At 38.2% G+C, this 56,624-nt stretch overlaps 5 protein-coding genes and 2 long non-coding RNA genes across 7 annotated transcripts; 4 read left to right on the forward strand and 3 right to left on the reverse strand.

Annotated features, from left to right (window-relative positions):
* Positions 1-8,142: 8,142 nt before the first annotated feature.
* Positions 8,143-13,743, reverse strand: LOC131930351 (testis-expressed protein 264). Its single transcript, XM_059286807.1, has 4 exons — positions 13,344-13,743; positions 11,740-11,862; positions 11,511-11,609; positions 8,143-10,375 (listed from the first exon to the last, which is right to left on the reverse strand). The coding sequence occupies exons 1-4, from the start codon at positions 13,617-13,619 to the stop codon at positions 9,950-9,952; spliced, it is 924 nt and encodes a 307-aa protein (XP_059142790.1). The 5' UTR covers positions 13,620-13,743; the 3' UTR covers positions 8,143-9,949.
* A 1,878-nt stretch (positions 13,744-15,621) lies between these two features.
* Positions 15,622-23,262, reverse strand: LOC131930354 (uncharacterized). The gene is made up of 12 exons (XM_059286809.1): positions 23,217-23,262; positions 22,465-22,748; positions 21,943-22,140; positions 21,319-21,483; positions 20,762-20,924; positions 20,014-20,117; positions 19,528-19,693; positions 19,072-19,137; positions 18,595-18,722; positions 18,242-18,368; positions 17,885-17,943; positions 15,622-16,609 (listed from the first exon to the last, which is right to left on the reverse strand). Exons 2-12 carry the CDS (start codon positions 22,714-22,716, stop codon positions 16,337-16,339), a joined length of 1,701 nt encoding a protein of 566 aa, XP_059142792.1. The 5' UTR covers positions 22,717-22,748; positions 23,217-23,262; the 3' UTR covers positions 15,622-16,336.
* A 3,548-nt stretch (positions 23,263-26,810) lies between these two features.
* Positions 26,811-30,782, reverse strand: LOC131930355 (neuronal acetylcholine receptor subunit beta-3). Its single transcript, XM_059286811.1, has 4 exons — positions 30,549-30,782; positions 28,585-29,213; positions 28,312-28,441; positions 26,811-27,050 (listed from the first exon to the last, which is right to left on the reverse strand). Exons 1-4 carry the CDS (start codon positions 30,780-30,782, stop codon positions 26,811-26,813), a joined length of 1,233 nt encoding a protein of 410 aa, XP_059142794.1.
* A 1,589-nt stretch (positions 30,783-32,371) lies between these two features.
* On the forward strand, positions 32,372-33,645 carry LOC131930364 (uncharacterized). Its single transcript, XR_009384118.1, has 3 exons — positions 32,372-32,512; positions 32,872-33,029; positions 33,513-33,645. It is a non-coding gene; the product is annotated as an uncharacterized LOC131930364 (long non-coding RNA).
* Positions 33,646-37,734: 4,089 nt separating this feature from the next.
* Positions 37,735-41,590, forward strand: LOC131930356 (uncharacterized). Its single transcript, XM_059286812.1, has 7 exons — positions 37,735-37,858; positions 38,308-38,415; positions 39,217-39,254; positions 39,375-39,517; positions 40,154-40,230; positions 40,503-40,605; positions 41,455-41,590. The coding sequence occupies exons 1-7, from the start codon at positions 37,759-37,761 to the stop codon at positions 41,588-41,590; spliced, it is 705 nt and encodes a 234-aa protein (XP_059142795.1). The 5' UTR covers positions 37,735-37,758.
* Positions 41,591-42,184: 594 nt separating this feature from the next.
* Positions 42,185-43,881, forward strand: LOC131930352 (uncharacterized). The gene is made up of 3 exons (XR_009384117.1): positions 42,185-42,253; positions 42,653-42,785; positions 43,690-43,881. It is a non-coding gene; the product is annotated as an uncharacterized LOC131930352 (long non-coding RNA).
* Positions 43,882-44,612: 731 nt separating this feature from the next.
* Positions 44,613-51,015, forward strand: LOC131930357 (glyoxylate reductase/hydroxypyruvate reductase-like). Its single transcript, XM_059286813.1, has 9 exons — positions 44,613-44,727; positions 45,831-45,960; positions 46,687-46,794; positions 48,154-48,191; positions 48,314-48,456; positions 49,012-49,088; positions 49,607-49,709; positions 50,329-50,449; positions 50,929-51,015. The coding sequence occupies exons 2-9, from the start codon at positions 45,831-45,833 to the stop codon at positions 51,013-51,015; spliced, it is 807 nt and encodes a 268-aa protein (XP_059142796.1). The 5' UTR covers positions 44,613-44,727.
* The last annotated feature ends 5,609 nt before the right edge of the window (positions 51,016-56,624 follow it).

The following is a 56,624-nucleotide window of genomic DNA, read 5'->3' on the forward strand; positions in this document are numbered from 1 at the left end:
GCGGTTTTTTTTACTTGGATTCAAAGGCAGAAAAAAGTTTCAGAACCCATTTAAAGCAAATGTGGCCAGTTGCAAAGGTGAACTGCAGCTGGAGGTCACTAGAGACACGTTCAAAGAAGGGCAGGTGGGTTTTTATAAGTTTTTGCAAAAGGAAGATTTTCCTAATATTAAAACTTTTGCATCAAAGTACCTTTCAAATTTTCGAACAGCATACCTGTGTGAACAAATATTTTCAAGAACGAAATACGTGAAGAATAATTTGAGAGCAAACTTGGACCTCGAATGTGATTTTAAGAGTTTTTCTCGGGTGAGGGGGCCACTTGAAATTTGTATATATTTCTATATAAATTATATTGCGTTAGGGGGGGGGGGGGGGACGGTACACGTTCTTCGGGGGGGGGGGGGGGGGCTGCACCCCGAAGAGATGTCTTGAAGAAACTCTGGCCTCCGAACTGATATTTGATAGTTAACGCGGCCCTCGGGCTGAAAAGTTTGGAGACCCCTGGATTAGGGTAATGGTTAGAAACTAGGATAAGGTGTATGGTTCGACTTTTTATTACGGTTTAGGTTGGTATTGACATTAAAAAATCATGCTTGTATTTAGATAACTACCAGCCACACAGAACAGTTTTAACAAGTCCACCACTGCAGCATTATCCGACTGGTTAAACACATAGCCTACCCCATTTACCGTTCGTGCCCAATACACATGTGGTAGACGAAGTAGAGTTCGTCTGTTTCAATTACATTGGAATACAGTGGGGTTGTGTGGTCGGTACTATACCCAGTCGCCTTCGTTTCCTTAACGTGAGTCAGGTACCCATCCGTACAACCTCGAGCTTGAGTCCGAACTCAAGAAATTCGGTTAGCACATTATTTCCAAAAAAAAATGTTTTTAAAAAGCTTACTTGCTTATTTTTAATGTAGGAGCCAACTCCACCACCTCCCCAACTCATTCAAATTATCGCAACAATATGGCGCATGTGCAACATTTATTTCTGTCATCAACACGTGTTCGTTCCGTTCTAATAATAGAGGGCACGCGCCGGCCATTGACGCCATCTTGGTGGCTTTTCATGACGCGTACTGCCGAGGAAAACAAATGAGTCCATTTGTAGAAATTAGATGAAAACAGATTGGACCGGGATTGGAATTACTTTTAGCCGCGGTGGTAACATAGGTCGAGAGGGGACTGAAAAACAAGGTCAAGGTCGTCACCTCGTTGTCGGTGTAATCAATGCAGGCTATTATTAGATGCGGTTAGTAGAAGATATTGAGAAGAAGTGGATTAAAAAATGAAAAAAAAAATGTAATAGTAAAGCCTCTTTAAAAACCAGATGGTCCATATAGCAGATGAACTAGAATCCATATGTACATGTGATTTCGGCCTATGGAGGGGCTGTGTGATCAGTTCTAAGCTTAGCCGGTCTCACTATTCCCAAATCAGATCAGGGTACTCATCAGAGCTGAGTAGACTCAGGGATGTTTCACAAACAAAAGCTTACACTGAAAACACTGATCAGTAGATTTTTTTATTAAAAGAAGTAGAAAACATAAAGCAGTAAAAAAAAGCGTATAATCAAAGACCTTCAGTAGATGATCTTCACGCTATCTAAAGGTCAGCGGTTGACTGTTTCCATGGAGATACGGTGACTGTATACGGGTGGGAGGGGGGAGCAGAGGCGTAGCGAGGGGGGGGGCGGGGGTGCGGACCCTACCGGGTGACACCATTTAGGGGGGGGGTGACACCAAGGCAAAAAACAGTAAAATATATAGAGAAAAATTTGAGGGGGGTGCAAATCGAAAGTTTGAGGGGTGAGGGAGGGTGCAAATCGAAAGTTCGGGGGGGGGGGGGCGGTGCAAATCGAAAATTGAAAGTTTGTCCCCCGGAAAGAGTCGCTACGCCTCTGGGGGGGGGGGGTGACACCATTAAGTGGGGGGGGGGGGAGGCTTAATGACGCATTAGATAATGCAGATGGTGGGAAATGGTGTGGTCGCATGAATGCTAACCCCAAAAGTCGCATTCGGGTCCCTGTCAGACGAGGCTAGTTAGCTTGGGACAGCAACTCATCTAGGAGAGAAAATAAAATAAAATAACAGCTGCCTTGCAGTTTGTTCTTTACTGAACCTAGGCTATGGAAACAAATCCAGATCGAGTCCACGGACCAACTGGCGCATACCATGTTGACAATCCATTCTCACTTGTGTTGGAAGAAATTCCCTCCAATTTTACATCTAAAACGATGGGCAAGATGACATAGAAAATATTTTTTTTTTTACCAACCACCTATTCCATTTCATGTTGTGCATCATTATCAAACTTTGAGATTTTGAAAATAACTCACGGGAATCGGATCTTCTTCAAGAAAAGTCGAGTATTGTGTCTTTACTAGAGACCGTACAATACGTATGACTTTTAATTTTATTTGTGTTTATTGGAATAATGTGTAAGCCAAGATAGAATTGTAGGCTTACAACTCATGTAAAAATACAAAAACACGAGTGCAACTAGCACACAAAATTATAAGCAAAGATACGGTTTAGTTTGGACTTAGTGCATCAAGAACAGGGTTAATTTCAAAATCGATCAGAAAACACAATTCTCTTGGAAATTTGAATAACCAACTCGTCTATTACACACGAATTTCTCATCAAACCCAGAGTTTCTTCCAAGCATCTCTTCGGGAAGGGGGGGGGGGGGGGGGGGGGGAGAAAGTCAACCATTCACCCCGAACGAAATGGGATTTATATAGAAAATATACACTTTTAACAGTCTCCGCCCCCTGCTCCCCCCCCCCCCGAAAAGTTTCAAGTGCTCCCCCCACCCCCCCCCCCCCCCAGCCTTCATGAGAAAAAAGTCTGGAAGAAACACTGATTAAACCTAACACTAAACACGACGCCTAACTTTGAGCCTGACTCAAGTCACAGATAAAATGTCATAAAAATTTCAGAAATTTGTAAAATTTAACGTTATGTGTTACGTCACTTCCGACGGGGATTAGTTAATGATGATTAATAGCAAACGAAGCATCAAGCATCCACCAACTTTAAAATAATTTTAATAAGGCCGGATTAAATAACATTTTACCTAATAAATTCAAATCTAAATTTATTGTTAATTAATCAAAAGCATACATGCGGTTTAGGTTTCAAGTATTCAATTAAATTAGAAACTTAATTACTTCCAGTGCAAACTACTTTTATGTGGCTAGCTCGGCCATGGGTGGGGTAGAAAGCGACACAAGTAATTAATAGGGTGTTTCGTAATTAAATTGGCCGCAGTTCTAAATATAGCACACAAGCGTACAACATCCGACAGGAATAGGGCAATAGTCAGGCAATAGGCTGATACATTGCATTATACAGGCAATAGGCTGATACAGGCAATAGGCTGATATACAGCATTATACAGGCAATAGGCTGATATACAGCAATATACAGGCAATAGGCTGATATACATCATTATACAGGCAATAGGCTGATATACAGCATCATACAGGCAATAGGCTGATATACATCATTATACAGGCAATAGGCTGATATACAGCATTATGCAGGCAATAGGCTGATATACAGCATCATACAGGCAATAGGCTGATATACATCATTATACAGGCATATAGGATTATATATATATATATATATATATATATATATATATATATATATATATATATATATATATATATATATATATATATATATATATATATATATATATATATACATGTGCGCAAGGATTTAAATTCATATACACCAATTCAATTACCCTGTAATTTTATTAATCACGCCAATACCCACTTTGTCCCAACAGTTGTGTATTAAGGTAGCCTTTGTATTTAAACCCATGTCTCATTATACTTCCACAATATTGAGTACCATACTAGGTCTATCTTTACTAGCTAAGGGACACCAGTGACTGACTTCTGCAAACATACAAACACCAATGACTGACGTCAAACATACAAACACCAGTGACTTACCTTCCCACATACAAACACCAGTGACTTACCATCCCACATACAAACACCAGTGACTTTCAACATACAAACACCAGTGACTTACAGTACCACATACAAACACCAGTGACTTACCATCCCACATACAAACACCAGTGACTTACAGTACCACATACAAACACCAGTGACTTAACATCCCACATACAAACACCAGTGACTTACAGTACCACATACAAACACCAGTGACTTCACACATACAAACACCAGTGACTTACCATCCCACATACAAACACCAGTGACTTTCAACATACAAACACCAGTGACTTATTATCCCACATACAAACACCAGTGACTTAACATCCCACATACAAACACCAGTGACTTACAGTACCACATACAAACACCAGTGACTTAACATCCCACATACAAACACCAGTGACTTACAGTACCACATACAAACACCAGTGACTTCACACATACAAACACCAGTGACTTACCATCCCACATACAAACACCAGTGACTTTCAACATACAAACACCAGTGACTTATTATCCCACATACAAACACCAGTGACTTACCATCCCACACACAAACACAAGTGACTTACCATCCCACCTACAAACACCAGTGACTTAACATCCCACATACAAACACAAGTGACTTACTACATACAAACACCAGTGACTTACCATCCCACATACAAACACCAATGACATACCATCCCACATACAAACACCAGTGACTTCACACATACAAACACCAGTGACTTACAGTACCACATACAAACACCAGTGACTTACAGTATCACATATAAACACCAGTGACTTACAGTACCACATACAAACACCAGTGACTTGACTGTTTGTGTTAGGATTTCATCACTGCAATTGTCCCTTGACTGAACGATCTATTTTTAGCCCCAACTAGATTACACTCTGCTTACGTAACGCAGATAGTTGTATCTGTCGGACAGTGTTTGGTAATGAGCGAAGGTCAAAGGTCAGCCTTAGAGTAGACCCTGCTGACGCGTAATGACGAGAGGTTTTCAATTGGCTGTAGTGGTGGAGGGGAGTGGGGTTGGTGCATCCACTTGTGACGTCATTCATTGTTTCGACAGACCAAGTAAACGTTATCGTAAAAATAAATGGACAACATTCATGGACAAGGTAGCCTAAAGTGGTTTATATTTGGAAAGTTGTGTTAGTCAATATTTGGTGTGTGTGTGTGGGGGGGGGGGGGGGGTGGTGGGGGGATTGGCAGACTTAAGGTAAAAATATTGTAGGTCTACTGAAAGACCGTGCACCAGTTATAGCCTATGACATAAAAAGGTAGGGGTGTTTTACCTTGTTATATGAGGTAGGGGTGAGAGATTCTTTATTCTCGTTTTTTGCATAATGTATGCTTTTAAACTTGGTTGCTCCAATACATTCACACCACTTGGTACACATTTTGACGAGCCTATGTTTTAAAATATTTTTTTTAAAATAGACGGTGTGTGTGTTTGTGTGTGAGTGTGTGTGTGTGTGTGGGGGGGGGGGGGGTAATAGAGATGTATATATGGTGTTTGGTGGTCTGTATAAATGTTATGCTCACGAGGTTGCCGTAATGTGTGTTTTAAATTTTGTTTTATATAGATGGTGTGTGTGTGTGTGTGTGTGTATTTGTGTGTGATCTGTTGAAACCGTATGTATCGTCATATGGTGGGTAAGTTAATGTCTGATTCACGTGATGCGGGCTGACTGCAGTATCATTTCATCATGGTTTGTCAACAACAAGGAGCGGGGTAGTGATGTCATATTTCAGAGGTTCTCATGTTTTGGGCCAGGCTCCACAGATACTTTAAACCTACGATCGCGCTTCTAATTTTTTTTTTTTTTTAACTTTCTCTTATATACGAAGTATAGAGAGTCTTGTAATCGTGCAAAAAAAAAAATCGAGATTTTTACAAAAAATCTCGACGTTTTACACCTCACTGATACGGAAAAACATAATTTTGCAATCTTGTCCGTATGTCTGTGTGTGTGTCTGTCTGTCTGTGTGTAAACACGATAACTTGAGTACCGTTACAGCTAGGTTGATGAAATTTCATATATAAGTATTTTATCAAAATCGTAGATTTTTGAGCGATTTCTGATAACCGGAAGTGGTACTTTTTCTACTTTGAATTTTTCAAAAGTCTATAACGTGAGTACTATTTATGATAGATAAATGAAATTTAATTTGCAAGTAAAAGATCTAATTCTCTACCTTCTATCAAATTTTGAGTAATTTCCGTTGACCGGAAGTACTAATTTACGCTATTTCCTATTTCTAAAAAAAAGCATGTAAATTTATAAAGTATTAATAATATTGCGCACTATTATGCACATTTTGTTTTGGCGTTCGCTTGGTGCGCAATTATTTTTTCTATGAGATTCTATTTTTTAAAGTAATTAAAACTCATGTCTATATTCCAAGTTATATAAGAATATTCCAAAAAAATTTTGGGAGATCACTCCCGGTTTATTTTTTTTTGCATGACAGATTTCTAAATGCCCATGTTTAAAAAAAATACATTTCTTGAAAACGTTTATAGAACTTGTACAGCTTTGCAATAAAAGAAAAGTTATCCTTTCAGACCTAATCATCCACAGGGCAGATGGAGTAGAGTTGGGTGCGGCACCTAATGGTGTCACCCCCTAAATGGTGTCACCCCTCCCCCCCTCGCTACGCCTCTGGTCAGCCCTATGTCCAGCCGCTTTACGTTCCCTCACATGTGCCAGGTACCTACCAGTGTTTCTTCCAGACTTTTTTCCCGGGGGGGGGGGGGGGGGGAAGAGGAAGGGGGCACGTAAAATTTTCAGGGGGGGGGGGGTCGGACTAAAATTTTTGGAGGGGGGCTGGCACTGTTAAAAGTATATTCTTTCTATATAAATTCTATATAAATCCCGAAGAGATGCCTGAAAGAAACTCTGGTACCTACCAGTAGAGCTGTGTGGACTCGGGGAGCTTCTACGGACCAGGAACCCGAACTCGAGACTTTCGGGCTAGTAGTCGCCACTCTACCATACGACCACTTCATCCCATTAACTTTGAAATATAAGGTACAAAATAGTTCACGGATGCAATAAATCTAAACTTTAATCAGGTTCTGTAACTTTTAAATTTCAGGCTTTTAGTCCAAAATGTACCAATGGTCTCTCATACTATTCAGTTATCTCCCCTTTTTGAAGTGGCGCTCTACGTCCATATATTAGCTTTGATTAATATTAAACGTTTAATTGAAAATTCTCCACATGATTAAATACATTGTAAAAAGAATTTTTTTTATCTTTAAAGTAGGCTCCTATATTTTAAGCTGTCGTATATCATGCTGGTTATGCTTTGAGCATTACCCATAGCACTGAATTATTTAATACTGACCTGTTGAGATATTTTTAGTAGTACTACAAAATTAATCATTTAATTATGGACTACCATTGAACATTAACTGTAGCACTGAATTATTTAAGCTGACATATATAGGTTTATAAAACGAGTAGCCCTTGTCCACTGAGACTGCATGGTCTAGCGGTTGGCAGAATTTCTTCTCGCCCCCCCCCCCCCCCCCTGAACGAAATCGAATTCATACAGAAAATGTATACTTTTTACAGTGCCCCCCCCCCCCCCGGCGAAAAAAGTCTGGAAGAAACACTGGTGGTAGGCCTGTAGCACACAATAACTAATAGACTCAACTTTGGTTCCTGAGCTCATTATAGCAAGACATCCCTGAATCCTCCCTGCTCTGATTTGAGAAAAGTAATGGTCAAAGTGACAGCATGGTTAGATGGTAGAGTTTACAACCCATAACCAGCAAGTCTCAAGTTAGGATCCCAGAATCAAGTCTGTAAGGCATCCCTGAGTCCACCCAGCTCTGATGAGTACCTGACATGAAAGGAGAGCTAATGCAGCGGGGCACATAGCTGACCACATTATCCCTTTGAATTCCGAGGTTACTGAAACAGATGAACTCTACTTCATCTGCCCTATGTGTCATGGACATCAAGGAAAAGATGATGATGAAAGTAAAGGCCAAGTGTTGGCCAAGCAATCCTATCATATGCCAAGGTCAAAGCAACAGATGAACTCCACTTCATCTTTAGTCACATCTAAAATTGTACGTTTTAAAACAAATACACCAATACAAAAATAGGACAACAGTACAACTGTAATCAAATAATTTTAATATCCACTTAGAAATGCACATAAAATAAATAGTAATCTAAAATGATTTTTAAAAAGCATTACGGTATTTAAAAAAAACAAAAAAAAACTGAAAGACAAGTTTTCTTGTAATTTAAAATGATGGGATGTTGGTCTGTCTAAACACTGAAACACAAGTTGGGTGCATTAAAATATGAACGCATGTGATATTAGCCAATGTTAGATATTTACCTTACTAATTTGGTCTGGATTAAATATTTGCTTGATGTTTACATCCAGTGTCATTAAATTAAGTAGATGAGCTCTAGTGATACAGGCACTAGATAAACAATGACAAGTAGTTTTAAATTTGAAAAACACACACTGCTAATCCAAAATATTATTGTATTTGCAAACACAATTTTCAAATTTTTTTTTAATCATAGACAAGATGAGAATAGAATTTGTTGAGATTATTTTGCAGCATAATGGCAGTAAACAAAACAGTACCAACAAATCTTATTAACAGCAGCACTCTGGGACAATACAAAGTGAGAAGCAAATTTCTACAATGGCAACAAACAAATCTCACTGGGTTAGTGTAGGTATACATACTGCAACCCTTGGTTACAGGGTTTTAAACATTGGAAATTTGAATCACATATTATTTTATTTCAAGTCTTACAGTTAAAAAAAAACTTTTTTTTCCCCTTTCGTTACAGCTAACAAAAAGTAAAAACTACTCTCTGAATTTTATATTTAATTTATAGTGATCTCCCTTGATTAGGTAGTGATAATCTAATTTTTGTGAGTGCAGTGAATATCAACAGTATTGATTTCTCCAAACAAAATTGTCAAAGGGAGAAAATCTAGAAATGAGACCTGAGGTAAAACACACTGATGATGAAGTGGATTTAAGTGGAAAGTACAACATAAAGACATCAATGTCAGCCTAGTTGTTTTTAGCAAGGATCCGAAAAAATTTTTTTTTTCTATTTAATCTCAGTAAAAGTGTGATCCTAATTTAGAAATTCAATAGAAACTTATGGGCAGCACCATAGTTTAAAATAATAAAAATGTATCTAAAATCCACCAAAACTCTGATTAAACAAATAGACTGACCAAATCTTGTGCTATATCAATAGTATGGAGCAAAATAAAATAAAATGTCACAACTTCTACTTGAGTTTGAAATGAAATAAAATTTTGTATGTATGGAATGCTTGTCATAATTATACACAGTTACAGTAGATACTAGTCTGTATTTAGACAACATTTAAATGTGTGCACCAAACAATTGTAAAGCCTTGACAAACAGCAACATCAGCTTTGATAGACAGAGATTGACTGTAAACATTAGGAAGTATTCCAACATTCTATTAATCATGTGTAGATGGTGCTTAAAACTTTGACTAAGAATATAATTTTTACCGCAATAACTTGCATAAAAAGTACAGTTTTTTTTAAGGTAATCAATTAAAAAAAAAGAAAATAAATGTCCGACATCCCTTCTACTCTCTGGGTATCTCAATGATCATTTAAATTTAAAACAACGGAATTTTCAAAAAAGTATCTTATCTATAAAAAAACTTTTACAAGTAATATTCTAAACTTTCTCTGAAACATATCAAATATGGCTTTACTGAAAGACAATATGACTGCATGACCAATAATTTACTCAAGTACTTAACATGCTTTTTACAAGCAAAACACACCTTTTGCTCTTTTCTATTGTAGCAAGATAAAAATAAAAAACTTTATCAAGCACATACAACTGCTGAAATGTCAGCACTTAAGCTCATCAAGCAGAAGAGCTGACGCGCAGTACTTATTCAGCAATGTCATGTTTCAGCAGTTCAAAAGACGAGGATGAATCATCAGATCCTTGATCATCTTCAGTAGCCTTCAGGCAGCTGTTGTTTTCATTCCCAGCAGCTTCAGCATTACAATCTGCTACCTTCTGGATACACTCGGCATCACCATTGGCCTGCTCCTGAACTGGCTCAGCCTCCTCATTTTTCTCTGAATCGTCATCAACGGAAGTTTGGGTCACGTCCTGCTGGTTGTAATCCTCCTCGCTGGACTGACTAGTGCTTAGCATCGTAGACTCACACTCAGTAGATGGCTGGTCTCCTCCAGCTTCCTGCTCACACTCAGGCACAAAGAACTCCTCTTGTTTGGACAGGGGCGCCATGAAATGAATTACTTTGCCATCATAATACTCAATAAACGGATAGGCACACAGTTTGCGTTCCTATTATGAATGATAAACATTTGAAAAAAATTTAGAATAAAAGATCGATACATGTACTAATTATTGCATACCTAAGCAAATATAAATAAACCGGGAGTGATCTCCCCTAAACTTTCTCGAATATTCTTATATAAAATAACAGGGGATGGGAACTCGGGCTATAGACATGATTTTTAATCCATTTTAAATACTTAAAGTTTTAAAAATAGAATAAAATCTCGTAGACAAATTAATTGCACACCAAGTGAACGCCAAATAAAAAAGCGCATAATGGTGCGCAATATTATTATTACTTTTAAAATTTACATTAGTTTTTTGAGAAATCGGAAGTAGCGTAAAGTACTACTTTCAGTCAACGGAAATGAATCAAAATTTGATAGAAGGTAGAGAATTAGATCTTTTACTTACATATGAAATTTCATTTATCTATCTGAAATAGTACTCAAGTTATAGGCTTTTGAAAAATTCTAAGTAGGAAAAGTACCACTTCCGGTTATCGGAAATCGCTCAAAAGTTGATACGGATCTACGATTTTGATAAAATACTTATATACGAAATTTCATCAACCTAGCTGTAACGGTTCTCAAGTTATCGTGTTTACACACGGACAGACAGACACACAGACACACAGACAGACATACGGACAAGATTGCAAAATTATGTTTTTCCGTATCAGTGAGGTGTGAAACGTCGAGATTTGTAAAAATCTCGATTTTTTTTTTTTTTTTTTGCACGATTACAAGACTTTCTCTATACTTCGTATATACGAGAAAGTAAAAAGGTGTAAAAAAACAGAATTAAAAGAATTTTATTTTTCAAATAATTATTTTAAACTAGTAATTTTGTAAGAATATGTTTTCATATAAAATTATAGATTATTCAAACATCATATGGTGACACATTCAACTCACTACTATCAAATTCAAAAAGGCAAAAATCTGATTAATCATGTTTTGATTATTGTAAAATATTACCCTAAAAAAATAAGTGTTTGTAATTCTGGCATATACAAGGGATTTATCTATACAGAGCTTATAGTTATGTTTTTCTCAACGAACTTTGCACTATGCATACAAGATTAGTAGACCTACAGATGAAATCAAATAAGTTAAATAAAAATGAAGATATATCTTACCTCAATATATTCTTTAAGCCTAGGATACGCTTTGTTTGTTGCAATAAGAATAGACAATGTCGTTATATGTGGAAACTGGGTGTGAACAGCATACGATACCTGATAGCAAGCAAATAAGCAAATGTTTAAAATACACAAACTGGATATGTGTGGAGTTCTTTAAAAAATAAACAACAATTAAATGTGTATATTAAACAGAAAAACAAGAAGGAAAATTTGTTTACACAACCTCAGGCAGATGGAGAATTTTGAATTCTTTGTCAGTGAATTTCTTGACCATCTCTTCATCCACTGGTGCATTTCCTTCACTCAGAATAGATCCAACAACATAGCGCAGGTTATAGGAGTCAACCTGAGTGGAATTAAAACCAAGATTGTTACTAAAAAATCAAAGGATTGGTAAATAAGACTTAGATTTCATTTTCATTGTGTAATATAATAATAAATATTAAAATATTATGCAAGTAATAAATATTCATTGTAAAGTTTCAACTCTTGCAAAAGAGTACTAATAAACAGCATTCTAGTTTTTATCACTATTTGTTTTATTGCTTCAAAATATTTTTTTCCTTTGCATAATCCTCCTATCTATCACATTTTTCAACAGAAATAAATTTGTTTATGGCCTAAATTACATAAAAGTAGGCCCACACTGCAGCACACAAGCTCTAATGCTGCTGTATATAGAATTTTAAGGTTTCTCTTTTGGTTGAATCACTGTTAATATGTAAAGGTAATTATACTGACAAAGAAAAACTTTGATATTGCCCCGTTTGCAGCCAGTATATGTAAAAATATGTATAGGCCCCATACATATGTGCCATATGATCCGTTGACTCAGACTTCACAGCATGCTTTCCTTTCTTAAATTATAAGTTACAACAAGACAGTCTACACTCTAGTTAAGCTAAGGCTTGCTATGCTATAGATCTAGATTAGTTCTGTCAACAGTTCTACTTTGAGATACAAATTTAATTTGTTCTGTAACCTGGCTCATAAACCTATTTGAGTATTTGCCCATCTCTTAAAGCATTTTTTCCCAATTATACTGAAATGCACTTAATCCATTCTAGCCCCTAAGACTAAGAAGATGCCACCCCAGTTCTATTTGTTAGCTTACATGTTTATGAATGAGAAAATGTATTTGTAAGGAAAATTTTTGAATCAAAAGCTTAGCTAAACTGCTAATACTTAACCTTTCTGTCACTTTATTTCACTTAGTTACTTGTTACACTAGGCCTATATGAATGCTACACTTTATCCCAAAATCTATTGGAAATTAAGTAAACTTAACTGAACTTAATTGTACAAAATGCTAGGACTAGGCCCGCTCTACTGTAAACTTTTTGGTACTTTCACTTAATTTAGGGATGGAGTGGCCTTACCCATAGGTCTCTAGTTCAAATCCAATTTCAAGTCAAAAGACCGTCCCTGAGTACACCCAGCTCTGATAAGTACCTAACTCACTTTAGGGAAAGTAAAGGCGGCTGGGCATAGTGCTGATCACACTATCCCTTCACATACAGAGGTCACAGAAACAGGTGAACTCTACTTCACTTGCCCCATAGACCGCCAGGCTTGGAAGGGGAACCTTATTACTTAGTGATTAGCCTACTTCACTTATTTTTCTTTACTGCTCTTCCCTTCACTGGTCTCTGCCTTTTTCACCCTGATTACCTCACTGCAGGTTATTTGAAAAAATATATCTATCGCTAGCTAGACAGCTTGTATCTAAAAAATAAAGTAATTCCTGTCCTAATGATCTATCCTAATCCTACTCCTAGCCTAGTGAAGTGACTAGATTCTAGAATCTAGATCTACCAGTCAGCCTACCTTATTTGGATCATCATAATATATTCCCAAAGCTTTATTATCGGGTGCAATCAAAGCTGCTTCTGTGAATATTTGACCTGCTTGATTGTAGGGTCCTTTCTGAAATCTGTAAGCAATAATAGCCTGCCCTATGGGTGGTTTTCCCGTCCCGACATCATCAACAGATGTGAAAAGACCAGAGTGAACAAGCAACACTACGAAAGTAAGCACCAACAGTGCAATCAGCAAAAGAATAACATAAATTATTAAGGCAAAAGTACTTATGCCATCAAACATTTTAATTTTTTAAATGTATTATAATTTCATGTAGAAATGTCATTAATGTTGACTTGATTCTTCAAGACAACCCTTGTGATTGGAATATCAACTGTTGTGAAAAAGCTTTTCCTCTTGTTAAACATTGTTTCTTAAATAAATGAGTTAGGCTAAAAAAAAAAGCATTATTCATTATAAAATAATTATTACTTACTATTACTTAGTTATAGTAAATTAAAAATCAACAGTTAAAAAGTATTATGAAATATGTTATTTACTAAGGTGTGTAACAAATAATTGCTATAGTATAATAATATGGTCGCGTTAATTTATATAAATCTTATGGGGGGGGGGGGCTACACTCCTAGCCTAGGTCGGACTTTCGTGTAAATTAATGTGTGAAAAGGGGAACTGGGCGTCACATTTCTGCGTTTTAAACTAAATAAAATCAAATTAGACCTAGATCTATGTCTTTTAAAAAGATTTTCAGCTTATCGACTACTGGTGGCAAAATATCTGCCAAACTAGCAAAATATTAAAATTGTTATTGGTTGTAGTTGTATCCCTTTTACTTTATACAACAAAAGTGCCATTTCAAAAAAGAATATTACTTAATGCTAATTTGGTAAGGTGTGCATGAGTGTCGAATCGTGAGTTCATTTTGTATGTAAGAGTAAAGTGAGTGTGTATGTGTGTGTGGGTATGACTGTTTGTAACATTTTAAGGTAGGGGAGGGGGAAATGTCCACAAAAAATCTTGCCATCATTTATTTACGCCTGGGGTGGTAGATTAAAAAAAAGCCCTACTTTAGTGTTTATTTGACAATTTATTATAAACGAGCCGGCCCGCGGCATAACATACGCCGCTATTTAGTTGTTTCTAATTTTCAATAATTCATAATTTGTGAATTCGACAGTACCAACGCTGACACTGAAAATATTTCTTTAAAACACTATAAGTAGCTCGTTAAGGATCATAACCCCCCCCCCCCTTCCTTCCCTCCCCCCTCCTCCCCCCCTACGTTTAAAATCGTTGGCTCTGCTTGTAAACATTTAGAGTGAACACAGCTCACTAAAACCATGTAGGGGTGGGGAGGTAGGGAGAGCGTTTGCAGCTTGTTTTCTAACGGCTCGAAGAAGAGAATTATATATAGATGCATAGAATCTAAATTTTGTTAAAGTAACTAATTCACCATTAGTCTTCTTTGAGGAGGTAGAGCTGGCAAAAAATGTTACATGTGTGCAAGAGGAAAAAGTTTACACTTTGATCTAAAAAACAATTTTTAGGACTTGATCTTTTAAAAAAAGGAGAAGCTGTTAATTAGATATATATATATATATATATATATATATATATATATATATATATATATATATATATATATATATATATATATATATATATAATGTATATTAGTGTTGACATTTGTGGTTTGTGTATTGCTCTGGTGGTAGGGTTTAAAATTGAACACTGTTTCTTAAAATACCTGATTCTTTTTTAACTTCCGATTTCTTGAAATTCCTCCATAACTATGTAGTAGTCATCAGTTAGAATTCAGTACATTGGTTCTTGTGTAGCTTTAAGTTATTGTACTTTCTTTAGGTCAAGCTGGTGTATGCAACATTTCAGTTGAATCTTATAAAACCATAAGAATTTTTTGTTGTTGAAAAACTGAAGTTATTGACTCAGGCTACATACCACAGGTAACTTAAGCTTAACCCTGAATTAGGATGTTCATAATTAATTCGTAATTCACTAATCAATGGTTAGACATTTAGAAGATAAAACCTCAACTAGAAAAGAATGAGATTGAATAATTCCTTTAAAAAAGTTTTAAATAAAATAAGATATATTTAAGCTAAATAAGAAATAAAAAAAATTAGTAATTATCCCTTTACTTAAAGTTTAAAACTATATTTGTATTAATAACCCTACACATTTTTACTGGATGCATGTTAAGAAATGTATGTTCATGACAAATATAAAAAAATTTTAGTATAAAAAAAAAAGTTAAAAAAATATGTTATAAAAATATAAACTTTATTGTAAACTAATAAACATCATTTCATCATATATACAATTAAAAAATACATTTCATCATGTGATTGAAATTTTGTTCAAGAAATATGTTTCTCAAACTTAAATATGATTGATACAGTGACACTTATTTGGCAAGAAGAAGTAGAACACATAACAAAAAAAAAAGCTTCAAATTCACACGAATCATGCACAATAACCTAGTAATAACAACACCATTTTCAAAGCGCAATATTTTCTTGAGGTAATACTTCATTATGTTACAATTAAATTGGCAAATACATTGAATATTTCATAAATTAAATAGCAATGCCAGTTAAAAAAATTACATTCACTATTCATGAAATTTAAGATTTTTAAAATACCAATTCATCAGCAGCACTATCGTATAAAATTAAACTGTAAAAAATAGTGTATGCTTCTATCAAAACTTGACGTAGGTGAATGCTATGTTAGTTAAGGCATGAGTTAACATGAGAAAATTTAGTTTCATTGTTAAAAATAATTACATAAAAGAATGAGTTTACTTGTAAGAACTTTGAGATTTATTCTGTTGACATAAATAATTTGAACACTTAGGCAGAATTAAATACAAAAAATAACACTTTGTACAATAGGAGTTAAATAAATTATATAGACTAGCTTAAATAGAATATCTCAGGTTGTAGTTGAATTATTACAGTAAAGAAAGTCAATGTATTTTATTTTCTTGAACTAGCTGGGCTACTCCTTGTCAATCTTGCATTAAGAGTAAGAATAGAATTTCTCTCTCTTGGCCCTGTTATAGTTGAATCAGGTGAGGAACACTGTGCAGCATTTTGTATGTAAGCTCTGATTAAGCGACTGTTTTTCTCTGTGATTTGTTGCATATGATGCACAGTTTTTGAGAAGCTTTTTGCAGACTCAACACGTGAGGCTGGGCTAATGTTAGGGCTGGCACCTGTTTTCCGAGGTCGTAAATTGTATGGGGATGTCTGAAAGGATAGGATTTGAATAATAAGGGAGATAATTCATACGTCTGTAGACTGAAAATCAGCAAAAAATACAGCATTAATAAACAGATTTAATATTTACAGTTTTTAGACAGAAAAAAAGGTAGAATAATAGAGCAAGCATTTGACTCGTGAGCTTGGAAGGGGGGGGGCACTTAAAACGTGGAGGGTGAGGGAAGATGTGCTCTAGTTATGACAAACCAACAGAGGATTGATTGGCAGACATGTAAAGGGTCAAAAGGTAGTGTTTGACTGCTAACCCAAAAGGTTGAGTTCAGACCCGGGGCTCAAGTCCATAGGAGATGCCTGAGTCTGTTGCTTAAAACCCAGCTCTGATGGGTACCTGATTCACATTAGGGAAAGTAAAGGTGGCTGGGCATAATATTGACCACACTATCCCTTCATATACTCAGGTCACTGAAGCTGGTAAACTTTACTTCAACTGCCCCTTGCAATGTGAGGTTCAAAAGTTTCCTTTAGGCAACTTTGCTAACAGAAAAACATATTTTAAAATTTTGATCAACGATGGCTTCCAAGGTTTGGATAAAAATAAACAGGGTATCAGATTTCATCTACTATATTTACTATAGTCTTATACTACAGCTTACAATCAATAACACCTTTATAGCTTCCAATTTACGATGTCTTGTACTACAACATATAGTTATTGATGTTTCTTACAGGAGAACTTTGAACTTAGTCTTCTTCTTCTTCTTCGTTCTTAATTTTTAGTGTTGGAAGGGATGGAGCTTTATCTGCCAGAGGGTTTGAACTCGACTTTTTTTCCGAATTTATCAACCATGAGCTTTTACCGACTCGACCATGCTTCCATCATAATGAAGGATTACGTGTCAACTGGTTATGCGCCATTGAGGCCATTGACTCCGATTTCAGCCTGCTTTTCTTTTTGGATTTGCTTCCATAGCCTTTGTCCAACCAAGAACAAACTACAAGGCAGCAGTTGTTTGATTTTGGAGTTGTCTCTCCTAGAAGAATGGCTGTCACCAGCTAACGAGCCTCATCTGCCCGAGGGTTCGAACTTGAGACTTTTCGGCTTAGCAACCATGAGCTTTACCGACTCGACCACGCCGACCCCTTTGAACTTAGTAATTTGGAAGGGTTGTGGTGATTTCCTGCATACTTTTTCTATCAACAGCTTATTATCAAATACATAACAGAGGTTATCTGGTGCGCTAAAATCATCCAATAATAAAAATTTACTGGTGAAATACTAAGTGATGCTAAAAATGTTTTTACCTTAATTGCTTCACCCACTTCAATTGAGCTATGTTTAGGTGGTTTCACATCCTCTTTATCTAATGAAAAAATGTATTCATTAGTCTTAATCAAGTTCATAAAAAATTGACAAAAGTGACACTCTTTACGGGGATGAGAATTTAAGATTCGGTGAATAGAAAACATAGTTTCTTTTGTCTTTGACTTGACATGGAACAAACTTAAAATTTAGACATTTGTAGCTTGGGAACAACAGATCACCAACTCGACAATGTAACTTTATCAATACACTATTTAACCAAATCAGGACCACATTTAGTTTGGCAACTTGACCATGGGAAATGTGTAGTCAATAAATTTAGCTCAACATTAACTCACCATCTAGACCATGTGACCTGTCCAGCCATGACCTGATGTTGGTGAACTGATCTTGACTGGACAGGGTTGTATTTAAATCATTCAACTCTGAGTGTAAGGAAGAAAGATCTGTTACAGTTGAATCATTCTGAAAAGTTTAACAAGGAATATATTAGAGACTACATGGTAAAATGCAGCAATCTAATTACATTTTCATATAAATATAACATCAATTTTATATGAAACATGAGTCATAACAAAATATTTCTATTTCTGCTTGTTTTGTTGCTTTAAAATTTTACATTTACTTTCACTAAGTTTAATTTAGAAAAAAAAAGCACAATAAAAATTATAGATGATTAAGATTTAATTACATCAGTTAGTGTGAGAAAACTTTCTGCGTCCGTGTCTCTGTTCTCTGGCAGTATGAAAGTCTTGTCAGACTCATCATCACTGTCATCACCATTGTCACTTGTGTAGTCACTATCAGAGGAATCCACAGCTGACACACAGAAACATAAGTTTATCAAATATATACATGTGGTTAAAGTTCAGTTTGTGGGTTCCTATAATAAAATCTAACTTTAATGCCAATATCTTTAGGTAAATAGGGATAAGTAGTGAGATTTACTGTATTTCCCACTAAAATGTATAACTATTCCTAAATTTTACAATTAAAATATAGTTTTAGAAATACCTGCATTATAGTATGATACCCAATGTAAATAGAAGACCCCTGATTTTGAGATTTTTCTAGGCTAAAAAGTCATTATATATGCCAGCTAGCACCATTCAATTTTATAAAACAGGTATTTCTAAAATAAGATTAGCAGGTGTAACTTTCAACAAACCTTCAGTTACTTTAGATGTCCCAACAGCTTCAGTGGCTGGCTGCCCATGTAAAATTGCACTTGAACCTATATATATATATATATTAGAAAAAAAATTTAAAGGTAAACACTGAACTCTTTCTAATCCCCATCCGCTTAGCAGATATTTATTCTAAAAGTGGCAATATTATAGGCACATTTAATAGTGTATGGTTTAAAAAAAAAGGTAAACACAAGTAACACTAACGCTTTACTTTTCAAAGACGCAATACAGGTACCCAAAATAGCTAAGTGGATATGCATGTCCTATGGAATTGAGCCAGTGAACTGAACAATATACTTTAGGGAATGGGTGTTTAATATTGTTAATTTTTTCTGACCAAGTATAACTGAAGGCATCATAAAAAAGAAGTATATAAATTTAACAAAGGCAAATCAACCAATTTAAAAAGCAGATAAACTAAATAAAATGCGTACCACTTAAAAACTTGCAAAGCTCAGAGTTCTGCTTTCTTATCTCCATCAAAAGTTGGTTATTCAGCATATTTATATCTTTATAGTTGTAGAAGCAGACAGCGAGGACAATAGCTGATGGAATCAAACTGACTCGACGACTCTGTTTCTGAAGCCAATAAACCTGTTCCTGTTAAAAAATCATCCCAGTGATATTACTTAAAATTCATCAAATAAATTTAATAGAGACTATGTTAACAGTTAAACATTGTTTTATAATGAAATTTTCAAAAATTCGACCTGTTACTAGACTAGTCAAATATAGACGTAAAAATAATTGTAAAACATAAATGACTAGGCTATTAGGTTACATTAAAATTTATTTCACTAGAAGTTAACCTTTTGTATTTGGCGAAATATTTTGTCTACAAATGGCTAATACTGTGCTTGCTTCATAAAACGTGCAATGTATAGAATAAATGAAATAAATTGTAAGTTGTATGAACTTACATTATCAGTGCCACTGGACAGATAGACACTTGCAATCCATCTTAGCAGAGATTGCTCCAGTATAACATTCACAGTCCATATTAAGAACAGCCAGATTCTAGCTCCTACAATAACAAACATATATGAGTACTTTTTAAACATGAATCTAAAGAAGTACAACTTGCAGAACATATCCAGCTCAAGTTGCAAACGATTTGGTTTCAACAATCAAAATTCTTTTCATAAGCTGCAGATGCAATACTTATTAAAGAATGTGAACTCCACTTATAAGTTAACATCGTGGAGTTTCCAGTTACTAGAAAAAAAAAGTGTTAGTTTTAAATTAAACCAAGAAAGAAAATATATCTTCTAGTTATCAAAGGATTGAAGTCCAACGAGAAAGTTACACATGGTGACAGACATAATCCCCATTCCCTCAACCCACCATGTTATATGGGTAGAATCAGATTTACTTCCAACATACATTCAGATAGTGGGTAAAATGTGCAACTTGTTCCAGGATAACTTAGAATATTTTTGAAAATTTTCTAGAAACTAGTTGTATTAAGTATCTTTTGGAGGGGATTACCCCCACCTCAGAAAAAAAAAAAGATACATAATTTATGTAGAAAATATATACTTTAACTGCTTCCCCCCCCCCCCCCCCCCCCCCATTCTCTAGAAACGTATGTAAGAAAACCTGCTTAAAATACATGAGCTGTATATTTCATAGATTTGAAAAAAAAGTATAAAATAAACAAACTACTACCTGAAGTGCGGGATGTTGAAGTCAACAAGTAACACACTAGTACAGACAACAAATAATAGAACAGCGAGTAGAATCCAGAAACTTCCCCCAGTATGGTGCTCTGTAATTTGGTCAGCTGATCAAACAATGCACCCATTATCTGTTTCTGTTCTTTGGTTGATTCCTAAGAGAAAGTTTAGAAATAAAAACAGAAAACCAACTGCAGGAAAAGCAGAAAAAAATCTACTGCTGCAAAAAACAGAAAAAAATGTACTGCTAGAAAGACAGATTAAAAAAATACTGATGGTAAATAGAGAACATTAGACACTGTTGCTGTATTAATGTTGTGTGGCTTATTGTCTTTTAAATGTCCAAATTCAGGACTTTTTCACATTGTCTACTAGCTTTACACACTAAACATCAAAATTTGTTAAGAGCATATTGGATGGTTACTATTCTTAATGATTTTTTTTTTTTTACAAAACAAAGTATTTCCACATTACGAAAAATATTTTAGAAAATCTATTCTTATACAATTTTATAGGATAGTCTTTTTAAAGCTAATCTGAGTAGCACACCTTCAAGTCTTCAAACAGTAAGCGCACACTTTGAGATGATACGTTGATAATGCTGCTCAAGTTGTGAGTCTGTACAAGCAATTGATGCTGGGTGTGTAGACTCTGGTTTTGTGATTGAAGAATGTCTCTCTGCACCTGCTCTGACTGCTCCAGCTGTTCTGCAACCTACAAATTTAGACAAATTTATATTACGTAATAAGATATCTATGAGGTCAACAGATTTCTATGTGGTAAACAGATTTCTATGTAGTAAAGTGATTTCTTTGCAGTAAACAGATTTTTATGTAACAAAGTGATTTCTATGTAGTAGACTGATTTCTATGTAGTAGAGTGATTATTATGTAGTAGAGTGATTTCTATGTAGTAGACTGATTTCTATGTAGTAGAATGATTTCTATGTAGTAGAATGATTATTATGTAGTAGAGTGATTTCTATGTAGTAGAGTGATTTCTATGTAGTAGAGTGATTTCTATGTAGTAGAGTGATTTCTATGTAGTAGACTGATTTCTATGTAGTAGACTGATTTCTATGTAGTAGACCGATTTCTATGTAGTAGACCGATTTCTAAGTAGTAAAAAGACACACAAACACATACATTGAGTATGATGTTGATTCAAGCTAACCTGTGAGCTAGTGGCACTGAGCCTATTAATGGTCATGTCTGTTTCTTCTTGCCAAACTTGAGCTTGAAGGAAGTAGCAAATATTTTGGGTGTGAGTAAAGAATGTGGTCAATGAACTTCGATCCACTTCATTCATATGCCTTACACAAGTGGATACATCCTCGGTTTCATCACACTCATAGCCCGGCCTGCCCTGGATCTGTTCATTGGAAAAAAAAAACTTTTTTAACAACAGATACGCATTACAAATATGCAAGTATCAAACAGGTGTTTGTATACCCTGAACTAACCCTGAGAAGAAAACACACATTATTATACTTTATTGCCTGAACACAGTTTTAATCAGAATTGAACAAACTAGTTTTATCTGACCAGTTGGCAACTAGTTATTAATGTATTATGAATTAGTTTCTTACTTTGTCCTTCATTTTTATAACTATTACATTTTTTAACCAAACACACATGAACTAAAATAATGGTTTGAATGCAAAGTTCAAAAGCACAAAAATTAGAACACGCTTACCCCTAGGAAACAATTTAAATAGGCTAAAGCTAGTCTTGTTTGTGCTACATCTGTTAGCCGTTTGCATTCTTTTTTGATGAGCACCATGGCATTTCTCCAGCAATGACCATATTTAGGCATCTCGGATTGTCTCTGAAGAACTTCATATTGCATCTTCCCTTCTTCAAACTTGATCTTGTCCACCCCAGTTTGGTGAGTACAAGTGGGGAGCAAAAGGCTGAACATGCAGTAGATCATCCATGCTGCCATCATACACACAGGATGTAAACTTAATTCATGGGAACCTAAATTGTCAAAAGTAAAAACGATGTAATGGATCATGTTTTGAAACAGTAGAAACTGAGTGTTATTTTGACAGACAAAAACTTGGTCAATCTTAAAATTATCATTTTAAACATATCGTGATGATAGTATATTTAGAGGTCTAGTGAATAAAAAAAAGGCCTACTATATATTATATAATGATAATCTAATTATTAGTATACTAACAGTAACACTCTAACACTAACAACTTCCTATAAGAAAATTTAGTCTAGATCTAGATTCTAGTTTAATTTTAATTTAGCTTAAGTCCTTTAGACTAAAGGCTTTAGTACACACAAGTAGGCCTACTCAGATTAAGAAGAGTTAAGGGGCAGTGTTAAGGCCAGAGTTAAGGGCTGATATGATTTATTAATATTTTAGGCCTAATCGCTAATTACTAATAAGATTATTCTAGATCTAGATCTAGATTCTAGTCTAGATTCTATTACTTTTATAAGAAGATCTAAGCTCAACTCTCCTGTCAAAAAATGCCGAATTTATTTTTGTATTTTGGACCAGGATATTCGTACAGAAATGTTGCCAAAAATAAAAATAGCAAAATTTATTATTTTGATGAAGGCTGAAGGCGAAGGTCCACAAAAACAAAGCTTTGGGCAACGCATCATTTAAAAAAAATCCTTTTAAACAATATGGATCAGAAAGGAAAATTAAAGTTATACAATGGAATAAAACGTAGGCCTAACTGGCTAAAATTTCAATTTTTTAAAAGTGATCTCTATCGCAATAGGGCTAGTAAGTAGGTCACCAACCAGTTCTATGGCTCATGCAGTTTTTATTGAGCCGTAGAACTGGTTGGTGACCTACTTACCAGCCAGTCCTATTGATCAGAGGCGTAGCGCGGGGGGGGGGGGGCGCCAAAATGGGTTGGAAAAACAAATTGAAAGTTTGAGGGGGGGGGGGGGTGCAAATCGAAAATTAGCCAAAGTATCAAAATATGCAAACTTCAGCAATAATTATAATTCACCCCGACCGAAGTAACAAGTTATCCTTCCCTTCCCTTAATTTTTTGTTTTGGTAGAAATAAAAGGAAGGGTCACTTGAGATTACGATGGTCGAAGGAAAATCTCCAAGCTTTGACATATGAATTTAATGAATGATTCATAATGACAAAACTGAAGTTCTTGATCTATTATGTGTAGCCTACTTGGGGGTCGTCTATAAATGACGTCACACTCGTAAAGGGGGGGGGGGGGGTCGGTAATTTTGTGACGGTGAGTGATGAGGGTGTGGGAGGGGGGTTCAGATGGTGCGACGTCACACTTTTGCATTATAAAAAAGCAATGTTAGAAAACACAATTTTTGTCGTTATTTCGCGTTTTAGAAAACTTTTTTAATAAATTACAATAGGAATTGAATAAACTACTCTATTTCGACAGAGTTCAGACAAGATTTTGGAAAAATATCGATGTTTTTAAGAAAAATTCAACTGCAATTTTGAGGGGGGTTGTAGGCTGATGTGTGACGTCTTTTTAGGGGGGTGGGGAGGGGGAGGGTCTTGCTTTTTGTGAGGATTTGTGACGGAGGGGAGGGGAGGGGATGTAAAAATCGTCAAATAGCGTGACGTCATTTATGGATGACAAAGTTACCCAAATTTAAACTTTAGAGATAACAAGCCACTTTGAACAACGCAATGTCTCTTTCATAAGAAGGTTAGCGATCTTCTCTCAACTGCTCAATCAAATAACACATGCATAAACTGTTGACACCAGTGGCATAATGATAATTCACCAGTTGTTTTAAAAATATGGTGCTGCCTTAACTTTTGACTGCACAAAGGAGTTTTCGTGCTTTATTAAGTAAGCAAGAATGGTTCAGCTGGGCCTTAGATTTGGTGGAGCAAGGCAAGCTAACAAATACAAAAACATGATTTTGATGCGAAAAAAGAATTTGTTGAATAATTCATTTAAACCTCGAGTTCGAAGTGTTCTAAGGCTTTGTTGGCTGAAAACAGTAAATATATAGACTTATTTAATATAATTTAAACACACAATAGATTTACGTTATTCCAAGCTACATTTGAGTTATGCTTTGATTAAAACGTATTTTACAAAATAAATTATTTTATTTCTTTATTGTTTTTGGGTATACTTTTGGACCTGAAACAACATGATATATTAGGCCTAAAGTGTATAAAACTACAGGATGTTGTCCAAATAAGCCCGCCAAAAAGTTTTGAACCCAGAGGCGTAGCCAGAGGCGTAGCGACCCTTCCCGGCGCCCGGGGACAAACTTTCAATTTAGCGCCCCCAGCAACACGTACAGTCCCTTTTCACTCTATCGACATGTGGACCCCAGCAACACCTACAGCCCCTTTCCACTCTATCGACATGTGGACCCCAGCAACACGCACAGCCCTGTTGACACGACAGCTTTGTTTGAGACATCAAAGTAGCTTAAAAGAAACCGGGAGTGATCTCCCCTAAACTTTCTCGAATATTCTTAAATAACACTACGGGGGCTGGCAACTCGGGATATAGACATGATTTTTAATTACTTGAACTTTTTAAATATATAATCCCTTAGAAAAAAGAATTGCGCACAAAGCGAACGCCAAGCAAAATGTGTATAAAAGTGCGGAATATTATAAGTACATTATAAATTCTCATGCGTTGTTTGATTAATCGGATAAAACGAAAATTACTACTTCCGGTCAACGGAAATTATTCAAAATTTGACAGAAGGCAGAGAATTAGATCCTTTACTAACATGTGAAATTTTATTTATCTATCTGAAATAGTACTCAAGTTAAAGGCTTTTGAAAAATTCAAAGTAGAAAAAGTTCAACTTTCGGTTATCGGAAATCGCTCAAAAGTTGACACGGATCTACGATTTTGATATTAATAATACTTATATATAAAATTCTATCAACCTAGCTGTAACGGTACTCAAGTTATCGTGTTTACAGACACACATATACACAGACACACAGACACACACACACAGACATACGGACAAGATTGCAAAACTATGTTTTTCCAACTCAGGGAGGTGTAAAACGTCGAGATTTGCAAAAATCTCGATTTTTTTGCACGATTACAAGACATTCTGTATACTTCATATATACGAGAAAGTAAAAATATAATCCTAAAACTTCTGTATATTTTATTATTTTACTCTTGGAATAAGTATATTTATTATTGTAATTAAAATATTCCTTGTTTACATTAAACATACTCTGTTTCATGCGTCCAGCTATTATATTTGGTTCGGCTCACATTAGGAGTCCCGTTGTCTTTTAGCAAGGCGGTAGTTACGCGTTGGTTCACTATATATAAATTATAGCATTAAGGACAAAAAACAGTACAGCTTGTGTTCCTTTGAGTAGAGGGGAAAAATGTCCAGAGAGCCCTATTTATTTAAGATTTACAGAGGTTGACCACTTTCAAACAGTTTTCAAATAAAATAATAATCCGTTTAATTATACACTGGGGATACCGGGAAAGATTTTACAACTTTAAGTGAACAATGAATGACATTTGTATGTGTATGATTTTCGACTTTGTATAAACTTCACCAACAAATATATCTTAATAAACATAATAATACAATAGCTACTTTTTAAAATTTTGTGTTTGTTTGAATTACTTTTTCTTTATTAATACTATACTTCTAATAATAATAAAAAAAATATTAAATATTAGTTTTACTGATCAAAATGACCACTGCACAAAGAAATAAAGTTTGCAATGCATGATTCTAGGGTATATTACATTTGGCTTAATAAAAAAAAATATGGGTTGCGTGGTCTTGTTGCCTCACAACAAAAACACAAAAAAGAGCCAAATACCATTGTTTAATTAAAATTCAATAAATAATGATACATAAAAATAAATAAATAAAATAGGTAGATCTATAATCGCGACGAATGTCATTAAAATTATTTTAACTGCCATAAAATAAAAGTTTCATTAAAATATTTTTAAAAAACTATTTCTATGTGACTGACAGTATGTTTTCCGTTGCTCAAACTACCATTAAACGATGCCATTCTATATCCCTATCCTCTGTTACTACTTAAATTTTCAAATCCAGCCTGTGCAACCAAACAAGCAAGCTAAAAACACAAGTTGCACGCCAAAGAACACGTAGAGGAAAACCCGATCCAGTTGTCTAGATGTGAGGGTCGGTCGTTTGTTTTTTGTTGTGACTTTGTCTGAGTTGTGTTCATCTGGTGTTTTTTTGGGAAGTCCCAGTGGTGCGACGTCTACTTTCCTTACTTTCACTGCTTGCAGCGTGCTAGTGAGTTTCTTCTCTTTGTAGTGCTGAAAGAATTGAAATAGATCAGGTGTTTTTTTTGTTTTAAATCTAGACCTAGTGGTGCTTTTGGAAACCAAAACAATAGGTTTTTGTATACATTCTTACAAATCAGTTGCTTGTATTAATAATACCTTAGTAGAATTTGCACCCCATCTATAATATAAGCTATAGATTTTGGAACCATAAAAGTAAACAAATCACATGTCGTGCTTTTTACTTGCATCGCAGTGACTTATAATAAAGAAGAGAGTAGGGTTTGTTTAAATAACGAGTTAAATTAATTTTATAGTTGCCACTGTTTTTACTCTTTTGCATAACGTAAACAAAATATAAGAAACTCGCACATTGCTAAAACATATTAAAAGGAACAATGTCAAATATCATTTTCGTTAAGATTTCTAAAAAAAAAAATGGATACATTTTAATAATAGGGTCGAAAAAACGAATTAATTAAACTGTTTTATAATTTTCCAAGGGAGGTAATTTAAAAATAAATTCAACTCACGTAATAAAAAATGTGAATGCAAAATCTACAGATCTCCTAGAAGGAATTATTGTTGCAATAATATAATTAGCAAAATGTGAATGCAAATTCTGAAGACCTCCATGAGGGAATTATTGTTGCAATAATGTAATTAGCAAAATGTGAATGCAAATTTAAGAGTGTTGTCTTTTGTGTTTGTGTGTTGTGTTTGTGTGTTGCGTTTGTGTTTTCGTTTGTGTTTGCATTGTGTTTGTTTGCATTGTGTCTGTGTTTTCTTTTGTGTTTGTGTGGTGTTTGTGTTTTCTTTTGTGTTTACTATTGTGTTTATATTTGTGTTTGTTTGTGTTGTGTTTGCGTTGTGTTGTATTTGTGTTGTGTTTGTGTTGTGTTTGTGTTGTATTTTTGTTGTGTTTGTGTTTGTGTTTTGTTTGCGGTTGTGTTTGTGTTTCATTTGTGTTGCGTTTGTGTTGTGTTTGTATTGTGTTTATTTTAATTATGTTCCCAAGTTGGTACATTTAAAAAAGATTTACCGTGGCGGAGCACGGGTATACAGTTAGTATTCATATAAACACGCATACACGCAAGTATGTACACACAAGCATACGCAAACAAGCATGGACGCACGCACGCAGAAACAAACGCACACCATTTGTTAATAATTCTAATAATAAAAAATTAATAGTAAAAAAAAAGCTTCATTAAGCAGACACATTTTCCCAACTCAATACCAAAATGCAAACGATAACCAGCTGATCACGTGACACTAAAACAATGTAACTTACGTGCTCCTCTTCATCAAACTTGGTGACCACAGCCAGCGCAGCGAAAATGGCGGCCAGTCCTTCAAACATGACCTCAACCAGCAGAACGGCCAGGTAGGGTAGAGAGGTCAGTCCTCTCGGCATGACCACACTGACAACAGCAGAGGGTTTACATGATATACATAATATGTTATTTACATGAAATACATATTGCGACACAAGAGTAGACCCAGCGTCACACAAATTATACTAAAAGATACCGTCACGTAACAAATTACCGGAATGAAATCTCACCTGATAAAGTTGAGAAAGATGGCCGTCGATGTAAAAATAGCCACCAGGTATGAAATTTTCTCCCCCGTCCGGGTCGGGATGAGAAAGACCAGGGGTATCATGAGGGAGGTCAGTACCAGGGGGAAGATGATGGTGATGACGTAGTAGAGATACCGACGCCGTAGGATGAAGTTGTACCGAGGGTACACGGTGAGAGGGAGGGATGAGTTCGTGTCGACCATTTCATGACCGTAGTCGACAAGTTCCCATTCTCCTGGCACATTGTACAGGCGCTTAAAGTTCAATGGGAGTGTCGTGATGGTAAAGTACGGACTGGGGTGCGTTTTACTGGGATAAAACCCGATGTAGCAGGCCTGTGAGTCGAAGGGGTATTTAAGGAAGTTGATCTCACACCGGAAGGTCAGGTACTGCTGGCGCTGGGAGGATACCGTACCACTGGAGCTGACTATCAGCGTGTCGTCCAGTTCCAGATTGAGGGTCTGGGTGTCTCCGATGGCGACGGTGATTTCCGGCGTCCACAGGAGGTTGCTGGGCAGGTACAAGGTGTCTATGTCCTCGTGGTCAGCTGGTGTCCATTGCAAGGTGGGTTCGGCCCAGGTCAGGTTTATGTAGACGACAACGGTCAGAAACTGAAATTATTTACTATACGTTATGGATAGTTACAAGAGGGATATCATCGAGAATTACCAAGATGAAAAGAGACTTAAAAAGACAGGTGATCTAGAGTATAGCATGAGAAGAAAGATGGGTTACCACAAGGGACATTTAGAGAAACTAGCACAAGAAAGATGGGCTACCACTGGGGACAGTTGGAGAAACTAGCACAAGAAAGACGGGTTACCACTGGGGACAGTTGGAGAAACTAGCACAAGAAAGATGGGTTACCACTGGGGACAGTTGGAGAAACTAGCACAACAAAGATGGGTTGACAGTTGGAGAAACTAGCACAAGAAAGATGGGTTACAACTGGGGATAGTTAGCATGTTTCGACACACGACGAAGCGAGTACGTATATAAAAGACAATGATATGAGTTAAGTTCAATACACGCTTGTAAAAATGCGTTTGCTAGATGATAGATTTTATTTTAGTTTTGTCGCGTTAATGGCACTTTTCAAGTCGTGGTGTAAGAAAACATTTACTTTGGGGTTTGGAAAAACGATTTGGTCCGGTAGAAAAGCGTCAGGGTTTGAGGAAATGGACACCTGTGAGTTGACGAAAATCCTTCCGTAACGTTGTTGACATGGAATAAAAATGTGCTTTTTTAGATTTAGGACCATACAAATAATAAAAGATAAAATTTTATTAAAAACTTAAGCCTAAAATTAATTCAGAAATTTAATATTTTTAGAATCAATGCTATACAAGTTGCAGATCCAGAGAACTTGAAAATAATTTGTTGAGTTTAAGGCTACATTTCTATTTATTTTCATCAAGCCTAAGTTATAACCCGATGTTTCACTTTCGTAAGACAAATATTGATTGGCTGTACAGGAACTCCGTGATCGAATTCTGACAGCCCCACTTTATAGTTTTTTTGTTTACAAAACTTTGCAGATCAGGTTTTTAAATAACAATGCAAATTTAAACACCATGACCTAGTTTTTCTATTTTTAGCTTACAATGTGTACTATAAAATTTGTGGCGGCCTATCGAATAGCAGGATGCTATTGTTTATGTCGCCATTACACGTGAAAACTAAATTGTTTCTGCTTTTTTTTTTTAAAAATTATTTAGTTTACCGAAAATATTAAAAACATCAAATACATCCAATCTTTAGTAAAGTCCGAAAAAAAACCCAGACAGACAGGATTTTATAACCATATTAATTGTAACTACGCCGTGCAAGATTTTAAAATTAATTTATGGACCTCTCAAATACCTTTGAGACTTTTCTCGCTGGTGTCCATTGAAAGTTGAGGAAAGTTGATAGTTACCTGGATGATGAGACAATGAGAGAGTTACCTGCTTAATGTCATCGACTTCGATGACGTCAATGGGTAAAAGCCCGATGGACATCGGGTAGGGGCGACCTGTTGTGTTCATGAACCCGGCAGGGATCTGGTTCACAACGGTTGTCCGATTCAGCACGTCCCGCCTGAGCTGTTCATATGCCAAAAACGTCGTCTCCGGTGCGCGCGCAGCAGCGGAAGTCAACAGTGAGCAGACACAACTGATCAGGACTAGCATCATCTTCATCATGGTCAACTCTACAATAGCAAGCTAGCGATTTTTGATATCACGATTTCCGTCTGTAACTTTCGAACCCAGTTTAGCCAATGCTGGGTTGAACGAACGGTGAGCGATGTTTAAATTGGGCAAGTCCATTAGCACCCGGTGAATCGCCAGGTATCCAAATTGTTCATAGGCGCGGACAGACAAACAGAAAACCACCGCGTCCATCTTCTACCGTGGCTAATACAAAAGAAATTATTTGTTTCGTCCACAAAATTTAAATTTACATCGATTTTGTTAAAAGCTGTCAAATACTTTCGTAGTCATATAGGAATTTTTGGGATCATTGCTGATAGAAAAAAAAAGTTTTAGGCAAACTAGTCGCGTCATTATGTAGAGTGTAGTGACGTTATATTCCGGTGCAGTAATTCAGGGTCACATAACCCACATGGGTGGTCTGAAAAGTTTCCGACCTTAACATGCAGATGGCAGCACGTGCCAACTAAACTTGGGGCATGTGTTTGCGCATGCGTTGGACATGTTTAATACGCGTTCAATCTAAAAATAAATTGTGGGAAATCTAGGGCGAGTTCGGGGCCCAATGAGCAGGCCCTATATAGGTGCCACTGTGAGTGCATAGGTCACGTGATCAGAGGTGGGCTGGTTAAAGAACAGTACATAATAATTTAACAATAACAATTATAAACGGTTTGATGTAAACAATTTGCTTTTAATTGAGGCATCTCTAACGAAAAATAAAATATCTTGAAATTAATAGTGTAGTATTCATAAACCAAAGCCTAACCTACCACATCATGTGACATCATAACACCATGTGTCACCCTAACCTACCACACCATGTGTCACCCTAACCTACCACACCATGTGACACCCTAACACCATGTGTCACCCTAACGTACCGCTCCACCACATGACACCCTAACCTACCACACCATGTGACACCCTAACACCATGTGACACCCTAACACCATGTGTCACCCTACCTACCGCACCATGTGACACCCTAACACAATGTGTCACCCTAACCTACCGCACCACCACATGACACCCTAACCTACCACACCATGTGACACCCTAACACCACGTGACTCCCTAACTTCATGTGCCACCCTAACCTACCACACCATGTGTCACCCTAACCTACCGCATCACCACATGACACCCTAACCTACCGCACCATCAGACACCCTAGCACCAGGTGACACCCTAACCTACCACACCATATGACACCCTAACCTACCACACCATCAGACACCCTAGCACCATATGACACCCTAACCTACCACACCAGGTGACACCCTAACCTACCACACCATGTGACACCCTAACCTACCGCACTATATGACACCCGACCTCGCTCCGCCAGTGCATGTAAGTTAAAAACATATTTTAATTAAAAAATAACCTTCTCAAATATTACCTCTCAAGTATTGTATGCGTTAGACACATGTTGCTTGTAAAAAATCCCTGGACAATCAAAGTTTTCTATTCCAGTCTTTAGCTAATACTATTTTTGTTTTACTAAGCTGTGATTTTTAATTAGAGAAAAACAAATTGAAACGGTATATTTTGCTCCCAGTATATGTGTCTAGCGTGTGATTTCAAACCTCGCCTTAAAAAGTCTGCCTTTACTTGTATAAAAGTGCCGTGTATGAACATACAGTGGTGATACATAGGCAGATTAAGCTCAGTGAAACATATTTGTGGTAAGGTATTCTTAAGCTACCTTTAAGGTAATTAGTGTAAAGAGGGTCATACCATAATTAATTTACCTGTGTATGTTTATTTGTAAATTTTATGATTGACTTTAAATATGTTTTACTGACTAATTAGATGATTTTTTTCTGACTGGACGTAGTTACAATTGACTGTGACTTAATTATCATTTTTCCGATTGAATTTAATTATCCTTTGCTGATTTGCCATAATAAAAATTTAAGGATGTTTTTTTAGGGACGTAATAGTGATAAACCGTTAATTTTTTCATTGCCTTGCTTTCCGTTTTGCCGATTAATTTCAACGAGTTTCACTGATGAGATTTACTTTCTTGACCACTAGATGTAAAAACGGATTTGTCTTGTTCTTTCTACAGACCACATCAACACTTGCAGCAGAAAGATTTCTTAGAGCCCCGTCATCATGAATCTAATGTCAACTCTAATCATCATCTTCATTGTGAACTGCGTGACTTCGGGTTTATCAATCAGCGATAAACAATCTAAACGAGTGACGTGCACCAAAGGAGGGAAGGTACTCACTTTTATTATTATCTAGTTTCTGATCACTGTTTTTTTCCTTTTTCGATCAAGTCCCTTACAAATAATCCACTTCGTTGTAAAATTTAAAAGTAAAGCAACATTTTAAATTGACATCCAGTTGGCATGTTAAGTACAGTGCATATGTTTGTATGATATTAATGAAAAAAAAAACAACAATGTATATTATTTAAAAAATACTCACTAAAATAGCCTTGTGATCAATAAGGTATCGATCTAACTATTATTAATCTCTCAACTAGTTAGTCGCCGTGATTTTTGTAAACAGTAAATCGTGACATAGCACGAATCAACCTTTGCAACATCTGTGGAAGAAATCAAGCGGACGATTTGATAGTTTTCCTATACATTGTATAAAGGGCCAGCCTCAGAATGTGATATTTGACATCTATACATTGTATAAAGGGTCAACCTCAGAATGTGATTTCTGACGTGCTTCTCCGTCTCTCTAATGCAGGTGTACCAGGTAGGTGATGCCGTGCCATCAGGAGACTGCAACACCTGCAGATGTGCAAGCCCCGGGATTGTTATGTGCACCTTAATGGCGTGCCTGAGACTGGTGGTGGAGGAGCCGACTTGTGAGAACAACGGGAAGGCGAACAACGTACAATAGTTAGCTTTGAGAATATTTTCATCTGAGTTTTCATTCATTAGAAAGTAGATGTGACCCAAAAAATAAAAATGTGGATTCATTAATGATAGTTTTTTGGTTGAGGAGGTGGGGGAGAGGAGTTACAGTTGTAAAGTTCAAACGCCTGGGGAAATGTGAAAGTTAACATTAAAATAGGCGTCACCAGGCTCACTTAGCCACCAAAAACAGGGCTTCACTTTACTGACATGGCGTCAGCAAGTACAGGGCGTCACTAAGGACAGGGCGTCAGCAAGCACAGTGCGTCACTAAGTCCGGACGTCAGCAAGCACAGTGCGTCACTAAGTCAGGGCGTCAGCAAGCACAGGGCGTCACTAAGTCAGGGCGTCAGCAAGCACAGGGCGTCACTAAGTCAGGGCGTCAGCAAGCACAGGGCGTTACATTACAAAAAACTCGTCTTATGAACGCCAGAACGCTCCGTATTCAAACACGCCGATCACCACTTGGGAAGAACTCTGGCTCATCTGTTTGGGTTGTCAGTCAACATAGTGACCTAGAGACCAGCTCTGTTAGGTCAAGGTTGTTAGGCCGAGCACTGTGAAGGTCACTTTTATACCAACCCCATAACGCCACCAGCCTATTAAGCGGTGTACAGCTGTATTTAAGATACACCTGTTAATTTAATACACCTGTCTCTACACCTGGCTGTATGATACACCTGTCTCTATGATACACCTGGCTGTATGATACACCTGTCTCTATGATACACCTGCCTGTATGATACACCTGTCTCTATGATACACCTGCCTGTATGATAGACCTGTCTCTATGATACACCTGGCTGTATGATACACCTGTCTCTATGATACACCTGCCTGTATGATACACCTGCCTGTATGATACACCTGGCTGTATGATACACCTGTCTCTATGATACACCAGGCTGTATGATACACCTGTCTGTATCATACACATGGCTGTATGATACACCTGTCTGTATGATACACCTGTCTGTATGATACACCTGCCTGTATGATACACCTGTCTGTATGATACACCTGCCTGTATGATACACCTGTCTGTATGATACACCTGTACGTATTATACACCTGTCTGTATCATACACATGCCTGTATGATAAACCTGTCTGTATGATACACCTGTCTGTATGATACACCTGTCTGTATGATACACCTGTTTGTATTCTTTAACCAGGTGTACCGGGCAGGTGAGGCAGTGCCGTCAGGTGACTGCAACACCTGCAGATGTTCAGATACCGGAAATTTGATCTGCACCCAGATGGCTTGCATACAACTGGACTAGCTGTGATGGCTCAAGCCGAGCACGGCTGCACAGCTTGACGGCTGCACAGCTTGACGGCTACACATACTAACACATTATTTTAATTCTGAACTCTCAATAAAACTAAAAGATACAAAAACAACTCCATGTTCCGCTTTGTTTTTATTTTATTTTCATATTTTCTGAAGGTTTTTGCTAAACCTAACATTTGACATTGTTTCACACTTGTTGCCTAGCAACCGGTTTACATTTTCCACACACTCTGGTTTATAGTGGCGTTGACACACATCTGTTTCCGGTGGTGGGCACCCAACTTTGTCTTCCCCCACCTACAATAAGGCCCGGGGGAAACCATCCCTATCACAAAACATTAGCTACACCCCCACATAGCACACGCCATCGTTACATAAGTCAATGTTGTACTGTATGTTTGTAATAGCCTATATATAAACACCACGGCAATACATCATTAAATTTTTTTTGTTTTGTTTTTTAATTCTTTACTAACAACAGCTAAACTTTATCTGATGATTTTAAGCACTTTTTGCCCTCTCGGGCATATTCTGGTAAACTTTGAGAACCACTGGACACTCGACCGTGATCAACTTGTCAATGTTATCTGTCCTTCTGTCAGTGAGGGCTTTTGTTACATGTTTGAGGGCTGCTTCAAGGGGCGTAAGGCTGCCCAGCTATGTTGCATATCTAAGCTATGTTAGATATGGCATCTATGTTAGACATCCCAGCTATGTTTTTATATATCCCAGCCGTGTTACATTTCCCAGCTATGTTACATATCCTAGCTATGTCAGATATCCGAGCTATGTTAGACATCCCAGCTATGTTTTATATATCCCAGCTGTGTTACATATCCCAGCTATGTTAGATATCCCAGCTATGTCAGATATCCGAGCTATGTTAGACATCCCAGCTATGTTTTATATATCCCAGCTGTGTTACATATCCCAGCTATGTTAGATATCCCAGCTATGTTAGATATCCCAGCTATGTTAGATATCCCAGTTATGTTAGATATCCCAGCTATGTTAGATATCCCAGTTATGTTAGATATCCCAGTTATGTTGTATATCTCAGCTGTTAGATTTCCCAGCTGTTAAATATCCCAGCTATGTTGTATATCCAAGCTATGTTGTATATCCCAGCTATGTTGTATTTGATACTAAACCACTGAAGGTGACGCACCCGCGCCCCTAAGATGGTGTAGGCTGTAGCTTTTGAGAACGCCACACGACGCCCCTGAGAGAGTGTAACCCACAGAGCACCACACAACGCCCCTGACCTCTGGGCGGACGCAGACGTGTATTCTACCTCACCCTTGCGGAGGGTGATAAAGATACACTTAAGGCGTTCAAACATCACACCCAGGGGCGTCACGGTATGGACAAATCCGCGCCCCGACAACTAAGATTCAATAACGACGTGTTGATAAAACCCATAAAATATATAGACACCGCTATTGACATATAGAGTCTATATGTCCATATATAAACATATACATATATATGTATGCATGCACGCATTCTTCTTACAATGACTACACACTTACAGGTATAGCTCCTGATAAAATTTGTTCAGTTGTTTAAGTACTTCGGCCCTCTAACATAGTGGTAATGACTCTTCAGAACTCTGGGTATGTAATATAAACAAAAGGTGTCGCTTCATTCCATCTCCCAGTGTTGCAAGTCTACACAACTTTAAGCTGAAGTAAGTTGTTTGAAACTTTCTACACAGCATACATTAATTTTGCTCATTTATTTATTGTGTTTTTTAACCTCTCTTTGAATTAACTATAATAAACACAGTCCTTACATTGTAATACTGTTCATCGTTCAGCTTTTAGCTCATGATAAGCGGCCTGACAAATGTGACACATTGACACGGTGTCAGCTTTCCTTTTACCGCTAGAATAATTTTACTTAGTACACGCTGTGCTGATGGTGAATTGGTGGACTTAGAGACTTCATAGGATATCATCTTTAGTTGAATCAAAATGATGCTGGATTAACTGATCCAAAGCATGCTTTTATAGTTGTGTTTATAGAACAGTAGAGCGACGGGTGAATGGTAAGTGATCGATTTAAAGGAAAGAAAATATTGTATATGAAGTAGAATCGATCATATCAAATTACAATCATGAACGGACAAATGTAAAATATCAGTTGTCATCGATAAGCAGTACCACGTTTATTAGATTCCTTCACTTACCGTTAACATTAGAGTTCGAGATGTGTTTAGATAAAAAATCTACGTTTAGAGGTTGTTTTTACAAGTTTTTATTTAAGTTGCTTCCCATGTCGTACTTTAGTCGCACTTCGCCATGGATTGAAACTGCCGAGTGAAATTTCGACCACTACTAACAAACCAATTTTTCTGAAACTAGGTACGTGGGTCAATAACCATATCAATGCAATCTGGCATCGAATTTGACTTAATTTGATGCTTAATTAATTTCTAAAGAAATATTTTGGCTGAGCGTATGATGCAAACTAGACTGTTTAGAGGTCCACAAACATATCTTGTCGAATTCTAACTTGTATTTATTTTCTATGCTAGCAGAGTTATGTCCATTTTTAAAAATAAGAGTTTAATCGTGCGTGTTCATTTTTCACCTTATATTTCTCCAGTCGTTTTCATATTTGCAAAGTCATATCCATTTTTAAGTTTGTGTCCATCTTTATGTGGATATTCGCCCAATTAGATTCAGCGAGACCAGTCTAATACAAACAATCCCCTCCCCCTCCCCCCCCCCCCCTCCCTCCCCCAGATGTCAAACCAGGTCCGAGTTATCCACGTCATGTCACCGATGATTGGTCTGAGTGAGAAGATCAAAGGTCAACTCAATGGGCTGGACGTCCAGGTGAAAACTCTGCCTACATCATGGGCGTGTCCAGAAGGTGGGTCGTATCAAAATCTTGTCATGGGCGTATATAAAGGTGGGGCGTGTCCATGAGGTGGGTTCTTTCAAAATATTGCCATGGGCTTGCCTAGAAGGTGGGCCTTGTCAACACCTTAAATGTACGTGTCTGTGATCACGCCAATTTCGGCAACATTAGAAATAGGTCAAGAAAAAATGTAGAATTGTGTAGGAATTTGGTAGGTAACCATTTGTGAAGAATTTAAAATATGTAGTAACAGGAACCAATAAAATAGTCCGACCTTTCGGAAGGGAGAGTTTATCTTCTCCCCCAACTGTGTTCATTCGGTGAATCGTTTTCAAAGACGTTTAATTACGGGCTAATTAAGTACAAACTCAAACTCTTAACTTGGACCGGTTTAGCGAGATAATTAAATAAAATTTGGTAATTAGTCGATCTTCTGACGGTAAAAATTATTTCTTGGACAGATGAAGATGGTGAGGTCATAGAGTATATGGTGGGCCAGATCAAAAATGTCGTGGAGTTTCTTTCAAGGCCGGACAACAAGGTCAAATGGGCACAGACGACGTCAGCAGGTTAGTCTGACCTTGTAAGGAATTGGGGCAGTCGGGACCTGGAGAAGGGAGAGATGTGTGTGGTGTCTGGGTGTTTTTGATGTGGTGTCTGTGTGTGGTTTATTTGTGTCTGGTGTATTTGAATAAGGTGTTTTGTGTGTGGTGTCTTGGTTTGTGGTGTGTGATGCCTAAGTGTTTTGATGTGTGGAGTCAGTGTCTTGGTGCCTCTAGGTGCGTGGTGTCTTGATGTGTGGAGTGTCTTGATGTATGTGGTGCCTTGATGTGTGGGTGTATTGCTGTGTGTGGTTTCTTGATGTGTGCGATGTAGTGTGGGGAGTCTTGATGTGTTTGGTGTCTTGATGTGTGTGTTGCCTTGATGTGAGGGGTGTCTGGGTATGTGATGTTTTGTTATGTGATCTCTTAGAGTGTGTTAGCCGTGAGCACGCATTTCCACATTTAGCACCACGTTCTGAATGAAAAAGACACACACCGGATCAACACACACACCTCATGAACCCACTCATACCCATACACAGGATGTGTGGTCTTGGCGAATAGAAGATGTACCTGATGACCCCTCACAACACTTGTAGTACTCAACAATGTATAGCTCTGACACTTCGCCCACCAATACAAACATACACATACATCATAAACAAAAACAACATAGAAACAGACAAATACATTAGACTGTAAGACGTAAAGCGCATACAGACCAAAATATTCAATCTAGACATAACTACTTAGTGGGGAACATTTTACTCTTACAATGTGTATACAATACAACTTGCCTATTCTTATTAACGAGTGTTTCTATTTCAGGGGTTGATTATTTCTTTAAGAACATTGACAGACTTAAGGTAAATAGTCAGTTACGTTTTATTTTACGTTTCCAAAATGTAGCCAGTTGGGTATCGTTACAGACTGATTACGAAATACAATTTCCGATGAGCAATGACGTCATCAGACTGATATTTCAGTTGGCGCCAGGGTTTCAGCAGACGAGGACCAATTTTATCCAGAGAGGTCAGATGATGGCCGAGTACGTGATTGGTCAGATCTTGTCACGTGAGCGGAACTTCCTAGCTTCGTGGGAGGCTCAGAAAAAATGTTCTTATGACAAGTGAGTGTCATGTCTTATGTTTTAACCTTACTTCTAATCAGCTAATTACAGCTAGCATCAGCTAATTACAGCTAGCTAATTACAGTTGGCATCAGCTAATTACAGCTAGCTAATTACAGCTAGCATCAGCTAATTACAGCTAGCTAATTACAGCCAGCACTAACTAATTATAGCTAGCATCAGCTAATTACAGCTAGCATCAGCTAATTACAGCTAGCATCAGCTAATTACAGCTAGCATCAGCTAATTACATATAGCATCAGCTAATTACAAGATTGTCAATCTACCAATTTACCTCTCGTCTGACGATATACACAAAAAAGCAGAGTTTCTTTCATGCATCGCCACGAAGACATCTAACGTCCCCGATTCCCCCCCCCCCCCCCGAAAATTTATATCCCCCCTCCAGAAAGTTTCAAGGCCCCCGCCCGGAGAAAAATGTTTGCAAGAAAAACTGATATACAGAGTTCATTTGTTTCTATCCCTACATAGAACTTTTTTTTCCTTTCTCGAGTCATTTACGGACCCGAACTCGATAATTTGAGGTCAGCACCTTCAGCTAATCCCAACGGTTTGACAATCTCTTGGTATGTTCCTCTCTTAAATTACGCCATATTGTTTTATTTCCTTTTATAGGAAGTGCGCGCCACCATACAGGATGTTGACCGAATTAACTGTTGGTATTCTGGGAGTTGGTGAACTTGGGCGTGAAGGTAGAAGAATTGTTTTTGTTATACATTTTGACCTGCATAGCAATGGAATTTTGACAACTGTTTTCGAGCTTCTAGGGGCGGAGTGGTGGAGGGATCAAGTGGTAGATGAACGTGAAGGGCCTGAGTTTGAACTCCAGTCATTTTTTTATACATTAATTACCCGGTCAGTGAAGTTAGAAGGTGGAGGTTGAGAGAGTAACCTACCCCTTGTCGTGAACCCCAACCTGTGACGACATGCACGCTAACGTCTGGTTTTACTGCTCACTCCCCAGTGGCGCGTGTCTGCAAGTCTTTTGGCATGCAGGTGTGGGCAGGTGTCACAGACAGGAGGTTCCAGTCTGGTGAATCCCCCAGCCCATATGTCGATCATGTCAGGTAGGTGCGGTGTCACGTGATTTTAGAGAGGTCATTGGTGTTGGTCAGTTGGTTGTTGGTCAGTTGGTTGTTGGTCAGTTGGTTGTTGGTCAGTTGGTTGTTGGTCAGTTGGTTGTTGGTCAGTTGGTGTTGGTCAGTTGGTTGTTGGTCAGTTGGTGTTGGTCAGTTGGTTGTTGGTCAGTTGGTTGTTGGTCAGTTGGTTGTTGGTCAGTTGGTGTTGGTCAGTTGGTTGTTGGTCAGTTAGTTGTTGGTCAGTTAGTTGTTGGTCAGTTGGTTGTTGGCCATTAAATTGTTGGCCATTAAATTGTTGGTCTTTAAATTGTTGGTCATTAAATTGTTGGCCATTAAATTGTTGGTCATTAAATTGTTGGCCATTAAATTATTGGCCATTAAATTGTTGGTCATTAAATTGTTGGCCATTAAATTGTTGGTCATTAAATTGTTGGCCATTAAATTATCGGCCATTAAATTGTTGCATTAAATTTTTGGCCATTAAATTGTTGGCCATTTAATTGTTGGCCATAAAATTGTTGGCTATTAAACTGTTGGCCATTGTTTGTCCGCCAGTTGTTTGTCAGTATGTTTGTCAGTATGTTTGTCATTTCGAGCTGATCAGCTGGCTTGTGTTTGGTTAATCATTCATTTTTTTAAAAATTTAATAAAGTCACTGCTTAAAAGTTTAACATAATACATCAGAAAAAATGTGAATGATTTGTTTTGTTAACTTTTTAATTGTCCGCTCTTAAGAGATGAATCTCACCATTTTAAGAAAGATACAAATGTGTTCTTTGTTTTTATTGTTTCGTTGTATTTACCGCTATTTAAAATGACGCCCCCCACCCCATACAGACCCATGTCTCGACTCCCCGAGGTTCTAGAACAATCCGACTACCTGGTGACGGTCCTACCCTCCACACCCGAGACCCGGGGACTTTTGTCTGGTGACGTCTTGCAGCCGTGTCGTCTGCGGGTAGGTAGCTGGTAGGTAGCTGGTAGGTAGCGGGTAGGTAGAGGGTAGGTAGAGGGTAGGTAGAGGGTAGGTAGCTGGTAGGTAGCTGGTAGGTAGCTGGTAGGTAGCTGGTAGGTAGATGGTAGGTAGAGGGTAGGTAGCGGGTAGGTAGCTGGTAGGTAGAGGGTAGGTAGAGGGTAGGTAGCTGTTAGGTAGCGATTATTTGAGCCTTGTTCAAAAAGACTGATTAATAACACAAAAAATACCTTTAGCAACCACAATTAATCGACCACTTAGTAATCGCCCAGTTAATAATCGCCCAGTTGGTAATTGCCCAGTTGGTAATTGCCCAGACGTCACTTTCAATTCGATTACCGGAACAACACGTTTTGTTTTTAACCTTGGGGCAATGTCTTGTAGAGTTAACTTAGTCGTATGACGTAACTCAAACCGCTCCCACCTCATCATTTGTTGACGTCACGTCATCTTATTAAATCATCTATACTTATACATGCACATTTACATAGATAAGTATATATATATATATATATATATATATATATATATATATATATATATATATATATATATATATATATAAATATATATATATATACCTTTTCCTCTTTAGAAAACGGTGCTCATAAATCTAGGTCGCGGTGACCTGATAGACGAAGACAGTCTTGTGCAAGCAATTAGGTAAATATAAACTGGTCCATTAATGACAGGTGTAAACATAGCAGTCTATACAACAATAGCTCACCGTGGGCTCGCTTTGTCTTGCTGTATTTTCTCATGGATTTTAATTTATGTACAAAATGTCTCATTTTTTAAATCTTGAGTTTTGGAATTAGTTTTGTGTCGTACGTCTGATGTCTCGTATCTCAAAACATCGTGTCTCAAGTCTCGTGCGTGTCTCAAATCCGTGTCTCAAATCTCGTGTCTCAAATCTCGTGTCTCAAGTCTGTTGTCTCAGATCTCGTGTCTCAAGTTTCGTGTCTCAAGTTTCTCAAGTCTCGTGCGTGTCTCAAATCTCGTGTCTCAAATCTCGTGTCTCAAGTCTCGTGTCTCAAATCTTGTGTCTCGCCTGTCCTCCAGCCAAGACTGGCTAGGTGGAGCCGTGTTGGACGTACATAGCCAGGAGCCGCTGCCACCCACGAGCCGTCTGTGGACCCTCCCCGGGGTGATCATCACCCCCCACAACAGCTGCATCGCCAAGAACGCTGCCACGGTTAGTAGTCAGATAACAGCTGCTGTTGGCTGTTTTATGTAACTGTCGGGTAGTGACGTGGGCATGCAAATGCTGCTGTAAGGTGGTGATGTAAGGTGGTGCTGTAAGGTGGTGCTGTAAGGTGGTGATGTAAGGTGGTGCTGTAAGGTGGTGCTGTAAGGTGGTGATGTAAGGTGGTGATGTAAGGTGGTGCTGTAAGGTGGTGATGTAAGGTGGTGATGTAAGGTGGTGATGTAAGGTGGTGATGTAAGGTGGTGATGTAAGGTGGTGATGTAAGGTGGTGATGTAAGGTGGTGATGTAAGGTGGTGATGTAAGGTGGTGATGTAAGGTGGTGATGTAAGGTGGTGATGTAAGGTGGTGATGTAAGGTGGTGATGTAAGGTGGTGATGTAAGGTGGTGATGTAAGGTGGTGATGTAAGGCGGTGATGTAAGGCGGTGATGTAAGGCGGTGATGTAAGGCGGTGATGTAATGTGAAGCTGTAAGATGCTGCTGTAAGGCGGTGATGTAAGGCGGTGATGTAAGGCGGTGATGTAAGGCGGTGATGTAAGCTGGTGATGTAATGTGAAGCTGTAAGATGCTGCTGTAAGGCGGTGATGTAAGGCGGTGATGTAAGATGCTGCTGTAAGGTGGTGATGTAAGGTGGTGATGTAAGGTGATGCTGTGGTTAAACTACGACTGATCACTCTTAAGAAAAAAAACAACTACTTAATGTTATTGCTAACTACCAGAGAAACTATTGGTTAAAGTTTTTGTTTTTCTTTGAACAGTATTCGTTACGGGAATCGTCTTTGGATTTCCATTTAATCATTTAATCATTAACCACTTTAATTAGCTTTAATTTTAATTAGTTAAACTACTACTCAGCAAATGTAACTCTAATCTCGTTGTATTATATTCTGCAGTTTGTGGCAGAGAACTATGTAGAAAACTTGACCAGGTACATCAAAGGCGAAGAATTACTTAACAAACTCGACTTTTCCAAAGGATACTAGAGGCACATTGTATAGGGAGGTGTTCGGCAATTATGTGGTGTCATGCTGTATTACATATTTGTTTTTTTTTATGTAACATAGAATGCATTTTGTACTTTGATTATGTTTTGAAAAAAATAAAAAATATTTTTATGGACATTGGTTTCATTTGATACTGGCCGTTCCCGCCAGGCCCTGTTCAGGCCATAAAAATACATATCTTACTTTAACAGCCGATTAGGTTTAAAACATGTTGATATCCAAGCTATGTTGTATATCCCAGTTATGTTGGATATCCCATCTTTGTTGTATATCCCAGCTTTGTTGTATATCCCAGTTATGTTGGATATCCCATCTTTGTTGTATATCCCAGCTATGTTGTATATCCCAGTTATGTTGGATATCCCATCTTTGTTGTATATCCCAGCTTTGTTGTATATCCCAGCTACGTTAGATATCCCAGTTATGTTAAATATCCCAGCTATGTCGATTAAACATCCTGCACTTGAGTGGGGATGTGGCGGGAGGGGTACTACTTGATTCTACTGTCAAAGTGGAACAAAGGGTGTCTCCGGCGCCCTGGCGGTCAGGTGTCCTGGAGCACCCCCGTGAACACTATGACGCCTACATTAGTTTTAAAGAGCACCCTAAAATAGGGACACGTGGGTGGGAGGGGTGGAGCATTACATTCGATACTAAACGCAGCAGGGGGCGTACGCGGCGCCCCTGCGATGTTGATATGTCCATATATAAACACAGACATATATATGTATACATACACACATTCTTCTTACAATGACTACACACTTACAGGTATAGCTCCTGATAAAATTTGTTCAGTTATTAAAGTACTTCGGCCCTCTAACATAGTGGTAATGACTCTTCAGAACTCAGGGTATGTAATATAAACAAAAGGTGTCGCTTCATTTAATCTCTTAGTGTTGCAAGTTTACACAACTTTAAGCTGAAGTAAGTTTGAAACTTTCTATACAACATACTGTAATTTTGCACATTTATGTATTTTTTTTTAAGCACCTCTTTGAATTGACTATAATAGATACAGTCCTTTCATTGTAATACCGTTCATGGTTCAGCTCATGATAAGCGGCTTGACAAATGTGACACATGGACACGGTGTCAGCTTTTCTTTTACCGCCAGAATAACTTTACATAGTACACGCCTTGCTGATGGTGAATTGGTAGACTTAGAGACTTCTTAGGATATCATCTTTAGCTGAATCAAAAGGCTGCAGGATCCACTGATCCAAAGCATGCATTTATAGTTGTGTTTGTATAGCACTAGATCATGTACATTTGAATAGATCGTGATTCGGACAATTATCGATCTAAAAAGATAATATTGTTTATGAAGGAGAGTCCATCGTAACAAAACTACAATCATCAACTAAGAAAAATATCAGCTGTTATCGATTAGCGTACGCACGCTTATTGAAATAATTGACAACGATATTTAATACCTACAATTGAGATTAGATATAGAGATAACTTTAGGTTAAAATCTACGCTTAGTGCTCATTAGAAGAGTTAAGATATGGTCTAGCGTTGCATGCAATACATAGGCCCACTAGACGATCACGTATTGCCATTCTATGAACATCTAAAAACAGTAATAGTTAGCAGATACACCTGTCTCTTTCTATAGTTACCTGCAGAGGCGTAGCGACCCTTCCCGGCGCCCGGGGACAAACTTTCAATTCGGCGCCCCCACCCACATATTCTATATTTATAATGCATAACTGCAGCTAAAATGAGCTTTTAATTTTTTTTCCAACCCATTTTGGCGCCCCTAGGGTCGGCGCCCGGGGACATATGTACCCCCCTCGCTACGCCTCTGGTTACATCAGCGTTTGTGCTGTCTATAGTTTGTATATTGTGAATGTCAGCGGCTCTCAGTTTTTTTCGAGTTCCTGTTTATCAATGTTTGCTCCCTGCTAGTTAAGTCATGTCCACTTGTGCATGTATATTTGCCCAGGCGTATCAATTAAAAAAGTTATTTACCCGTATACGCCCATGGTGTCCATTCTAATTCACACAATCCCTCCCTACCCCAGATGTCCAACAGGGTCCGAGTTATCCACGTCATGTCACCGCTGATTGGCCTGAGTGAGAAGATCAAAGGTCAACTCAATGGGCTGGACGTCCAGGTGAAAACTCTGCCTACATCATGGGCGTGTCCAGAAGGTGGGTCGTGTCAAAATCTTGTCATGGGCGTGTCTACTAGGTGGGTCTTGTCAAAACTGTGTTAGGGACATGTTTAGAAGTCGGGTCTTGTCAGAATCTTATCATGGGTGAGTTTAGAAAGTGGGTCTTGATAGTACCTTGTCACAGGCGTTTCTAGAAGGTGGGGCGTGTCAAAATTGGGTCATGGGCGTGTCCAGAAGGTGGGCCTGTCAAAATCTTACCATGGGCGTGTCCAGAAGGTGGGCCTGTCAAAATCTTACCATGGGCGTGTCCAGAAGGTGGGCCTGTCAAAATCTTACCATGGGCGTGTCCAGAAGGTGGGCCTGTCAAAATCTTACCATGGGCGTGTCCAGAAGGTGGGCCTGTCAAAATCTTACCATGGGCGTGTCCAGAAGGTGGGCCTGTCAAAATCTTACCATGGGCGTGTCCAGAAGGTGGGCCTGTCAAAATCTAACCATGGGCGTGCCCAGAAGCTGGATCTTGTCAAATCAATCTTGTCATTGGCGTGCCAAAAAGGTGGGTCTTGTCAAGTCAATTTTGCCATTGGCGTATCCAGAAGGTGGGTCTTGTTAAATGGACGTGTTGACACGATACATCGTAATCAGATTTTAATTACGGGCTAATTAATTACAACTTCTCAAACTCTTTTCTTAGACCGGTGTAGCAAGTTAATAAAAAAAATAATTGGTAGACGAGCTTATAACGGTACAATTAATTCCTGTACAGATGAAGAAGGTGACGTCATCGAGTACCTGGTCGGCTGGATCAGAAACGTCGTAGAGTTTCTTTCATGCCCTGGTAACAAGGTCAGATGGGCACAGACGACGTCAGCAGGTTAGTCTGACCTTGAGAGGAGCTTGGGCAGTCAGGACACCCTAACCTACTGCATTATGGGACACCCTAACCAGGGGAGATGTGGGTTTGGTGTGGTGTCTAGGTGTGTGATGTATTGGTGTGTGGTGTCTAGGTGTGTGGTGTATTGGTGTGTGGTGTCTAGGTGTGTGGTGTATGTGTGTGGTGTCTAGGTGTGTGATGTATTGGTGTGTGGTGTCTAGGTGTGTGGTGTATTGGTGTGTGGTGTCTAGGTATGTGGTGTATGTGTGTGGTGTCTAGGTGTGTGATGTATTGGTGTGTGGTGTCTACGTGTGTGGTGTATTGGTGTGTGGTGTCTAGGTGTGTGGTGTATTGGTGTGTGGTGTCTAGGTGTGTGGTGTATTGGTGTGTGGTGTCTAGGTGTGTGATGTATTGGTGTGTGGTGTCTAGATGTGTGGTGTATTGGTGTGTGGTGTCTAGGTGTGTGGTGTATGTGTGTGGTGTCTAGGTGTGTGATGTATTGGTGTGTGGTGTCTAGGTGAGAGGCTTCTAGGTGTGTGGTGTATTGGTGTGTGGTGTCTTGTTTTTTCTAGATATGTGGTGTGTCTCGGTGTGTTGTGTTTTTAAGTATGTTTTTATGTGGTTGTTGTGAATACTCATGTCCACAGTTAGTACCACCGTTGTTCGTACTTAATTAAAGAGACACTTTCCAGGTCAGCAGGTACGCCACATTAACCCACTTATACCCGTCATGTGGTGTGTTTGTTTGGATGTGGGTTGTTTGCAGTGGCGTAGCCAGGATCGTCTCAAGGGGGGTCCAATTTTTACCCGGGGACAAACTTTCGATTTGCACCCCCCTCATACTTTATATATATATATATATACCGAGGGGTCTATGGGGGGGGGGGTTATGACCCCCCCCCCCCCCAACCCCCCCCCCCCCCCCTGCCTACGCCACTGGTTGTTTGGATGTGGGGTGTTTAGCGAGGGCTCTTGGTGTGTATAGGTTGAAAACGGTGGCTTTTGAACGTACAGCACACTAGTACATTAACAGTTAACAGTAGTTTAAAAAAAAAAGAAACAAATCCATTTTATAGGAAGACGAATACAACATACAAACCGACGAATACAACATACAAACCGACGAATACAACATACAAACCGACGAATACAACATACAAACCGACGAATACAATATACAAACCGACGAATACAACATACAAACCGACGAATACAACATACAAACCGACGAATACAACATACAAACCGACGAATACATTATAGATAGAGATAATGACGAACTAGGGAACAATTTGTATTACACTTTATATAATAAACCGTGTTTATTCTTATTAGCAAGTGAATTTTTTTTAATTTCAGGGGTCGATTATTTCTTTAAAAACATTGACAAACTTCAGGTAAATAGCCTACTTTAGCTGTGATTTTAATTTTGCTTTTGCCAATATATCGAATCCGACACAATTAAAATGTATTAATCATCAAACACAATTTTCATGAGGTCACGTGACGGGTATTTCAGTTGGCGCCAGGGTTTCAACACACGAGAACCAATTTCATCCAGAGAGGTCAGATGATGGCCGAGTACGTGATTGGTCAGATTCTGTCACGTGAGAGGAACTTCCAGGCTTCGTGGGAGGCTCAGAAAAAATGTTCATATGACAAGTGAGTGTCATGTCTAAACACTTCGTACCTCACCTCACCTCACCTCAACTTACCTCACCTCACCTCACCTTACCTCAGCTCACCTCACCTCACCTCACCTCGCCTCACCTCACCTCACCTCACCTCACCTCACCTCACCTTACCTTACCTTACCTTACCTTACCTTACCTTACCTTACCTCACCTCACCTTACCTTACCTTACCTTACCTTACCTTACCTTACTTTAACTTACCTTACCTTACCTTACCTTACCTTACCTTACCTTACCTTACCTTACCTTACCTCACCTCACCTCACCTCACCTCACCTCACCTCACCTCACCTCACCTCACCTCACCTTAACTCATCTTACCTCATCTTACCTCATCTTACCTCATCTTACCTTACCTTACCTCTAATCAACTCACGAATTAGCAGACTCTAGTTTAAATTAGTTTGTCGTGTTGAGGCCTGTGTATGTAGTGTGAAAATTCCGGGGGCGGTGGTAATGTCCCCCACTCCCGGTACATATCTATGTCTCCCTCTATAAAAAGTTGTATTATTCCCTCTTCCAGGAAATGCGCACCGCCATACCGGATGTTGACTGAATTAACTGTTGGCATTCTGGGAGTTGGGGAGCTTGGAGGAGAAGGTTCAAGATTTCTTATTGTTATATTTCTTAACCTGTGTAACAATATAGTTTTAACAGCTGTTTCTGTCCTTATAAAGATTAGTTATCAATTAGTAGGCGATGACGTAAAGGGGTTTAGGTCACACCAGATGCGTCACAAGGCGGAATGAGGAGGGGGGGGGGACACACACACTCCGCACCGTTTGACACCATTTAGGGGTGACACCACGATTAAAAATCGTAAAATTACTGTCAGAACAATGTTTTATCAAGTTATGTAACAAAATAGTAGAAGAAGAGACTGACACCAAACCTAAAAAGTTGGAGGGTGGGGGAAGGGGGGTGACACCCTCAGTTAACGAACAGTGTGACACTCGACCTATTGACGCCACTAGTTAAAATCCCAGTTATTGCTTATAAAATATAGCACCTGGTCGATGAAGTTACCAGGGGAAAGTTAAGAGTAGCCGGTCCTTTGTTATGACCTAATTATTTCACGTCAAGCCTGATAACGTCTGGTTTTACTGCTCACTCCCCAGTGGCACGTTTCTGCAAGTCTTTCGGCATGCAGGTGTGGGCAGGTGTCACAGACAGGCGGTTCCAGTCTGGTGAATCCCCCAGCCCTTATGTCGATCATGTCAGGTAGGTGTGGCTGGTCAAGTGACTTAACACGGGCCAGGTGGTGCTGGTCATTAGTCTCTGGTCATTAGATGGTTGGCGTGGTGGAATGTTAGAGCATACGGCTAGTAACCCGCCTGGAGTTCAAATCCGAGTTCAAGTCAGTAGAGCGTCACTGAGTCCACCCATCTCTGATGGACACCTGGCTAAAGTTAAGGAAAGTAAAGGCGGCTAAACATACGTCTGACCATAACATCTTTTCCTATGCTGAGGTCACATAAACAGGTGAACTCTTCATTCGCCCCATGCACCGTCAGGTTCGAAAAGGAACTTTACTAATTTTTAGTTATTTAGTTGTTGTTCATTAGTTGTTTGTCAGTCCGTTTGTCACTTGGGGCTGATCAGCTGGGTGTGTGCTTCTTTGTTCATTCAGTGTCAGTTTATTTTAGCAAACGTTCTAATTAACTTCAACATAATACACCTAAAACGTTAATTAATTATTTGATTAAGTAGTTTATATTTATTGTCCGTTGATAAGAGTTTAATCTCACTGCGTTATTGGATATACAATTGTTCTTTATTTTCATTCTTTCGTTGTATTTACCGCTATTTACAATGACGCCCCCCCCCCTCCCTCCTACAGACCCATGTCTCGTCTCCCGGAGGTTCTAGAACAATCCGACTACCTGGTGACGGTCCTACCCTCCACACCCGAGACCCGGGGACTCTTGTCTGGTGACGTCTTGCAGCCGTGTCGTGTGAGGGTAGGTAGCGAACGGCGGGGGGGGGGGGGGGGGCGGATAACATTTTCCGGGGGGGGGGCTTACACCGGGAAAAGTATATGTTTTATATATAAATTCCATTTTATTCGGAGGGGGGGTAGACTTTATTTGGGGGGGGGGGGGTGGGAGCTGAAAGAAACTCTGGTAATTGGTAATCGCCCAGCTTTTAATCCCACGGCTGGTAATCTCCCACTTGGTAATCTCCCAATCTTTAAACTCGATGACCGGACTGGCAGACGTGGAAGGTTTGTTACCTTTGGGCGATGTCTTGTAGAGTTCACTTAGTTGTATGACGTCACTCAGACCTGTGCCACTCCCACCACATCAATTCATTTGTGACATTGATATATATATATATATATATATATATATATATATATATATATATATATATATATATATATATATATATATATTTTTTTTTTTTTTTAAAGATTTATTTATAACCTTTTACTTTGTAGAAAACGGTGCTAATAAATCTAGGTCGAGGTGACTTGATTGATGAAGAGAGTCTGGTACAGGCAATCAGGTGGATAAAAATCTTTTAACTTGTGAGAAAATATTGAATGTTTGCAGCGAGTCTAGTCAGCATTTCTAGACTCGTTTTCTGACAGTGTTTAGCTATGGCTTTTACTTATGTCTCGTGTCTTAAATTTGTCTTCAGCGTAGTCTTCATGTCTCGTGTACTTAAGTCTCTTGTCTTTTCTAGTGTCTTAAGTCTCATGTCTGAAGGCTAGTGTCTCTCCTGTTGTGTCTCGTTTGTGAAGTTTGGTGTGTGAAGTTTGGTGTGTGAAGGTTCGTGTGTGAAGTTTGGTGAGTGAAGTTTCGTGTGTGAAGTTTGGTGTGTGAAGTTTGGTGTGTGAAGTTTGGTGTGTGAAGTTTGGTGTGTGAAGTTTGGTGTGTGAAGTTTGGTGTGTGAAGTTTGGTGTGTGAAGTTTGGTGTGTGAAGTTTGGTGTGTAAAGTTTTGTGTGTAAAGTTTCGTGTGTAAAGTTTTGTGTGTAAAGTTTCGTGTGTAAAGTTTCGTGTGTAAAATTTTGTGTGTAAAGTTTCGTGTGTAAAGTTTTGTGTGTAAAGTTTCGTGTGTAAAGTTTAGTGTGTAAAGTTTTGTGTGTAAAGTTTCGTGTGTAAAGTTTCGTTTCTCAAGTCTCGTGTCTCAAATCTCGCGTGTCTTCCAGCCAAGACTGGCTAGGTGGCGCCATCTTGGACGTACTGGCCCAGGAGCCGCTGCCACCCACGAGCCGCCTGTGGACCCTCCCCGGGGTGATCATCACCCCCCACAACAGCTGCATCGCCAGGGACTATGTCAGGGTTTGTAGTCAGCTGACATCATTATTTTTAGAACTGTCATGTGATGTCATGTGGTGCTGTGGTAAACATGTGATGTCATGTGGTGCTGTTTTACACGGGACTGTCCTCTGGGTAAACTGCATATGATTATTCTTATGAAATTAAAAAAAAAACCCGTTAAGTTCCTTTTTTAAGGCTGTCGGTCCGTAGGGCAAGTAAAGTAGGATGCAAGTGTAACTATAAACTTGTTAGGGCAAGTAAAGTAAGATGCAAGTGTAACTATAAACTTGTTAAGGCAAGTAAAGTAGGGTGCAAGTGTAACTATAAACTTGTTAGGGCAAGTAAAGTAGGGTGCAAGTGTAACTATAAACTTGTTGGGGCAAGTAAAGTAGGGTGCAAGTGTAACTATAAACTTGTTGGGGCAAGTAAGTAGGGTGCAAGTGTAACTATAAACTTGTTGGGGCAAGTAAAGTAGGGTGCAAGTGTAACTATAAACTTGTTGGGGCAAGTAAAGTAGGGTGCAAGTGTAACTATAAACTTGTTAGGGCAAGTAAAGTAGGGTGCAAGTGTAACTATAAACTTGTTAGGGCAAGTAAAGTAGGGTGCAAGTGTAACTATAAACTTGTTAGGGCAAGTAAAGTAGGGTGCAAGTGTAACTATAAACTTGTTGGGGCAAGTAAAGTAGGGTGCAAGTGTAACTATAAACTTGTTGGGGCAAGTAAAGTAGGGTGCAAGTGTAACTATAAACTTGTTGGGGCAAGTAAAGTAGGGTGCAAGTGTAACTATAAACTTGTTGGGGCAAGTAAAGTAGGGTGCAAGTGTAACTATAAACTTGTTGGGGCAAGTAAAGTAGGGTGCAAGTGTAACTAAAAACTTGTTGGGGCAAGTAAAGTAGGGTGCAAGTGTAACTATAAACTTGTTAGGGCAAGTAAAGTAGGGTGCAAGTGTAACTATAAACTCGTTTCATCTTCTGCAGTTTGTGGCAGAGAACTATGTAGAAAACTTGACCAGATACATCAAAGGCGAAGAACTACGTAACAAACTCGACTTTTCCAAGGGATACTAAAGGTCACCTTTCTATGGTGTCATGTCCTGTTCCACTTTTCTTAAGCTACATAGTATGCATTTTGTATTTTGATTGTTTTAAGTGAAATAAAAATATTAAAAGACATCGGCTTTATTAAATCTGGCCGTTCCGACCAGGCGTTGCTCTGGCTATAAGTTAACATGTCTAAATTTAACCGTGAAACTAATCGATTAGTCTTAAAAGTGTCAGGGCGATTTATAGGAGTGAAGGAGTGTAAGCCCACCTAACATCACTTGCTCATGCGACTTCCTACTCCGTATAACACAACATAAAAAAACCACACCATTACCCATTTTGTATTTTTAACATGTCCACGATAACTAGTTATATTTGTCTGTCGCCCCTCCTGGGACATAGGCTACTGACGATCACCAGTGTTTGCACCATAATTTAGTTTACAACCTAACATTCGGCAGTACACAAATCTAATAATTAACCGATCCTACAACTAATCTTATACACATACACACAGATTACAATACAAGCTTTATATTCCATATAGGCTTACCATAAAGTAGGGACTTGTAAAACGTAGATTTTTTGTGAACGATTACAGTACTTTCTTTCTGTATTCTTTGTATACGAGAAGTAAAAATGACGCTACAACCAACAGCTTTACATGCCCTTTAATCTAATTCTAATTTGTTAATGTACACCCAGATTAAAAACACATTATCAGAATGTTTGTGACACACCATCTCCTTAATATGACTTTAATATTTTCTTAAACCACTATACCACCATACCATCACACCATCACACCACCACACCATCACACCATCATACCATCATACCATCATACCATCATACCATCATACCATCATACCATCACACAAGCGTACCATCACACAATCGTACCATCAAGCAATCATTCAATCATACCATCATACCATCGTACCATCATATCATCGTACCATCATATCATCATACCATCATACCATCGTACCATCATATCATCATACCATCTTACCATCATATCATCGTACCATCATATCATCATACCATCATACCATCATATCATCGCACCATCATACCATCATATCATCATACCATCATATCATCATACCATCATACCATCATATCATCGTACCATCATATCATCATACCATCATACCATCGTACCATCATATCATCATACCATCATACCATCATACCATCATACCATCATACCGTCATACCATCATACCATCATACCATCATACCATCATACCATCATACCGTCATACCGTCATACCGTCATACCGTCATACCGTCATACCGTCATACCGTCATACCGTCATACCGTCATACCGTCATACCGTCATACCATCATACCATCATACCATCATACCATCATACCATCATACCATCATACCATCATACCATCATACCATCATACCATCATACCATCATACCATCATACCATCATACCATCATACCATCATACCATCATACCATCATACCATCATACCTTCATACCATCATACCATCATACCTTCATACCATCATACGATTACACCACCACACTCACAACATCATACAACCACACCATTACACCGCCACAGCATACGACAACCACACCATCTTACCACTATATCACCACACATGAACACCTCACACGACCACACCATCAGACCATCACCACTCAGTTTATACCACCGCTTCAGAAAACACATAAAAACCCAAACATTTTGTACAGTTTTGCTAACTTACTTCTCCAATCGTTCTAGATAACTAAAATTTGCTAAGTTTTTACCAATATAATTCAGATATAAATAACAGACAAATCCCAAACCCCATATAATAGCATATAACAAAATCATAAACCACCCGTACTTCTTTTGTACAATATCTTATAACGTGTGTATGATTTGTGTAATGTGGCATACCAAACCCCTATCAGGATCTTTGCTTGTTTAAAATGTTACACGCATTCTAAAGCTGTTGTCATTAAACAACTTTTTGCAGACCGTGCAACATTTACAACAACAACACTTAATTATTTCAAGAATTTAATTTACCGATATAGACACTTTGTGAAACAGTTTGCACTTCTATTTTGTATTTGCATCTATCATCTGTCTCCCTATTCAATGGCCGTTCTATTATAAAGTAAACAACACATGTGACTCACCAAAAACGTGTGTAGAGGCACTTTGATACACATGCTGCAGTAGCAGGGCTCGTCTGTTTTTGTCGTATGGTAATTAGTAGGGAAACAAATGTTACTTGTTAAGCAGATTCTATTTATTTTCACGGTTAGTTAAAAGTGTTATGTCTAAATTAATCAGTAGAACGTCCTTGAGTCCATTCAGCTCTGATGGGTACCTAACTCATGTTAGGGACTGGCAAAGTACTGATCATACCTTAATTTCATATGCCGAGGTCAAGAAACATATGAACTCCTCTTCATCTGCTCAATTGATCGCCAGGTCAAAAGAGAATTCTTCACCTTTTATGTCTAAATTAAATAAAAAAATTTGATTTCTGACGCTAAATATGTAAAAGATTTCATCAGCGACCAAAGGTTCACATTTTTACAAGTATCAATTTAGTTTTATTTTCTTATTTTCAGTGCATTTAAAAGCTTGTTGCTCTAAAGGTTTTTATATTTGTTTTCTTTTCTAATTTTTATTGATTCCTAATTTATGAAGTCGACACGACTAAAAATATTTGCTTTAAAACTTCACCAGTAGCTCGCGATATCTGAAACACGATTATCTGCCCCATGAAAGCTGCCGTCCGTGATCATATTTTACATTCAACAGTAATTTTAGTAACCTCCCCTTAGTTTCAAATCGTTTAAAAAATTATCTGTCCCTGATAGCTTTCAAAAGATCGACCGGTTCTACGATTGTAAACATGAACGTGAACCACAGCTCACCAGACAGTTAGGGTTATCGCGTCTAGCTAGTTATCTCCTCTTCTGTTATAGAATATAGTATCTGGAACGTTTGAACGAAATCAAAGCTGCATAAGTAGTGGGTCAAAATTAGTTACAAGATTTGCCACAAACCCACAAAAAAAAAACAACAAACAGACGTTGCTAACTAAATAAAATGTGTAAAAAGTAAAGTTTATGTAAGGCTTCTGTCTGTCGAGGTGATTTGTTGGTCAGAGAGGTGAATATTGAGGTGTCTTTATTTACCTGGGGGAAATGGGTGTGGGGGGGGGGGGTGGGTTTCACAGTGAATCCGGCGCTGTAGCAAAAAATTGCCGTCGGAAAATTATCCGCGAATAGCTGATTTAATTCAGGTATAATTAACCAACAAACCAATGGACAAACTTCATACCTTACATATACACCTGTAATAGTACCTAACCATATGTAATAGTATCTCACCAATACACCTGTAACAGTACCTCAAAGCCTGTAATAGTATCTAACCATCTTTAATAGTACCTCACCATCTTTTATATTACCTCACCAAAACACCTGTAATAGTACCTCACCATCTAATATTACCTCACCAATACACCTGTTATAGTACCTCACCAATACACCTAACATAGCACCTCACCATCTGGTATAGTATCTCACCATCTGGTATAGTACCTCACCATCTGTTAGTACCTCACCAATACACCTGTAATAGTACCTCACCGTCTGTAATAGTACCTCACCATCTAATATTACCTCACCAATACACCTGTTATAGTACCTCACCATCTATTATAGTACATCACCATCTATTAGTACCTCACCAATACACCTGTTATAGTACCTCACCGTCTATTAGTACCTCACCAATACACCTGTTATAGTACCTCACCCTCTGTAAAAGTACTTCACCATCTATTAT

The sequence above is a fragment of the Physella acuta genome, unplaced genomic scaffold (assembly GCF_028476545.2).
Source record: "Physella acuta isolate Inbredline_101_S28 unplaced genomic scaffold, ASM2847654v3 ptg001761l, whole genome shotgun sequence".
In the NCBI taxonomy this organism is placed as follows: Eukaryota; Metazoa; Mollusca; class Gastropoda; family Physidae; genus Physella; species Physella acuta.

Excerpts from the sequence above, each read along its gene's own strand:
- LOC131930356 (XM_059286812.1), top strand. The coding sequence starts at position 37,759 with ATGTCACCGATGATTGGTCTGAGTGAGAAGATCAAAGGTCAACTCAAT. Across the intron at positions 38,416-39,216 it reads GGCACAGACGACGTCAGCAG|GGGTTGATTATTTCTTTAAG; the intron begins GTTAGTCTGACC and ends TTTCTATTTCAG. Across the intron at positions 39,518-40,153 it reads AAAAAATGTTCTTATGACAA|GAAGTGCGCGCCACCATACA; the intron begins GTGAGTGTCATG and ends TTCCTTTTATAG.
- LOC131930351 (XM_059286807.1), bottom strand. The coding sequence starts at position 13,619 with ATGTTTGATGGCATAAGTACTTTTGCCTTAATAATTTATGTTATTCTT. Across the intron at positions 11,610-11,739 it reads AAATTCTCCATCTGCCTGAG|GTATCGTATGCTGTTCACAC; the intron begins GTTGTGTAAACA and ends GCTTGCTATCAG. Across the intron at positions 10,376-11,510 it reads GGCTTAAAGAATATATTGAG|GAACGCAAACTGTGTGCCTA; the intron begins GTAAGATATATC and ends CATTCATAATAG.
- LOC131930357 (XM_059286813.1), top strand. The coding sequence starts at position 45,831 with ATGTCCAACAGGGTCCGAGTTATCCACGTCATGTCACCGCTGATTGGC. Across the intron at positions 48,192-48,313 it reads AAAACATTGACAAACTTCAG|TTGGCGCCAGGGTTTCAACA; the intron begins GTAAATAGCCTA and ends CGGGTATTTCAG. Across the intron at positions 48,457-49,011 it reads AAAAAATGTTCATATGACAA|GAAATGCGCACCGCCATACC; the intron begins GTGAGTGTCATG and ends TCCCTCTTCCAG.
- LOC131930355 (XM_059286811.1), bottom strand. The coding sequence starts at position 30,782 with ATGAAGATGATGCTAGTCCTGATCAGTTGTGTCTGCTCACTGTTGACT. Across the intron at positions 29,214-30,548 it reads AAGTCGATGACATTAAGCAG|TTTCTGACCGTTGTCGTCTA; the intron begins GTAACTCTCTCA and ends AAATAATTTCAG. Across the intron at positions 28,442-28,584 it reads ATCTTTCTCAACTTTATCAG|TGTGGTCATGCCGAGAGGAC; the intron begins GTGAGATTTCAT and ends TGCTGTTGTCAG.
- LOC131930354 (XM_059286809.1), bottom strand. The coding sequence starts at position 22,716 with ATGATGGCAGCATGGATGATCTACTGCATGTTCAGCCTTTTGCTCCCC. Across the intron at positions 20,118-20,761 it reads TTCAACATCCCGCACTTCAG|GAGCTAGAATCTGGCTGTTC; the intron begins GTAGTAGTTTGT and ends TTGTTATTGTAG. Across the intron at positions 19,138-19,527 it reads GCTTTGCAAGTTTTTAAGTG|GTTCAAGTGCAATTTTACAT; the intron begins GTACGCATTTTA and ends ATATATATATAG.